The following is a 61,115-nucleotide window of genomic DNA, read 5'->3' as shown; positions in this document are numbered from 1 at the left end:
GGACTTCACAAGTGTAAGCGACATCAGTGTTGAAATGCGATCAATGTGTAGAATAGTGAAAACTCGTCCAAATCAGCGTATGGTAGCGATTCTGTGCCGCTAGGCTTTCAAACGCACGTAGAGCAGCAAAATAGTTCAAGAAGTACGTAGCTGTAGCAAAAACTATTATTGAAATCATTTGAAAAATATATATTGTAATATTTTGTCCTGTTCTCTGATTTTATGAAATCATAGCCAAACAAAACCAACGGCACATAAGGCGTTTAAGATTTCAAGTGTATCTACAGGTAGGGGTTGAAATCTTGCGTACCACAACACAGGTTTTATGTCACCATTATTATTATTATTTTATTATCAATATTGCGAATCCACCTTAAAAGCTTCCAACTTTGTAACTTTCCAACACGCAATACTCTGTTACATGCACAACGCCCATTACGCCGAATCAAAGATATTCGGTTTTTACAATAATTTCCGACATGAATAGGTAGGCATATGAATGTCTTTAATCTCAAGTTGGGTGTCACTTCGGTTGAGGATACACAACCACTTAAAACTCGTCAACTATGAAAGCTACAGAGTTAAAGTAAATATATCTTAGAAGAGCAGATTTCGCTCGTGGTCGTTAAGTGTGACTCACTCGGTTAACATTTGCAGTGATGACGTAATGCGAGCGCTGGTGGTGAGCGTCGAACTGAAGTTAGTGAGAGTTGTAACTCCGAAAGTGATAGACCGATTTGAGCGATTCAAAATTTAAGTTGCTCGTGAGTGAGCACTGAGTGGTGCTAGTTGAGTGGAATAACTATAAAGTTTCTAACTTTGGTTTTGGAGTTATTAATCGCAAAATGCCTAAGCGAAAACAGGTTATGTTAGATAAAAGAAAGAAAACAAGTGAAATCGCCCGAGCAGAAGCAATTGAAAATGCAATGAATGCCGTTAAGTGGCAAAAAGTAGCGGAGAGAAATAAGCCATTGGGGCAAAGCGAGCCTCCAAACTAACGCAGAAATTTTTTTTTTTTTTTTAATGTGCGTGGATATGCTCTCTGATGATTTTGATGTTGATATGGAGTCAGTTCAGCCAGTGGTTGTGAACGATGGCCCGAGTTGGTCGTGGTTTAATATCGCAATTTTTCTGACGTGGCCGCCCGAACGTCAAGTAAGACGTTCATCGAATTCGTATAAAAAAAATAAAGCATCATTAATTTTGTTTGAATTATTGTAATTATTTCATTCAAAACATTCCTGTTCGGCGCGATGGAAAATCATGAAATAAATCCCTGGCAGCTGTATTCCAAAACACAGGCTACCCCGAATTTTTATTTTTTTTTCGTCGGACGCTTCAATTGTGGTAGCACCGCATTCTTGCACTGGAACTACTCGAGACTCACAATGATCCGTTGCATCCGTCCGTAAGTCACGTGACCTCAAGCCAAGCAGAAAACCCAAAAACTTCCTTCCGTCCGTCCAAGCTTCCCAAGATTTAACTTTCGCATGACGGATTGATTATATTATAATCTCCATAATGTTAGCAAAGGTATTGAAGGGAATATTTAAAAGTATATTGAAAGTTTTTGAAGTTTGTTCATTTGTTTGGCTGGTCCCATTAAATGCTCTTAACTTGAGATTGAACACATTTTGAAGTTTGATACCAGGGGCGTCACCAGGGGGGGGGGGAGGGGTAGGGGGACAGTTGCCCCCCCCCTAGAGCCCTGGTGATTCAAAAAAATGTAGCCAAATGCAAAAAAATACACACTTTTCCCACAACTTGCCCCCCCCCCCCCCGCCCGGCCATCGGCTGGCCACGCCCTTGTTTGATACATTAATTGACAGAGACATGAAGTGTGTTTAATTACGTATAGTAAAACTGAAAATATATTAATAAATATCAGAGCGAAAAAAAATTTAGTTTAATTATTTATAAGTGCTTAACTGCCATTCTTTTCAAATTAATCTACCTTTAGAAGATCGATTTTCAGCACTATTTAAGCCTTCTGGTTCGTTTGCAGCATCAAAATCGATAAGCATTTAATGTAGGCACTTGCGGATCATTGTGAATCAAGTGGCTTCAGTGGCGGATCCAGGATTTTGGTTTGGGAGGGGCTTGACCCAGCTGAGGCTAAGCTTTATCAAGGCAAACACTAAAACAATAGTGGACCCAGATGCTTTTGGAGGGGGCTTGAGCCCCTTAGCCCCCCCTCTGGATCCGCTACTGAGTGGCTTGTAGACGGACGTAAGAAAGCGACGACTGAACTGAGAGTCCATTGTTACTCCACATTTCCACAAAGTGTTGTCAGGAAAGTGTCAATTTGTAGGTTATATATCTATCATTCCTGCAGAGATGTAACTGGCTCTGATTTGGGAAGATGTAAACTACGTCATTACGGAGAGAGATGACGCAGTTGAAAGCCAGTATTCCGGCAGGCTCGGGTTTGAATCCTGGTGTTGCCATCCTTAATTTGATTTTTATATAGTTCCCTGAACTATGATTTTTTTTTCTAACTAGTACTGTTCTGCTTTCCGGTTTTTATTGCCTAAATGTTGGTGGGAAATAAGGTACAATTAAAAATCAAGTCGCAAACATAAATAAAAGTTCGGTAGGCCTATGTCCATAAAATAATGTTCCAGTTATAATATTTATTAGTATCAACTGTAAGCATTCTAGTGTTGGTTAAAGTCACAATTAAAGAGTGACTCAAATAGTTTTAGATAAGCGAATGCGTGAATACTGTTTTGTTGTTTTCTCGCTTGCAGCGCGAAAGAACAGCTCTTTACCTAATTAGTAGAGGGTGAACCTGTAAACTTTATTTGGCAACAGGACGGAGCCCCTCTTCATTGGAATTTCTTTGTACGAGAGTGGTTTGAAGTCCCTGACCGTTGGATTGGTCATAACAGAGCTATTTTTCGCTGGCTCCCATGTTCACCTGACATAACGCCATTCAACTTTTTTTTTTCTTTGTGGCTTCCTAATGGTTTGCCAGAGTTGAGACACATAATTCAAGAGTCTATTGCTTCCATTACTCCGGACTATTTAACCAGTGTGGGAAGAATTGGTGTTTCTGTTGGATGTGTGCCGCATAACTAAAGGTGCAAATATTTAACATTTGTAAATAAACAAAAAATCGGTCAGTTTACCTTCAATTTGATGCATGATTTGTTGTAAATAGTCTAAATTAAACTGTTATCATATGCCATTGAAACTGGGACATTATTTTAAGGACATTCTCTATTAGCTGGCAGAGGAAGAAATAAATGACACTACATCAAAAGGTAAAATTCAGTAATTTAATAAGTGTCACATAAGACGTAACATTACAAAGCATTTCATATTTAAAAAAAATTGCCAGACCAAATGATTAATTATTTAAAAAGTCACACACGAAAATTTAATAAAAATAAATTATTATATACGGTACTGTAGGGCAATGTTTTGACCAGTGTAGTCATTGTTCAGCAATTACAGTACACAATAGTTACACAAGTAAAATGTTTGGTAATTTATTCCGAACTATGAGCCGAGACAGCAGCAATGAAGCTACGAGTCATAAGTTTAAATGAGGTCATTATTGAAAATGATATTACACATGTTTTTAGACTTACAAAACTACTTTTTTTTTAAACACTATACGTTGGTACATTTTCACGAGCAGCAATTACATCGCTACATAAAAAAAAATTGTGGCAATTGATTACAGAAAATTATTACATAGGTACTTAATTTGACCGAAATATTCTACACCTAGAAAGATTTTTTTTTAATTATGTGACTTTCATTCGTCATCCACAATACGGTAAAGATAAACTATGTTAGTTACATACACCATACATTTATTTAATTTTATATAAACTGTTAATTATTTATTTAAAATTGTACCACACATGTAACTTGTCAACCTGTTACCCTCCACCAAAAAAAAATTAAAAATTAAAAGTTTTTTTTTTTACACTTACGGCTCGGTCTCACATGCCTCGTTGATGTTTTTCATGTTCTTCTCATTACTTCTATTTAAGGGCTTGAACTGAACTTTTAACGTGATACCTCCCTTGAATTTGTTGTTTCCTCACAAATATTTTCAACAGATATTCACTAAGCGTAATATAATGGATGTAAAAAGTGGCTCAAATTTTTCGTTTTTTCACTTGCGTGACTTTTTACAGCATTTGTTTTATACTTAGTGTTGAAATGTTAGATATAGTACAGGAGTAATAGTAACGATCGCATGGCGTGTGAGACCGGGCCTTCCGGGCTTAACGCTGGAGGCGGGACAGCAGACTCGGACACCAGCTGTAGATGGTGGCCCCCGCCGCCGACGAGGGCGCCGCCCCCACGGCGCTGCTCGCTGCCGTGCTGCCGCCTACGCATCCCGCCACGCCGCCCAGCACCGCGCCGACGAGCGAGCCGACCGCGGCCCCCGGCAGCGACCCCAGGGCGCCGCCCACCCAGGCGCCGGTGATGTTCCCCGCCGCCGCGCCGCCGAGCCCCCCGGCCCAGCCGCCGCCGATGGAGGCGGCCGTCCTGGCCGTGCGCTTGCCCAGCCGGCCCTTCTCCAGGATGTCCGCCTCGGCGTCGCGGCCCAGGCGGTAGGCGTCCACCGCCACTGCGACCACAGTCGCTGCCTCGCCGACCGTGCGCAGCACCTGCCGTCAGGCACCACGCCATTTCTGCAGCCGACCTCCGCACTAACCCGCGCTAGGCTGGGTTCAACAATTAAAAATAACATAGGCTAGTTCATAGCAGACCAGACTGTGCACACCACCTGTGCGAAGTGAGAAATCGGTTCACAATTGAAATCTGACTGTTGATTTCTGTCAATGAAATTTCACAATGTATCCGACATCTGTTGGCAGTGTTAGTAAATAAATAAATTAACTGCCAAATGATTAAGTACCTCGTGACATCTGACCAACAATTTGTGAGTGCAGTTTTTTTTCAAAATATAAATAAATATGGGTTATACACAATTTTTAGCTAACAAATCTAACCACCACATATTTTTTGTTTACAATTTTTGCTAGTGATTATAAGTAATAGCATCGAATAATTTTAAGCAGGAACTACACCTGAGAATTATAATATTTCAACAGTTTCTTGCACAATATTGTTACGAACATGAGGAGGGCGGCGGTTCGGAGCTGGCTGGCGGCCGTCGTCACGTGGCCACCGCAACGTGAGACGTGCCGCGCGTGCCTGGTGGATTGCGGGGGTCGTCGCTTCTCCCCCCCCCCCCCCGCAATCCCCGCGCGAAGCTTTGCCTCGACGCCGTTAGCTGACACCTTGCGGCTGGGTAGTTCCGCGGGCCGCCATGCGAGCTGCCGTCGCCTTTCTCGATAATTCTGACGTCGGGTCGGCGCGCAATGACGCGATTAGCCCCAGCCTCGCTCGCGACTTCTAGAAGTGGCGCCTGGGCCTATATAAGCCCAGGACGCCGGCCTCCGGGAGTGGATTAAAGTTCAGTTCCGGGGGGATAGTGCCGCGGGTGCGGCGTGAGTCCAGAGTGAAGTTCCAAGCGAAGCGTTGAGCGGAATCCTCGGCGAAGGGAAGTGCAACGGCGGCGGCGGCGGCGGAGTGCGACGACGGAGGTCCACGAGGGTGCTGCGGCGAGAGTTGCGCCAGAGGTCCGGCCCAGCGAGGTGTGCAGTGTGTAAGAACCGAGTGATTGGGGAAGAAATATTTTTAAGTGTAAATGATCATTTGACATTTTATAAGATTATTTATTAGTGATATAAATAATGGCAATCAATAAAACTGCAGTGGTAGAATTTTTAATTGGGCTATCCATTCACGAGCCCAGTGGTTTTCCCACGACGATTATTGTTTTAATAATCGTAACAATATGATTGATAAATATAAACAGTTCCCTAGTGCCCCCAAAATGGTTTTTCTAGTCTACTATCATTGGCTGTTGCGCCATGCGCACAAATAAAATATATTAATTTCCTTTCTATGTGCACGACCTGTTTCCCATGACCGTCCTATGAGCTATTGTGAATCAGTAGTTTGGAAAACATAGCGGTCAAATCTTGTGCGCACGACCTACTGTTACTGTTAATTTTTCAATCATGCACCCAGCTTATGGCAAGCATGCAAACGTCATACTGTTCGAAGATGCTCTCCGAGATAAAGCCAATAATGGAGCGAATAGTAAAACTGTGTCTTGTTGCAGAAAGCTGTTGACCATGACTAACAAAGAATGAACAATAAACTCTTTGCGTCAGCGGAATATCGTAAAAGTACTAACATAGACTAAAAACAAAAAAAAAAGAGGGGGGGGGGCCCTCAACATATTGTTACACGCGTGCTTGGAGGCAAGGCCGCGACGCGAGCCAGGCACCTGAGCGGGCCTTCCAGTGATTCTGACTGCGGCCTCGCACGGGTGCTGACGTCACGCATGCCACGCGCGCCCGGTCGGATTACAAGGGTCTGGCTGACCATCCTCCTCCGCTCCCGGTTCACCCTCAACTCTCCGACTATTGTCACTGACACTAGCGGTCTGGGAATCATGCGGATTTCCCGAGGCCGCTGCGCGGAGTGGCGCGAACAAACGCCGCCTTTCTGGACTTTTCAGGCAGCGGGTCGGCCTGGGTAGACACGACACGTCACAGCCGCTCTCATCCCTTCGAGATGGACGCCATGGGGATATAAGTGACGATGCCGGCCTTCGCAGGAGTTCCGAGAGTTCGGAGAGTTCCTCGAGTGAAGGGAAGTGCGTCATCGGCGAATAGGGTGAGAGACCCCCTCTAGAGTGGCGCGACGCGGAGTGACAGGATTGAGATAGTGCGACTGAGTGGCGCGAGATTGTGTGTGTGGACAAGTGCAAGGTAATGAGCGAATCATTGCTGAGCCTAGCTCCGGTGAGGAGTGTGACCTGTGGGACTTGGCAAACATTGAGTAACTTACGAATAACCATTTTTAACTCCGAATTATTGGTCATAAAACATTTTGAAATACAATCGTTTATTAGTAATGTAAATGCTAGTAATAAATAAAATGGTAATAAAATTTAATTGGGCTATTCCTTTCGAACCCAGCCCCCCCCTCCCCTCCAAAATTAGTTCGTAACAATATTAAAGTATGACGGAATTCTACTACAATGTATTATATACAGTAGTTTAAAGCTTGGAGCACTGCCTGCAATACGTTTTTGGAAACATTTATTTTCGCACGTGATTATTCAGTTTAATTATGACTGCAGCCAGCTCTAGTCATAGTCAGGAGTGTTATATGTAGTATTTTAAGTTAATAAAGAAAACTTCTGGGGTTGGCAGCACCAATCACCGACGTATTATATAAACTTATTTTCTAAAAAGAAAAATAAAATGACTCGGAGCGAAACTTTTGTACTCATTCCATGGAGTGCAGCCAACAACAGCAGCAGCAGCACAAAAGCAGCAGAAGCAGCCGAGCATGTAAGAAATGTTGGTAGAATTGCGCTGGTACTTTTCCATAACATAAAATAAATTTTTCTTTAATAAACACTTCATGATTGTTGTAAATACATTTGTTGACATACTTCAAGAAACACAAATAATCTAAATTGCAGATAAAAATAAATTGTTAGAAGTTAAATACATAAATATAAATTTCCACCAAACACAGTACATATAAATAAACATGTTGTTACGATTTAGAATAATGTGGGGAAAGAACTACTGGTTCGTAACGGATAGTCCAATTAAGTTTTAATGCACAGTTTTATTGATTACTTATATCTACATAAATAATATTAATTATAAATGCCTAATCACCAATTACATGTACTTAAAAATCTTTATTCCCAAGTCACCCAGTGTCTGTCAAGTTGCACAGTCCTGGCGCGCACCGAAGTCTGGTCTCTCGCGTTCGTGACAATATTAATATTTTACTAACTATACGACAGGGAATGCTCGCTTAATCGATATTACAAGAACCAAAAATGTTATGGATAAAAATAATGAAACTTATCTGTATATTATTTTATTTTAATAGTTTATATATACATATATATATAATCATTTCGAAACAAATAGAACGTTTTTATGAACATGATTTGCGATCAAACTATGTGCCTAACATTATTTTCACAAAGGAGCAAGAGAGTTGACAAGTATTTATTTAATTTACGAGACTGTTATAGAATTAACAAAAATAATTGTGGCAATTACTATAAGAAAATATTAATAAGTACAAGGAAAATAATAATAACAAATTCATATAGATACCAGATTTTTATGATTAAGATTTGTCACACTCCTCAGTCACAACAGAGTAAACCCAAGTTATGTTACAACTTTGTTACAATTCACTCTCCTGATGACTTGAGGGGGGGGGGGGGGGAGGGAAGTGGATCTTTTGGTTTCAGAAGGCAAAATAATGATTTCGTCTAGATCTTAGTACCTTTGTTTTTATTTTACTTCTGGTTATTTTCACATTGGATATATTATACATTGATTAACAAAAAAAAAAAACATACATAACCTGGATTTAAAATCACATTATTAGGAGAATGGGCCGGCCCTTATTAGACAATTAAATATATCTTTAATATAATTTAAATACCTAAAGTTCGTAACAATAAACATATTAAGAAGTCGCAGGAAACTTCTGGCTGTCTGATCTCAGCCACGTGGTTGAATGCTAGTCCGAAAAGGTTTTTAAAAACTGAAGGGCTGGCAGTTTTAAGGTTGCTGGACGAAGTGGAAAAGCTGACAGGATGTCAGAGGGTCTTAGTCATCCGGCCCGTGGAGACTGATCTGGTCCTTGGAATGTGCCCGGTTCTTGAAAACGTGTACCCTAGTACTTGTTACTTGGTACTTGGTCCCTGTCTGTAAACAGATCCGAAACACACATGTTCAGGACTGATTAACAGACAGTTGGCAAAATAGGCAGAAAATGCCTTCTAGTCACGATGATGGTCGGGGAGTAAAGGTAGTAGAAACTCACCAAACAGATCGATGGCTTCCAGGATCTCCCCGGGCGTTGAGCACATGGACACGGCGCGTACGTTTCATGATTAAAAAAAATTAATTGGTTATGATGACTAATAGATGACTACACGAGCTAGATCTACACAGACTGACTAACGCCTAAACACTACCATTGAGGGAATCATCCATTGTCTAGTTAATCACAATTAAAAGAATTACGGAGAGGCGTACTGATGACGTAGATGCGAAGTAGCCAGTCCAGAATCGCGGCGCGCAGTAAGTTTGGGGCGGCAGAGACTCGTAATTAAAAGGCGATGTTAAAGAAAAGAAAGAGGGGAGGCTTCGGCTTTCGGACCGAAAGGTTCCGAAAATTACCGAGGGGCTTGCCGAGAAAAGCAGACTTCGATATCTCGAAGTTGGTGGTACTGCCCGATGTCAGCGCGACCTACTGAGGTGTGGCTGAACCGAGTAGAGGTCGACTCGCACGAGGCGGCTGGTAGCAGCATAGGGCTTATGGAGCGGACTAGGCCAGTGCTCTGGTGGCCGGGGAAGGAACTACAGGGTACTGGTTACTGCGGGAGACACCAGAGGGCAGGCGTTCAGCGGACGTTCAAACTCCCAGGGGAAGTGATTCGCAAAACTACCGCTAGGTAGGATGAGCATGTACTTTTGGAACTAGTGTCGTGGCCTTGGGGAGAGGCCAACCCTGGCCGGAGTTAGTGGCCGGTCATCGCTCTGGGCCAGTGTTCCCAGGAAAACTTGGAGATGTGGGGTGTGTGGGGGCTGCTGATGACAGCGGAAAAGAGGCTCTACAGGACCCGGAGGCGTGACTATACTTTGGTGAAAATGGCTCGCGTCAGGCGAGGTCTAGGAATCAGTCTGCCCTGAGAGCTTGCAGGACCTAGCAGTTCTCGTCACGGATCGGAGGCGAATTACAGGCGCCGTTCGTGTGCCAAGGCGGGAATAAAAGGATACCCAGACTGACTGGCAAAGTCTCTGCAAAAATCGGATCTAGGGCTGGGAAAACTTGGGGAGACAGGTCTGACAAAAGTTGAATGGGAGTGTACAGGAGGAGGAATAAGTTTATGTTATTGCAGGAAAGAATGACTGATGACATTATTTTTTTTTAATTCAAATTTAAAATTGTGCCAAAAATACTAGTTGGCGGCACATAATTTACTCTTCAAATTCAAAAATCTTAAAATAATCTTTTACTACAAATTTTAATGACTATTTCAACTGCAAGATGTATAGATTTTATGAAATAAATTAATGATTATCATTTTATGTAATATAAAATCTAAAAAAAATTAGTAAAAACTTTATAAATGTTTTAATGACTCATTTTACTCCTACAAAATGAAACAGATTGGATCTCTTTTATAAAATAATCATTTATAGATTATGCTTTTACGAAATTAAAGCAACAATATTAAGAACAAAATTTTATGAAATATATTAATAATGATTTGATTAACACCATATAATACAACAAAAACCAACGGATGCAACAAATTTATAAATAACTTTAAAAGTACGAATTTTAAAATAAAAAAATAAAAAATTAATATAAATGCATAAAATTTTCAATTAACAAATAATAATTAAGAAATCCAAAATGATATTTAATTCCTAACGAAATATTATAATCAATGCAAATTAAAAAATGTCAATAATTTTAATTATATAATTTTTTTGGAAATGAAAGAACAAGAGAAAGAAACGTTCCTGCTATGAAAAACATTTAAGATTGTTATGTACATTGAAAATTGGAGATATCGATCAAGAAATTAATTTTACATACAGTAACTTATTTCCATGCGAGTTGTTTCATGCGTCCAATTAATATAAATGCATAAAATTTTCAATTAACAAATAATAATTAAGAAATCCAAAATGATATTTAATTCCTAACGAAATATTATAATCAATGCAAATTAAAAAATGTCAATAATTTTAATTATATAATTTTTTTGGAAATGAAAGAACAAGAGAAAGAAACGTTCCTGCTATGAAAAACATTTAAGATTGTTATGTACATTGAAAATTGGAGATATCGATCAAGAAATTAATTTTACATACAGTAACTTATTTCCATGCGAGTTGTTTCATGCGTCCATGACCCTAAAAAAACCAATTGACAAAATTAACTAAACAAAATAGACATCAATTTCTGATGCGAGGTTTGTAGCTGCAGTGCATCGAGGCTGAGCATCAAGCGAGACTCACCTTCCCACCCATGCCAAGAGCATTTACCACCGACTCCGGCACTCTTGTATGTGGATCCCTGACTCTGTCAGCTTGTAGTTGATGTTCACATGGGCATGTTTGATACCAGTGAACAGCAAACTGGACTCACCTTCCTGCCCATGCCAAGAGCGTTTACCACCGACTCCGGTACTCTGGTATGTGGATCCCTGACTCTGTCAGCTTGTAGTTGATGTTCATGTGGGCGTGTTTGATATCAGTGAATATCAAGTTAGACTCACCTTCCCACCCATGCCAAGAGCGTTTACCACCGACTCCAGCACTCTGGTATGTGGATCCCGGACTTCCGTCAGATTGTAGTTGATGTTCACGTGGGTGTGTTTGATATTAGTGAACATCAAGATGGACTCACCTTCCCACCCACGCCAAGAGCGTTTACCACCGACTCCGGTACTCTGGTATGTGGATCCCGGACTCTCGTCAGCTTGTAGTTGATGTTCACATGAGCGTGTCTGACACCAGCATGGGGCTTGTCGAACCTCAAGAGCCATCTGCCCGTAGTCAGTTCCTTGATGCCGAACCGGGTGGACTTGCTGAGCTGCTTGGCGGGCAGCAGGCCGAACTTGCCTCCTGGCAGGCGACTGATGGCAGCTACGCTCTCCGCCACACTTCCCAGGTAGCGTCCTGCGCTCGCCACCACACTTCCCTGGTAGCGCCCTGCTCCCTCCGCCATACTTCCCAGGTAGCGTCCTGCGCTCGCCACCACACTTCCCTGGTAGCGCCCTGCTCCCTCCGCCATACTTCCCAGGTAGCGTCCTGCGCTCGCCACCACACTTCCCTGGTAGCGCCCTGCTCCCTCCGCCATACTTCCCAGGTAGCGTCCTGCGCTCGCCACCACACTTCCCTGGTAGCGCCCTGCTCCCTCCGCCATACTTCCCAGGTAGCGTCCTGCGCTCGCCACCACACTTCCCTGGTAGCGCCCTGCTCCCTCCGCCATACTTCCCAGGTAGCGTCCTGCGCTCGCCACCACACTTCCCTGGTAGCGCCCTGCTCCCTCCGCCATACTTCCCAGGTAGCGTCCTGCGCTCGCCACCACACTTCCCTGGTAGCGCCCTGCTCCCTCCGCCATACTTCCCAGGTAGCGTCTGAGGCGGCTGCTTCCCTCGTTTCCGCTCATGTCTGTGGGAGCAAACGACAGCCCGTGGTTATGAACAAACTCTTAAAACTGAGTCACAGCTAAAATAAGCTATTTGAATATGACTATGCTGTGCTATGTCAACTCCTAGATTATCTACCATAAGCTAAATCATTTTTCATGTTAACTTATTATTTTATAATTTATCAATAGCTTTAAGCAATAACTAATTTATTAATATAAAATCATAACAAAATAAAAGTAACGCATGAAATCCTTCATTATTTGGAAATCCTTTTACATTAATTTATAACACAATGAACACTAGTAGTATGTAAAGGGGCATACTGGGACAGGGTGCAGGTTGAGGAGCCAGAAGCAGACAGCTATCTTGGATTGTGAAGTCACGGCGGCCATCTTGAATGCCAAATTTCGCCAAATTTCCCATATCTCCAGGAAAAAATCACGCCAAAAAATCTCAAAAATTTTGAAAAATAAAAAACTGATCTTTTTCACGGGAAGAATTTCCGTTTTCTTCCTCAAAAATTCAAAAGTTAGGATTTTGAAAAACCTCAGAAGGTTTTGCCTTAGAAAGAACACAAATTCCATATTAAGGCTTAAGAATCCATGCCAACAGCCTCCGATAAGCCTCTGACGTCATAATGGAATGACATCACCATTGCAAATTCTGTTATGTCCACCATCTTGAAAATATTTACTTATTATGCAAATATAATAAAAAATTCAAAACATTATAGAAATATTTAATAAATAAAATTTTAATACTAATTATTTAAAAACACCGTTGCACATATCGTTATGCCCACCATCTTGGAACCTATAAATGTTGTATGTTTCCTTGCACCCACCATTTTGGATGATTATGTCGTCATCATTACACTTTATGTTGCGGCTGCCATCTTGAAAAACCGTAATTTTTATGCTATAAAATCGGGAAAATTTTAAAAATTATAAAAAAAAATCATGAATAAATTTTTAATTAAAAACTAATATAAAAACGCTATTACGACTTGAAGTCCTCAGTTCAAATCCAGTAAGAAAAAATGAAGAAAAAAAATGTTGATAGATCTTTCCTCCACAGAAGCCACTAATGCCAAGGTATATATCATCAGCTGGTATGACGTCATGCCCGCCATCTTGTTTTATTCTGCTGGAGACCACCATCTTGTATTCATTTACTAGAGTGCGCTACCATCATATTAGTTTATGTTTAACCGTATAGAGTGCAGTAATCATTTATGATTACTGTGGCACCTACCATCTTGAGTTTTGGGTGCCATCTTAAAATTGTGTAATTATTTGGCTAGAAATTCGAAAATAATTTCAAAATTCATGAATTAAACTTGCAATCAATATACTGATTGATTTGATCGATTCGTGTCCTTGGTTAGATCTTTGGGCGATGCAAAAAATTTAATTTAATGTAAAAAATACCAATTTCAATAAAACATGTTCAAAATCCTAAAGAAAAAAAAAGCCTTAAAATCCTTTACTACCAGCATTCCGTTTCCTGTGTGTACTGTATGTTCAGTGTGTTCTTTTGTTGAATGTGTGATGTTTCGTTAAATGCGCGTAGTCAAATATGTATTATCTCTGAATATTTACTAGTCCAAACCTCTTTGTCTTGATAAATCATTTTTCAGGGATTCTGTGTCCTCATCTAAGCGTAAAACATGTTACGTTGGTCTAATTGATTATAATTAGCTGACTACAAAGAAGGTCATGAGGTTCGGAAATGATTGATCTATACGACTGACATTGTTTATGACCCGGTATCGCGGTCCGAAGACGCTTGGTCTATATGTATAATGGCTTTGTACATGAACATTTTAGAGGTTATTATAAGTATTGTAAAACTACACTTTAATGTCAGGCTTATCGACAACGTATTTAATTCATCGGACAGGTATATTGTCTTGAGTTGTTTTTCGTAGAGTGAATGATTAATAAACTCCGTGAAATGTAATGGGAAACAGAATATAAAATTTATTTAATATTTAGTTACACTTGTCACTGGTCGAGAATCAAACCGAGGACAAGAATCTATCGATTCGGTCATTATTTAAATAAGTGCAATTTTTTGAATTTTTTTCCGAATTTATAGGTCAATAAAGACAGCGGTAATAACGGCTTACTGGATGCTGGTAGTAAAGGATTTATGCCTCTTTTTGGATTTTGAATATGATTTATTAAATGAGCCTTTCTTCATAAAATTAAATTTTTTGCATCGCCCAGGGATCCAACCGAGGACAGGAATCGATCGAATCAATCAGTATATTGTTTGCAAATTTAATTAATGGATTTTGGAATTTTTCCCGAATTTTTAGCTAAATAATTACACAATTTTAAGATGGCGCCTAAAATCAAGATGGTAGGTGCCACAGCAATAATAAATGACTACTGCACTCTAACAGGTTAACATAAACTAATTTGATGGTAGCACACTCTAGTAAACGAAAACAAAATGGTAGTCTCCAACAGAAGAAAACCAGATGGTGGGCATGACGTCATACTAGCTGATGATATATACTTTGGCATTAGTGGTGAGAGGTGTCTGCAGGTGGCTTCTGTGGAGAAAGGATCTAACAACATTTTTATTTTATTTTTGTTCCTACTGGGTTCAAACCGAGGACTTCAAGGCGTAAGAGATATTTAAAATTTTTTATTAAAATTTGATTTATTTAATTTTATATAATTTTAAAATTTTCCCAATTTTCTAGCATAAAAATTACGGTTTTTCAAGATGGCGGCCGTAAAGAAAAGTGCTACGTTCTAGAATACAATATGGCGGACGTAATGTCAAGTGTAATGATGACGACATAATTATCCAATATGGCGGGAGAAACAAAACATGCAACATTTATAGAATCAAAGATGTTGGGCGTAACGATATGTGCAACGGTGTTTTTAAATATATTTTATTAAAATTTTATTAATTAAATTTTCTATAAATTTTAGACCTTTTTTCATTAAAATTGGACAATAAATAAATATTTTTAATATGGTGGACATAACGGAAACTGCAACTGTGACATCATATTCCATTATGACGACAGAGGATTATCGGAGGCTGTAGACATGGATTATTAAGCCTCAATATGGAATTTGTGTTCTTTCTTAAGCAAAAGTATTTAAAGGTCTTTCCTAAATTTTGCTTTTTTGAGAAAGAAAACATGATTTCCCCCCCCCCCCCAAAAGTCATTTTTAATTTTTAAAATTTTTGGAAATTTTTTGGCGAAATGTTTTTCAGAAAATATGGAAATTTTGGCGGAACTTGAGGCAAATTTTTAATGCCAAGGTTCAAGGTCAAGGTCATCCAAGATGGCCATCGTGAAGTTACAATCCAAGATGGCGGTCGGCTCCTGGCTCCTCAGCCTGAACCCTGTCCCAGTATGCCGATTTACATACTACTAACACTAATACATGCTGTATTATATATACTTGATACTTGATACTTTGTAATATATATACATATATAGTGTTTAATATAGAATGCATTCTATAAATTATCCAATATAGATACTATTTAAATCAGTCTAAGTTATGTAATTTGGTATTTATATCATAAGTGGAAAAGTGTGAGACGCGAACAGTGTCTTAGACAGTATTACAGTATACCTTATCCCTTTATCTTAACATTTTTTAAATGTGCTCCACATATTAATATGTTATGAAAAATATATAGTCTTTAAAATAATTAAATTTTTGAACCACGAAACTTCTACGACGGCCGGATGTTAAATCGCAATCTCCAGCTGAATAAAATGAAAGAACAGAAAAAAAACCTCTCCTCCAGAACATAAATTACAAATATTAAATTACACTTAAGTATAAAGATCTATCTCACACGTCTATAAGTGTTTTTGACATTTCAAATCACAGTGGTCATTAACGAAAAAAAATACACTTTTAAAGCTAACCTCTTAAGTCTATACATTATTTTACATTTTACAATCACACCAGGGGCGTAGCCAGGGGGGGGTTTTAGGGGTTCAAACCCCCCCCTTAGCACCAAATCTTTAATTAATTTCTTATCCATCACTCAAACAAATTTCATATTAAAATTAATAAAAATTTTACCATTACAATATTTAAATTTAAGTACCGAAAACTGCTCAAATAGCACTATTTTACACCTTAAAATCCAAATTTTCCCGGGGGAGGGCCCCCGGACCCCCCGCTTTAATATGGGGGCGGGGGGGCCCCATGATTCTTAACACCCCCCATACACAAATCCTGGCTACGCCACTGAATCACACTATTCACATAAAAAATGATAGTTATAAAGTTAATTGCACAAATCAATAGCTCTTTTCCACACGAAAAAATAAATAAATAGTAGATTAACAAAAAAAAAAAAAAGCAATATGGTAGCGTCAATCGTTAGCCGTTACGAAAACTGAGTAGTCGAACACAGGCAACATTACAAGAATTTCGTAGCATCACTGCTGCGTCATTTCTACCTCTCTACTGCTGTCTTCCCTTCCGGCCGTTACAATTAGCATTTAGCATGCTATGCTACGTATCTATGCCCCATTTTTTGCCGTCTTCCTGTTCGACCGCTAGTGCGTGGCTTCGCTGCTGACGCACTCTCCTCCTCTACCGGTTCCCCCACCACGTACCTAACTATTCCCCTCACGCTAACGTAATTTTTGTATCGCTTGAAAATGTTATCCCCCTCAGCAAAGAGGAAGCCTTCATTTCACAGACGAGAGAGCCACACCCGAAGTTCCTGCTCGTTTTTTTTTCTTTCCGTTCTATCTCATTGTATAAACCGGTGTGGCATTAAATATTGCGGTCGATTAGGATAGGTTAGCTACATTATAAATACTTTAAAACATTGTGAATGGTTGGTTATATTAGGTAAGTATAGCTACATTAAAAATACTGTAAAATCATTTTATCTTTAATGTAGCTATCCTTACCAAATCAACCGTCCACAATGTTTTAAAGTATTTAAAATGTAGCTAACCTAACCGAATTGACGATTAGTTATCATGAGATACAATGAAAAAAAAAAAAAAAAAAAACGAAGATGCACTATCGGGCGTTTGGCTTTCTCGTCTGTGAAAACGTTTCCCTCAACAAAGATGCTTAAATTCAAAACTGTCACTTTACCGCCGACCGCCCGAGACACTGTGACGTCAACGCTTGGACTGCTTGGTCTCCTGACCACGGTCAGTTGGCGCGCATTAATACCAACCGAAAGTAGAATGAATTTTTGTAGGTTGTGTATTGGTGCTTGTTACTTGGTTACGCAACTGGGTCGTTTGCTCGTAGTGCGCACGGAGCGAGGAACGTTAATTCATCCTAAGAAAAGCAAGTAATGTGATGCTTTTTTTTTTCTTGTCATGGCCTTGGCTTCACCCACTCTTTTTTTAAATGTACAAATAACAACCACGCTGGCTGGTATCTCGCAGTCGAGACGCGGAGCCGGATACGCCACGAGGTAACAACCACTGTCACGTTGATTCTAGGGTTGATCTGTTCGTAGAAACATTTCAGACTTTTTTTTTTTTTAACAAATTTTTGCACGGTATTCACATACCATGCTCTGGGTTACGATCTCACTGTAGCATTGTCTCTCTCGTAAATTGGGCATTCCGGTGAAGATTTTATGGCAATTAGGACCGCTTGCAAAGTCAGGCATGTAAAATCCAACAAACACTTTGCAATTTAATAAGATGGAGAAATGCTTTACTGCAGGTTACTTCAACGGCAGATGCAGGAAACGTTTTCGAAGGGGAAAGAGGTTTTTAAAAAATGTAGAAAAACTATAAATGTTAACACTTTATATTTTTAAAAAATCCTAACATTACTATATACATTAACACACTGACATATGGGCCTTTAGTAGCAGCCGTAGGCGATGTGGTTTCTCATACAGTTGGAATTGCAGGTGCTGTAACATCACACTTTGCGTCACATATTTAATGCCTACACTGATATTTTGCAATTTTTTTCTCTCTTGTCATATCCGCCATTGCTTTGCCGAAATTCACGACTGTGCGAGCCGACCTAAGGTTTGTTATCTAGCTCGTTATAGTCTTCGCTATAGTTCCGCTTCGAGGCATTCCTTTACATAGTGTAGACTCTCTTTGTAGTTTTCTCAACTTCATTGCGTTTTGTGTGCGCTTTCCACGAGGGCTAACAAAACTGAAATATACAGACGTAGTTATGACAGCAGTCATTACTATTTTGCAGTAAATTGAGTCACAACATTCATCTACCCATACCACGTGTCAAAATGGTCCAAATCATAGCCAACACTAGATTTCGAAATTTTTGCCAGCTGTTCTATAATTTAGTCTCACTGTGCTTCAGTACATTGTTGAAATTCTTTTTTCAGAATGCTGATTAAATTTTTTAACTTGTTGGCTTACGCTGTGTGTGTATGTATACGCCAGGGACGCAACAAATAAATTTCCAAAGGGGGGGGGGGCAATATACCTTTTTATAAAGAATCATCTATCCCCCCTATTGAAGCTGGGGGTCCGGGGGTCCTCCCCCGGGAAAATTTATATTTCAAGGTGGAAAATGGTGCTATTTAAGCAGTTTTATTACCTAAAAATTGATTACACAGCACTTTCTTTGCCCCCGTTTGCCCCCACTTTAAGGTTTCAGAGGGGGGGCAAAATACCCTTGCCCCCCCCCCTGTTGTTGCGCCCCTGTGTATACCTACTGTGTAATGAGGGGGAATGGACTTAAGGCCTTGGCATATTTATTTACTGCCACATTCACTCCAGTAGCCTAAACGGCCCGAGACGGCCCCATGAGGACTCCTAGTAAAGAACTGGCCTGTATTTCAGACTGAAAATACTCGTTAAAGTGAAACTTTTTCACAGCCAGTGGGTATGTCGAGGCATCAGAGCACAACGTAAAAAGCGTAACAAAAACAAGGATGAATTTTTAAGCGGATATAGTAGTCAGTCAGACCAAATGTAAGATTCTTTGCGTGTTTTTCGTTACCATGCTGTTTACAACTGTGAACCTCCAGTGTAATACTGATTAACTTTTAAATTACTTGCTGAAAACACAAGATGGCAGTAGCAGCGCTCGATTACGTGTCTTGCGTTATATCACACTCGCATTCTTGCTTGCGCACTTGTGTACTTGCTCACTCGCATACTGCGGCACTGCGATGCTTCCATACATTGTTATACGCGCAGTATACTTGTAGATACGCTTACTGTGTACTTAGAAACTTGTGCAAGTGATTTCAAATATTTGTGTACAACCTATCTGCGACTGTTCACATGTAACGCACGTGACGGCTACATCCTAGGTTGGCTCATATGGCAAAATGATTCAGCAACATAAATAATTAGTTATTAATTTAAATTTTTAAAAATTTAATAAAATATATTTTTTATGTATTTGCTGTAAATGTTTCGAATGGCAATATCGAACTGTTACGATATAAAACTGTAAAAAAAAAAAAAAAAACTATTATTAGACCTAAAATAAATTTTTTTTAAATTTTATTTGTGTTAAAATATCTGAATGGTTATTTTTAACTATTGTTTTGAGTGCAGTAATGTTTTTTTCCCCTAGGGATTTATTGGTTAAACATTTTAAGATTGGAGTCAACCATTCTGAAGGGGAAGCCCTCTTTTCACAAACGATCGTGCATCTTCGGTTTTTTTTGTTCATTGTAAATAAATATGGCGGTGTTGATAAAATGATACTAATGGTCAATTAGGTTAGGATAGCTACATTAATGATACTGTGAAATCACGTAAACTTCGGGGAACTTAAGGTGTGGCTCTCTTGTCTGTGAAATAAAGGCTTCCCATTCTGACGTGGACAGTCGGAAAGCAAGATAAGCTGCTCGTGGCGCTGTAAAGGTACATGTAACTTAGGTTCACACCTCAAATTCATCAATACTCCCCAGACAAATAATCCCGTTGGGGTGTGGTCCTGGTTAGGATAAAGATGAGTCTTTTACACGCCTGACACTGTTACCAGTGCCCAACATGGGTTCCGAGAACCGGGAAATAGATTCGCCATTTCCAATCGCGGCATGTTACTGGAGAGCGCACGGCCAGGTCGAGAGGTTGAGGAGACCCATCCCAACTTCGGCCCCACCGACCCGCCCCCAGCTCCGCCGTGAACCCCCAGACCACCTACAGAGCTGCCCCCCCCCCCCCCCCCCCCCCGTTACGGAACCACACCTCTCACATCTGTAAAGGTACAACTAATCCATAAGGCTAAATAAAATAAAATAATGTCAATTTCTTCGTTCTTCTTCAAGTTCTAATCCCCTATTGGGGTTTTCTTGAAGATTGGGGCTTTAATGATATTAAGATCTTCATTGGTTTCTTTTTTCTAAAATTTTCCATAATCATTTTCCGGGGTATGCTGGGTCGTCATCAGAAACTTCGTGATAAATAGACATCTAATATATGTATATATATGTATACAAACATAGTAATATAAAATATTATAATATAGAGATTAACATAAAGTCTATAAATTTTCTAAATATTCTAACTCCGACGGTTCGATTACGTTATGCAAGAAGAACCGTAAATGTAAAGGTACAGTCCGCGAGCTACACGCGGCACCAGTGTCGCAGTAGCGCGAGATGCCGCGGGGAGCGCTGGCGACGGCGGCGCTGGTCGTGCTAGCCACGGTCGCCGCAGGGTCGGCGGAGCGGGTGCTGGCCGTGTTCCCCTTGCCGAGCCGCAGCCACAAGCAGCTGTACTCGCCCCTGGTGGAGGAGCTGGCCCGCAGGGGCCACCAGGTCACCGTCGTGTCGCCCTTCGCGGACGACCCGGGCGACCCGGGCGCGAGTAACGTCACGGACGTGCGGGTGGTCTTCAACATCACCCGCGGCGGTGAGCGAGCGTGGCTGCGTCGTCACAGTGTGTGTGTGAATATACAGGATAATTATAAAGTCCGTGAAACATTTCAAAAAATCGGTACCGTGAAATGGCTAAGAATTATGTAACAAATTATATACCACGTGAAAGAAAAACTCTCAAAGTTTTTTTTTCTTCACTAGTTACAAATTTTCTATGTGTCTACCTTGCGTCACACGACACACATCTAATCGATAGTCCAATTCTACCCATACCCGACCCAGAATATCAGAGTGATGCTAAGAGCAGCTGCTACGATGCGGTGTCTCAATTCGTCAATGTTCTGTGGTAGAGGTGGAACATTAACACTATCCTTGATGTATCCCCACAAGAAAAAATCGCAAGGTGTCGGAAGTCCGGTGATCGTGGTGGCCACGGGTGATTAGCACTTGGTCAGCGGCCGCCCCACGGCCCATCCAGCGATGTGGCAACGTCTCATTCAGATAATCTCGTACCACATTGTGGTAATGAGGTGGAGCACCATCTTGTTGAAAGATGAAGTCCCTGCTATCAGCTTCAAGTTGTGGCATAAGCCACAATTGCAGCATGTCGAGGTAGGTGATACCAGTGACAGTTCTCTAAGCGAAGAAGAAGGGGCCATAAACTGTCTTGTTTGACATGGCACAGAACACGTTAACTTTTGGCGAATCTCGGACGTGTTCGAGAGTTGCATGTGGATTCTCTGTCCCCCATATGCGTGTGTTGTGTCGGTTGACTCTTCCTGAGAGATGAAAAGTGGCTTCGTCATTAAAGATAAATTTGTTTGCAAAGTCATCGTCTTCAAGACGGTTCTGCATGGCAATGCAGAATTGTAGTCGGAGCAATTTGTCATCGTGGCTGATGGCTTGCAGAAGCTGAAATTTGTACGGCTTCACTCTTAATCGATTACGAAGAATTTTCCACACTGTTGGCTGAGGGATGTTCAATTCTGCACTAGCCCGATAAGTTGACTTTTTGGGACTCCGCACCATCACGTCCCGTACACAATCCACTGTCTGTTGTGCCACGCCTGGCCAACCCGACCGTTTTGCGTCGCATAAACAGCAGTCTTCCTCGAATTTCTTGTACCATTTCATTATGCTATTGTAAACTGGTGGTGTTTTGTTAAACTTGCCATGGAAAGCTCTTTGAACACTCACTACCGATTCGCTACGGGCGTATTCAAGCACACAAAAGGCTTTCTCTGCCTGGTTCGCAGCCATTTTCAGCAACTACATGCACTAGCGCCCCTGTCGGTTGTTTTTTAAAATAGCTTTTTGGCGCTACATTAAAAAATACTTTGAGAGTGGTTCTTTCACGCTGGATATAATTTGTTACGTTATTCTTTTCCATTTCGCTGTACCTAATTTATGAAATGTTTCACGGACTTTATAATTATCCTGTATATGGAAACGGCTACAATTGGTAGTCTCCCCGCCGTCGATTCAAATGATTCTACACATGTGTGTGTTGCACCTGAATTACAATATGCACTTAGCGAGTTGTAGAAACTTCGGTTTCTGGCCTCGCCCACATTTACTGCTCCGCATGGCAATATGATGAATTGGCGGCGGTTGGTAGTCTTTCTTTGAAATCTACCCAACACACACGTATCTACTGTGATAAAATTTCCCGACTTCGTTATTATTTTCTCCTCTTGCCTATAGGTCATGGTTTCGTTCACAAAATGTCAGTCGCGACAACGTAAAGCCCAGAGGTTGATAAACACCACGCAGGTAAAACGAAACACTGGCCCTTAGGGCAGACATCGCAGACTTAGAGACTAATAGACCCTAATTATCACCCGCTACTTTAGTGTATTCTTCATTATGCATAGGTACTGCATGTGTCTGGCAAGCAACGTCAACGTACTATTATAACGTTGTAAGTTTAACTTTAATCTCATAGTGTTATGTATTTTAATAATTGTGGTATTACTGTGCCAAGCCATAATAAATAATATTAACAAACAATAACCACATTTTTTATATGTACCCATTGCTTGTTTGTAAATAACTAGCAGAACCAGGCATGTGTTGTCCTGACAGTGTTTAACTATTTACCTATATATATCTAAAATGGATGGTTTGTATGCCATCTAGAATCTATAAAGATTTTAAAATAGTATTCCATTTTAAACTCACTCATCAATTACTAATCACAGTCACGATCACCATTTGTTGTTATTGAGGATAAAGGACAGTAAAAATCAAAACATACCAATTTTTCATGGTGATCGGTTGAACGGAATAGAAGTTGGATGCGCTGCAACGCTATCTATTGGCGAATTGTAGCAAAATGGATATTGTGAAAATATTCTCGTGTTCAAATTCCAATACAAACAAATTCTCATGGCGATCGGTCGACTGTTGTAGAATCTGATGCACTGCAGCGCCATCTAGCAGTGAGTTGTAAAAACATGGATACCATAAAAACAATTTCATGTAAAAAAAACTATTCGATGTGCCAACTTTCATGGCGATCGGTCAAACAGTGTCGGAGTTTATCACCGTCATCCATAAAACACACATACACATACGTGCGCGCACACACACACACACACACAATAGAAAAACATACAAAATTAAGTATCTATGAATTAAGTAGTTTGAAAAATGTATGTTTTTGTTTAATAAATACCAGAATTTTTAAAATAATAATTCAGCTTGTCTTTGCAAAGTCACTACCTATATTAAAATAACATTATTTAAGCTATTCAACCATTTAAAAACATATGTTTGCAGATAACAAATGTTGGGATACCCACATAACCTTGTCTGTAGCTTTTATCAGTAACAGTACACATACACACGAAAAAGAATATCTTGAGCGAGCACAGTCGTACATAAGAATGGCTGAGGAAGCACATTACCTGTCATGTCCGGATAAGAGTACATAGCGATAAGAGGAACACGTAAAGAAAATTAAAAAAAAAAATTAAAATAATGATGTTCTTATTGTATTACAGTCGAATTAGAAATATTTTGATACCGATAGCAACAGTGAATTCGTAGATTATTTTTGTTTGAACTGGATATTTTAATTTTTGACGTGACGTCTAATAAATCGAAAAACGCCGGCTGCACGCACGAAAAAGTGTCCCGTAACGCTCATTGTTCCGTTACGCTGTGTCCCGTTACGCTCATTGTTCCGTTACGCTGTGTTCCGTTATGCTGTAGGCGAGTGCAGTAATAATAGGTTATGTTACAACTGACTAAAAAATTATGGTGATACATATAATTGATGATAGATATTTGATTACAGTTTATTTATATGAAAACTTGTTCATAATTATATTTAAACTTTATAGCTGAACGCCAGTTTTTAAAATTAATTACAAGTTATCTACACGTGAACTGTTTCGTCGACTGTTTAAAAATTGAAGTGAAAAGTTAATGTGGTTTTCATTTATCGTCCGTAAACCGACTTTTTAGACAACCAATTTTTTTTTGTTTTGATTGTTTTGTTTGTTTTTTCCAGGGAGCCGGTTGAGTCTATTCAGCCATCCCAACATGTTCGCGAGGATGTTCTACATGTTCGCGTCCGTGACGGCGCTGACGGACATGGCGCTGGCCTCTCCGGACGTGGCGCAGCTCATCCGGTCCCGCGACGAGCACTTCGACCTGGTGATCGCGCTGACCGCCGTCAACGACGCGCTGCTCGCCTTCGGCCGCCGGTTCGACGCGCCGGTCATCGGTGTGTGCACCACGCTGGGCATACCGTGGGCGGAGCACCTCCTCGGCAACGAGCTGCCCGCGTCCTACGTGCCGAACACCTTCCACGGCTTCGGCGACCGCATGACCTTCGCGGAGAGGCTGGAGAACTGTGTGTTCTCGTGGTGGGGCAGGCTGCTTGCTGCACCGGCTGTACGTCGCGCCGGCGCAGGACGCCGCCATGAGGAGGCACTTCCCGGGCGTCGAGCTGCCCCCGCTGCTCGATCTGTACCGGGACGTGGCCCTCTACTTCGTGAACATAGTGCCCGGGGTGAACTACCCGCGGCCGCTGCCGCCCAACATGGTGCCCGTGGGCGGACTGCAGATCCTGCCCGCCCGGCCTCTTCCGCAGGTAGCCGCGACGGGGGAGCTGAATTGTTGCCCCATTGGAAGGGCAGCCCTTCAGGCTTTTTATGACAGTGGTTATTATAGGATAGGTTAGGTTAGGTTAAGTTAGGTTAGGTTAGGTCACTTTACAAACTAACCACTGTCAGAAAAAACCTGAAGGGCTGCCCATCCAAGGGGCAACAATTCAGACAACCTTTCAAAAACACCACTGTTAAAGATATCCTGATGGGCTGCCCTTCCAAGGGGCAACAATTCAGACAACCTTTCAAAAACACCACTGTCAGAAAAATCCTGATGGGCTGCCCTTCCAAGGGGCAACAATTCAGACAACCTTTCAAAAACACCACTGTCAGAAAAATCCTGAAGGGCTGCCCTTCCAAGGGGCAACAATTCAGACAACCTTTCAAAAACACCACTGTCAGAAAAATCCTGAAGGGCTGCCCATCCAAGGGGCAACAATTCAGACAACCTTTCAAAAACACCACTGTCAGAAAAATCCTGAAGGGCTGCCCTTCCAAAGGGCAGCATTTCAGTCGCCCCGCCGCGACACGCAGGGTTCGCGAACCACCGCCGCCTTGTCGGGATGGCCGCATTCCAGCACGTGTCCAAACTCGAATCCCAGCAAGGAAACAAATCGGCAACCGTTTTAATAAACGGTGCCCTGCGCGAGGGTAGAAACTGATTCCAGCGCATTCTAACGAACGTTTGGCAACCCTCCGATGCAATTGTTACGGCGGAAAATCCTAGAGATAGCAGCACCGTCGAACTAATTAAATGGCGTTATTCTAATATTCCCAAATATTTTATGTACTTATATTCCAGGATAGTTTCGCTACCACGAAGTTTCATTGGCCCACCGGTACGCCCCCCGATGATCACGAAATTGAATATATACGAGTTAATGGCGTCAGACGCCGGTCCGCCATCTGCACGAAATCAATGGGAAAAAAAGTGAGCTCTGCGCATGCGTGGAATTTGGGCCGCAAATCGGCAACGGATATGACACCAAAATCCGTTCCCTAAAAATAAGAGACTGACCGTGTCCTATCGTGCACTAGGAATACGGTTAGGGTACAGGTGTAGAATTATTTAACACATAAAACCTTATTTTAAAACCTCATGTCGGCCTAAGGGTGATGATATTCTTCCTTGAAAAATAAAGAAAATGTATTTACGGGGGGGGGGGGGGGGATTTGAGCGAGTATTTCAGTACTCACCAGTGATGTGTAAACATCTAACTTCTGTAACGAGCAAATTAATGTGTTTACGTGATGTTCATATTTTCTAATTAACTTATAAACAAAACTCGGGCACGAAATTTAACGTAAAATTCTTTAAAAAAATGCCTAGCGTGATAAATATACCGATAAAAAAAAATTCGCTTTTCAAGTACACGCCAAAATTTGTAGACGCAAATCTCACACGTACTTTCTGCACCCGTCGCTCGAATTCTCTGCCTGAATCGTAATCGTTGCTTGCCACCATCAAACGCAGGTAGAAATTAGCAGCACGAAACAACAGGAAATTTTAAACTATTAGAAACGGCTCCCATAAAAATTCCCTGCCGACTGAGATCTGTGCAGGAGTGATGAGTGTTACTGTGGACCAATAGCTGTTGTTTCTGGAACTGCTTGTTCTACGGATACTGCTGGAATATGCCATGGAATGGCATGGTGTGGCCATCGTCTACCTATGAAGGCTGCATTGCCGACATTTGGACCTGTTTTTCGACAAGGAATTTTATTAAAATAATTCCCATCTTGTTAAAATTCACTAAACATTTAATACTTTAAAATCTCCACACACATTAGAAGTTATACTTCTATCCAGGGGCGCAACAACAGGGGGGGGGGGGCAAGGGTATTTTGCCCCCCCCCTCCCTTCTGAAACCTTGAAGTGGGGGCAAACGGGGGCAAAGAAAGTGCTGTGTAATCAATTTCTAGATAATAAAACTGGTTAAATAGCACCATTTTCCACCTTGAAATACAAATTTTCCCGGGGCCCCCGCTTCAATAGGGGTGATCGATGATTCTTTATAAAAAGGTATATTGCCCCCCTTTTGGAAATTTAGTTGTTGCGCCCCTGTCCATGGCAGTACTAAAATATTAATCGGAAACATTTAAAAACTCACTATAACTCTGACTATATGTTTATATATTTATTGGTTCTTTTCACAAAGTTCTACGAACTAATCAAAAACTTCTAATAGTACCCCTCTCTATTAATGAATCGGTGGAGACTTTCTCTTATTGCGTAATAAATATACCCGATATTTTTAAGAAGTGTGATTAACAAAAATGGCCCTCTTGTTGCAAATGTCCACTACGTACGCAAACAAAAGCTTCAACGGCAAAGATAAGCAAAGAAAAAATTTGCTATTGGCGGCGAGTAATCTTCACACTGATTGATTGATTGATGTAGACTTGGAACCGCCACTACCATAGTTTGAAACACCTTTTTAAAATATTTACTTAAAACTGTTATATCATGGCCGAAGTATTGCTCGAGTCATGAGAAACAGGCGTAACACGTATCATACAAACGTTTTCAAATAGGAGATACCTTTATCTTCTTAAGAGTCCTCGGTGGCCGTGACCTCTAAACGCATCGCGATCACGTGTCGAGGGTCCTGGGTTCGATCCTTTCATACCACAGTGATTCAAGTTTGTGAATACCGAGTCGGTACAAGTGGATCGCAGCCCACTGAGATCACTCTGCGCATAATCGTGCGTCGTTTAGCACTATCCACCACACCATTTTTACTCGATCACAACTTACTATACAAACGATCTGTCAGCGACGTAACCAGACGAGTTTCCACACTCATATATTGGCACCTTCCTTTTTTTCCCCAAACCAACCAAACCCTTTCCCTACACCCCCTCATATCAACACCACGTATTAATCCCACTATTCCAAACATTTTTTATTCAACTTATATGATAAATAAACAGATTTATTTGCAGTCATTTTTAATACATCGCAAGTTGGATAGAACGAAAAATGCCAGTTTTTAAATATTGGACGATATACATACGTGAATCCTACAATACAAATAGTTCAGTTCATCTGCCCTTCAACATACTTTTTTTTGTGTTATAACACTACGATATTCAAGTAAATATCCATAGTAGACATTACTCTGCCAGTTCAGCGCTTCTTAAATGTGACGCCAGGGGCACAAGACCCACCCTTTCCCCTTCTAGTTTCGTCCCTGCGATCTGTAAACAGTTGTAAAACACGATTACAAATGTAAGTTACCTCACACCTTTATTACAGGTAAAGAGAGAGCGATTACAAAAACATAAACAAAATTGTAACAGCTGCATTTGAAGTAATTTATAATATTGCTTTACAAAAAAAAAATTAATAAATCTTAATTCATCCGTACATTTTTCTCATTAAAATTTTTTTAATGTATGGTATTTCGTTTTCCAGGACATAAAAAACTTTCTGGATGAGGCCAAAGAAGGTGCAATACTCTTCAGTTTGGGTACTAACCTACGCAGTGCCGATCTATCTCAAGAAAAACGTGAAGTTATCCTTAAAGTATTTTCAAAACTGAAACAGAGGGTTTTGTGGAAGTTCGAGACGGACTTTGAGGATGGTCTACCTGGAAATGTTAAAATATGGAAATGGCTACCGCAAAGTGATGTTTTGGGTAAGCATTCCCTCGCATTTATTCTTATTTATAAGGAAACATTGCAATGCTTCGTCTTGTGCTAGTATTGGTGCTGTACTTGTAGCATAAGAAACACTACAATGCCAAGTCCTTTGTTATAGGTGCTTGTTGGTATGGTAGCATAAACAATTTTTTTTTCCGTGGTATTATTTAATAATTACTTAATACATTTTGAAATTAAGAACTAAAGTAATAGGATAAATATTCGTTCTTCCTTAGCTCCTAAATATTACTCCGTGCAAGGCCTTGGAAACTGCTAACGTAGCCGCAGGTCAGTTGACGCCGCTACGAGTTTGATGACGGACTGAGATTGGATGAAAAATTGAAAAAAAGAAAATAAAAACAGTAACAGTAGGTCGTGCGCACAAGATTTGACCGTCATGTTTTCGAACACACTGATTCGCATTAGCACATAAGATCGTTGTGTGCTACGGACGCATGGAGCAACAGTCAATGAGAGTAGAGTAGGTTGCAATTTTGGAGGGACTAGAAAACTGGTTATAATTACCAATAATACTGTGGCAAGAAATTTTCGAGATATTACAATCTTCCGGTGTATATAATCCCAGCTTTAAAAATTAATTACTATTACTTATTAAAAGTCATTAGCAATTAATGTAAATAAAAAAAATTGGTTGTCTGTAAAGTCGGTTTACGGACGATAGTTTAACGTGACAACGTCATAACAAAACATTAATGAAATGATTGCATTCTTTTATGAAAAAAATTGAATCATTTTTATTGAATTATCACTATTTTGTATGGATACAAAGAAGGAGTGAAATGAAATCTACAATTTAATTGATAAATTTACTTTTATTAGCACTCATTAATTCAAATATGTTTATTACTTTAACAAGCAGATTATTTTAACTATAACTTTTATACATGTTTGCTATTTAACTTCTTCCAATCTGTGTTATTCTGTTGAGGATAGGACGATAGAAAAAGTAGGAAACGAATGGGAGTGTTTCAAGTTTAATGTGCCTCGAAAAAGTCAAATCGATGGTTGTTCCAAGCGAGTAGATGCGGCGCAAGCGTACAATGAGCGTAACGGGACACAGCGTAACGGGACAATGTGCGTTACGGGACACTTTTTCGTGCGTGTAGTCGGCGTTCATCGATTTATTAGACGTTGTCACGCCAAAAATTAAAATTTGTTTGTGGGTAGAATAAAACTAATTTTTTTTACATAAACCAAATTAAATTATAAGTCGAAAAAATTGTATTCCCAAATTGCTGGTCAGAAGTCGTGTGATGATCATTTGGTAGTTAATATAATAATTATTTACTAGCACTACCAACAGATGTCAGTTACATCGAGAAATTTCGTTGGCTGAAATTAACATTAAGATTCACTTGTGCCACTGATTCTACACAATCGAGTGCATGGCTTGCTATACACTCGCGGGAGTTTTTGACGTGACAACGTCTAATAAATCGATGAACGCCTGCTGCACGCACGAAAAAGTGTCCCGTTACGCACATTATTCCGTTACGCTGTGTCCCCTTACGCACATAGTTCCGTTACGCTGTGTCCCGTACGCACATAGTTCCGTTACGCTGTGTCCCGTACGCACATAGTTCCGTTACGCTGTGTCCCGTACGCACATAGTTCCGTTACGCTGTGTCCCGTACGCACATTGTACGCTTGCGCCGCATATATCTCTCTTCCACTCGACTGTTTATAAAGTGAAGTGAAAATGTTAATGTTGTTTTCATTGCTTATTACAACAACAATTTCGGCAATAAAGTTTAATTATTCTTGCATTTTAAAAATCTGATTAATAGTATAAAATCAAGTATTTATTATTTTATTATTAAAATAAAAATGATTCAATTTTGTTCATAAAGTATGCAATCATTACATCAATGTTTTGTTGCGACGTTGTCACGATAAAATATCGTCCGTGAACCGACTTTACAGACAACCAATTTTTTTTTTTTTCATCGTGAACCCGGCTTCACTCCCTGCCGCAGCGCACCGGAACCTGAAGGTGTTCGTGACGCACGGCGGGCTGCTGAGCGGCCAGGAGGCAGTCTACCACGGCGTGCCGGTGCTGGCGATACCCTTCCTGGCGGACCAGCAGCTGAACGCGGCGCAGGCGCAGAGGAGCGGCCTGGGCATCGCGCTGCAGCTGGCCAGCGTCTCCGAGGCCTCCCTGGGCGGCGCGCTCCGCCAGCTGCTCCACGACCCCAGGTGCCCCCCCCCCCCATCCCACCCTTACGTCATGATGCTCCTGCGATTGACGTGTATCCTACCATCACTCGTCTTCCGGCAAGTGAGGGGTCCCGCCCACCCGGGCACACAGACAGTGCGCAGAGCTTCAGGAAAAACAACGCGATTTCAAAACTACTCGAGATATTCCGAGTGGGGTCTGCTTACGAAAAGCATTTAAGAGATCGCTGAGGCCCGAAAAGTACTTTTAATTTTGGATCATGTTTTTAAAAAGTATTTCTAGAAGAGTTAAAATGGCTAAAACGCTGGTTTTCTGAGTAATTTTTAGGCGTAAAACAACCAGTAAAGATCATTAAAAGCACTTAAGGGACTTGCATTACACCTTTATCTTCATTTATCGGCTATATAATGTTGCGGTCACCGCTAAAATTTCACAGTTATCCTGTGACGACGAGAAGACTACGCGTCAATTCAGAGCCTTGCGCTTAGAGGCGTCACCGCGCTAGAAATACCATCGAGCGTCGCACTTATCATCCCGCCTCGCTAACACACATACACCCCTGACGAGGCGGGCCCCTTAATACTTATCGCAGGCTTTCACGGCCATTGTCTGAAGTAGCTTGGCTTCTGGGTTGTAGCCGTGTCTTTTGGCGATAAATTCACCGACGTTTCGGTCGACATTGCAGTCGCCATCATCAGGGAGCAATCTTCCTAGCTGAAATAATAATTCAAAGAACATAATATGCATATTATGCTGTAACGTGTTTATTCTATTTCCTACCTACATTATAAATTATTTTTGATACTAACGGTTGTTTTTTGTTCTCCAGCTATCGCGAGAAAGCGCAACAAGCCTCAAGGATCTTTCGCGACCAGCCGCAGAGCGCGCTGGAGAGAGCCGTGTTCTGGTCGGAGTACGTCATGAGGCACAAAGGCGCTCCGCATCTGCGCCCGGCCGCCGCGGACCTAGCCTGGTTCCAGCGCTACCTGCTAGATGTCGTCGCGGTGCTAGCGCTCGCGGCGGCGAGTGTGACGTACTGCGTCTTGCTGGCGTGCCGCAGACTGTTCTGTGCGTTCAACAGAACAAACGTTGGCGACGCAAAAAAGAAACTTTAATTGGAAAAATACAAATTTTTAATACTAATAAATTCAATTTTACCATTAGTTAGATAACTGTATGAATTTTATTTAGTGGCAGTTTGTTAGAAAATGTAGTTTTGTAATCATGAGTTTTCGGTTCAAATCCCGTTCTACAATGACACGGAAGCGGAAAAGGACCACGTAAACCGAGACTAATCTCACGGTACAAAGTGTATTCAAATTTTTTTGTGTTCAACGGCACGCATGAAAACACGGACCCCATTAGCTCGACATTGCCCAGCTCTTGCATGGATATGGTGTTGGGGATGGGGGGGGGGGGGATATATATAACCCCCTCCCCTATCCTCCAAAACCTTAATTTTTTTAAAAAAATCTATTATTCCCACGAACAGAGGAAAGAATTTGAAAGCAAACATTGGGTTAAGTGTTCCCCCCCCCCCCCCTTTTTCCAAAAAAAATTGATATACTTAGTATTGATATTGCAGTAACATTACTATGTTTCAAATAGATTACATTTCAACTGTCATGTTTCTGGAATATTTCATAAACATATCATTGAACACATAGTACTCATGTCTATAAATGAAGTTTCAGATACATTTCAGCAAAATTCTTTGGCAATAGAATATTGTGGAATGTCTTTTTTTTGTATTGTGTACGCTTATTATGCTCAAACATTCCCGTGCCATATTTATATGTGCGCTGTTTTCAGTCTGATTTTTCATTTATGTGATGCATTAACAGGATATTCGCTATTTAATAAAATTGCTAAAGCATCTAACAAGTTTTCTACACTGAGGATAAGTTAAATGCGAATCTGAAAAATTATAGGATCGTACCATAATTATCGTATACACCTTAAAAACATAGAAATTCCTTTGTGCAACAACAGCCTAAGTCAATTCCTTAAATTAATGCGTATAAAGCAGGAAAAAAAAAATATATATGCATGTTCAAGAACTTATACGTGTTAATAAAATCATCTGAAAGACAGTATTTAAAATTAAATAAACCATTTTTTTATCACGAGCAACCCTTTGTGGTGATTGTGTTTATTTTGATCAGACTTGTAAATAAAAAAATTAACAATTAAACTAGACAATGGTGCAACATTCGGCTTGGTGCAAACGTTTAAGGAGACCGTTGGGGACAACACACTACCTGCAGAACTGGGGGATATGGCACCATTTTTTACCACGAGCCCCCCTTTGTGGTGATTGTGTTTATTTTGATCAGACTTGTCAATAAAAAAAATAATAACAATTAAACTAGACAATGGTGCAACATTCGGCTTGGTGCAAACGTTTAAGGAGATACTTGTGTACACCACACTACCTTCAGAACTGGGGGATATGACACCATTTTTTACCACGAGCCCCCCTTTGTGGTAAAAGTGTGTTTTTATTTCAGACTTGTCAATAAAAAAATTAATAACAATTAAACTAGACAATGGTGCAACATTCGGCTTGGTGCAAACGTTTAAGGAGACCGTTGGGGACAACACACTAACTGCAGAACTGGGGGGGATATGGCACCATTTTTTACCACGAGCCCCCCTTTGTGGTGATTGTGTTTATTTTGATCAGACTTGTCAATAAAAAAAATAACAATTAAACTAGAAAATGGTGCAACATTCGGCTTGGTGCAAACGTTTAAGGAGACCGTTGGGGACAACACACTATAGTCCATCCACGGTAACCTCCTACTTTTTTAAACGAACCTTTGAAAAAACACACCAGGATGCAGCATGTTTGGTTCGTTTGCAAAAATACTTTCCATCATATGCATATTAAACATGCATTAACACTAAATTACCGTATAATGATGTTAAATAAAATTTTACAAAAAAAGTAACTATCTATGTACAATATTATTAATATTAATGATCTCGCATGTGTGTAAATGAAACAGTGAGAGAAGTGGTGTGTTGGCAATGATTAGAACGAAATAGTTCCATAGCCAAAAAATATATTTTTTGACTTTCCGCGTGTATTTAAGAATTTGTTTGGGTATTTGTTAAGTTTGAACATTTTTTTAAATCTCTGGTGAAATAAAAACGTTATGTTAACGGTAAAAAAATATTACGTGCCGAAACCGTGGTCGCGCATTAATAATGTTAATAGTCACTTGTTTGTTTTCTCTTTCAGCCGTTTGTCTGCAGTCTGCAGTCTGTACGCCATATTGCAGTGTGTTTTAATATATTACTGACCGTGAAATAACGTACAGTTTGTGTTTCAGGATTTTGTGTTAATATTGTGTATTTTAACTTTGTTATATTATTTATTATCTACTATTGTAATGATGGAATTTGTTATCGTTTTGATATTTTGTGTGGTTCTTGTGATTGCTGTAATGGTAATTGGTTCCGGGATGGGGAAAGCTACTTCGTCGCAGCGTCAGATGGACATCATTAACGTCGCTCAGAACTTATATGTTTTAATTAGAAAAGGCGACTTGAAGAAATGTGACGTTACGCAGACGACCGCGTTTCTTCTCAACATCGCAAAGTCAACTGTTCTCAAGTAAGTAGGCTTTTTTCGTATTCATGCACGTAAAAAAAATATCGACTGTGTCCTAAGTATTGTCGGCCTGTGTTTTAACTCACGAGTTTTTTTGTGTTTTATTTCCAATTTATATTTTTTGGTGTGAGACAACACCGCCATGTGGCGTCTCTGTTGAAAAGTTAACCTAAAATCATATTAGGCCTACTCAGGTCCTAACAATAACAATATAGGCACTTTCAAGTATTTTTATGGGTGTGATACACGTTTGTTTATAACGATGTTTATAAACTTTATGATAGGTTTAACTATAACATAAGGGAGTGATTTTATAATTTGCATTTAATTAGTTTTTCATCTGTTTGGGAGATCACAAAATAAATAAAAAAACACTTCATTAATTTCGTGGACAAAGTCTGTCATGTTTCCATTTAGTGACCACAAAGCAAATATTTGTGACAAAATGCCATATTTGGAACACTGCCTAACTGCGTATTGTGAACGGGTCCCCGGAAGTGTTATGACAAATTTTTTTTTTTTTTGGTTAGGTACTACAAGAAAGACATTGAAGAAGTTTCAACACCAGGAAAAAAGAGGAAAAAAAGGCCACAGGAAGGAAAGTCACTTGACACAGTCGACGATTTCACAGTAAATGCAATCAGGAATGCAATTTACAGGATGTACGCTGAAGGTAAAAATTTGATACTGAAGAGTAGTTTCAATATCACTGGGGTAGGCCCTACTTAATTGTATTCATTTCATATATCCATATGCAGATTGACCGGTTCAGTTTTTTTCCGATATCATCTGTCCTTTAAAAATACTTAACATTTTTGGGTGGTTTGTTAGGTTTCTTTATTGATATGGTATTGATATATAGAATATTGTGCAACATATGAAATAGGTACACGTCCTTTTAAGGTTAGGTTAAAGATAGAAAGAAAATTGTTACATTCTAAAACTACAAGTAATGTTTATATCGTTATACACAGTATACATATTAAATAACCTCAACTTTTATGATGTATCAGAAGGTTAAATAATGACTATTTCCAGTATCAATAATATCCAGTTGTGCGCTTTAGCAGTAATTGGTTACAAATTAGTGAGTTGTGGTCTAAGCAAGCATGGTTATTAAAAAAAAAATTGGGATACTTAATTGGCTAAATTGTACTGTGTGGCAGGGTCCAGTACAATATATATTCTATTGCAAAATAGTGTCATGCCCTGCCTAACCCTTTAGAAAATATAGGGGTATTGTTATTTTATAAACAATAGGCCTACTTCATTGTAATGAAGTATCATATGAAAACACAACTTAGCCAGACAAACTGTGTGTTAGTGTATGAAGTAACAGAAGGTTATAAAACAGTAAAAGTTTAGTATCGCGTATCCGATTCGATACATTGATCCTGATCGCATGATCCTGCAAATATTGATCCTGTGATTGATGATGCTTGCTTTTCTAATTTATTACGTTTAAAAATCCTGTACAAAACCAAAACTAAAAACCTGTGATGTAGTAATGAGTTATGATTTAAAGTTGAATAATAATGAAAATATATATGTTTTATTAAACTTATGATAATTATTCTTGCTATACCACAATATTTGATTATGTTCAGGATCTTTGATCTGAATAAATGAAAAAAAGCATGCACCACACGATCAATAGGATGTACAGGTTCATGCATAAAGATCTAGGGATCACATGGGATACACGATACAAAACATTTACCTACAACACAGTGTAGAGCTTGTAACTTATTGATTGCTAAATTGAATGCTGAAATACTAATGTTTTACACAACTTCAATACAAACGCGCAATATAATCGTCATATCATTGCAGACAAAAATACTGCAATGTAGAATTCCTCTAAGCAAACTACAAAATTTAAATTAATTTAAAAGTATTTTTGAAATGTAAGTTTATTAAAACTATTTAATAAATGTAAATTGTGCACTTAAATTATCTTCTACGGGGTTGTGGTTTCGCTTAGTTTTGTGTACCTCTGTTATTTCATGTATTGTTAATGTATGCAATAAATTTACAGGTTTGAATGTTACAGTCGACACCATTTTGAAAGAAATCAGGGAAAGACAAATAGATTATTATGGTGGAAGATCAAGTCTTCATAAATTGTTAAAGAAGATGGGATTTTCATGGACAACTGTTGATGGACGAAAAGCTTTGATAGAGAATGAAAACATAGTATTGCAGCGAATAGATTTCTTGAGAAAGTATAAAGAAGAAAAAGAAAGAGGTGCCAATTTCATATTTGTTCATGAAACATGGATTTTCCAGAGAGGCAAGGCATTAATTTATTTGAAAATTTGTTCTGTGGTCCAATACAAAGTATTTCATTTCCATTTCATATATTTTTCAGGAACTGTATCAAAGTCATGGCAGGACAAGAGTCTACAATCTGCGAAGAGACGTACTGTTGGAGATGGTAAAAGGTTTATTGTTGTTAATGCTGGAGGGCGCACTGGCTTTGTGCCAGGAGCAGGATTACTTTTTGTTTCAGGTCAGAAGACTGCAGACTACCATGGCGAGATGAATGGGGAAACTTTCTTGATGTGGTTTGAAGACATGTTGGTGCATCTTGAGGAACCCAGTGTCATCATAATGGACAATGCTTCATATCACAGCACCCAGGTATGTGCAATGGTAAAGCAGTGTCTTTTTATTGCTCAAATTGTAATGTGAAAAATTTACATGTGTTTATTATTGTGTATAAGTACGAATATTCGAGACTAATACATTTTGCCAGCAATAATTGTTATCTTAATAGTATGCCGACACTACATTTTTATAAACTATAATGTTTGAGCTGAAATTGAATACACACACAGATATATATATATATATATATATATATATATATATATATATATATAATGTAATTGAATTACATTGTAGTGCAAACTAATTTAGTAGAGGGTTTGAAATACCAAATAAAATTTTTTTATTGCAAACAGCATTTGAAAATGACATAATTACTTGTTTGGTAAAAGGACCCACTTTATGAATGCTCTGTTGCCCTACTTAATAAATTAAAATAATATTTTCAAAAAAATTTCTAGTCACTTAACTAACATGCTTTGTTAAATTTAGAAATTCATTACGACAATATGCCAAAACACATGTTTGCTTTGCATAAGTACAGTAGAACCCTGTTATAATTTGTTTTTAAGGGGCTACAAGAAAAAAAAACATAAGCAGGAAATTCAATTTAGTACTTTTTAGTGTGGATTTATTGCCAATGGACTCAACAAGCTGCATAAAGATATATTTGATGCTCCAATTTGCTTGTAGCAAGCCAAAAACAATTTTTCTTTAACATCATGGTGCTTCCAGCTTCTATCTGCTTTGTCTTTACTTACACATTGTCTCATTGCTGTAAAATTGTCTCATTTCTGTATAATTGTCATAATTCACGACAGTGTTTACAGTGGAAATGCTTAAGTCCAGTTCTTTTGCCACTTGAACATGTGATTTAAGTGAATACATTTGAAAACACACAGAATGGCTAAAAATTTATGAATTTATTTGTTTTCCAAGGGTGTCAACAGGCAGTTAACTGCTAACATACACATATACATAGACAGTATAGACAAAGGCTTTTAATTTTTTTCGTCTTCTAAAATTTTATGAAGTGAACATTACAAGCACGAAACGCATAATTTGTGAAACATTATATCCAGGAATTAAATACATTGTCCTTATAGGGAAAATATTGGACTTGAAAAATAATACATTATAGGCAGGAAAACTTTATAAGCAGTAAAATTGTAACAGGGTTCTACTGTCATGAATTCTTATCAGCTACTTGAGTATTTATTTAAATGTTGGCACAACGTAGGTTGAGAAAACACCTACAACGAACTGGACCAAGGCTGCACTGATCGCGTGGCTGGAGAAGAATGGGATAAAACATGAAAATAATTTGTTGAAAGTGGAGCTGCTGAGAATAGCTAAACAAAACAAGCCCCGAATACGGTATATTATTTCGTTTTTTTTACAGCATTTCTTTAAAAGTGAGATAGTTGCAAAAAATTACGTATACACCTTGTTCTAACACACTTTTCAGATATGAGGTAGACGAGTTGGCTCGTAACTATGGCCACGAAATTCTACGACTCCCACCCTATCACTGCCACTATAATGCAATCGAACTAGTTTGGGCTCAATGTAAACACCATTACAATAGTAACGTGGGGCGGGCCAAGAGATTTGACAATGATGCAGTTGCAGCCATCTGGAAAGAGGCTCTTGATGCTTCCACACCAGAGAGGTATTTTTATGTTGCATGACCAATGGGGTATTCCTTTTGAAGTAGAAATTGTTTTATTTTCCTGTAGAACATTCCTCAAGCTTCAGCAAAACCCTTACCATACATTTTTACATAATACGTAAGTATTGTTGCCTAGCAGCCTGGTCCTACCATTCCTTTTGATAACTTTGTGTGCTAGTGTGTGTATAGTGTGATTATGATTTTGTGTATATTCATATACCAGTAATACAGTTTTAAAACAATTGGTAAAAATAAGTGGTTTGAATTTGTGTAGTTGTCGTTTTGAAAATGTGTTGCATGTATGTGTTTGTGTTCGTGTTTGTGTTTGTGTTTGTAATTTTATTCCCATGTGATTCATACATATCTGTGTAGTTTCTAGATCTAACAGTGGTGACTTATTTGCAAGGTTTTTTTTTGTAATTGCAGTCCATTTGCAATTGTTTCATTTCCATAAATAGTTTTGTATTTATTAGTAATTGTGATATTACTTTCTGTTATGCTTAATCTTGTGTCAATGACTTTAAAGTTATGGTGGGTTCAGTGCTGTAGGCAGATTTCAATATTCAGATAAAATTTCAACGTAGAGAATTTTGAATATTTTCATCTAGCGAACTTGAATAGGTATTTACACATGTAGTTCTTGCACATTAGTATTTTCAAAAGTTATGTTATTATAGTGAAATACATATACAGTAAATCATCAAAACTATTCAAAAAATTAAATTTTCGCTATATCTCACTGTTTTTGTCTGGGACAAATTTTAACCAAAAACAAACACAAAAATTATGAAATAAATATTTTATCATATGCATTCTAAGCCTTTATTGATAACATATATAATATTTACAGCTTTATTATATCTTGAATAAACCACTATAATTTTTTTTTTCAGATAACATAAAACAAAACATGTTACTTCAAGTATTAAATAATAGCTTTGATAGTTGAGGAAAACACATTAAATGAGTTTTGTTGTGTTTAAAAATAGTTTCTTGTGGAGTGAGTTCAAAATTGTATGTAATAAAGAGCATGCCATGCATTGTTTACTATGCCGTTTTGACAGAAACAAACATATTTTGTTATAGAGTGGTTTTTGCTATAAACAGGTCATTTATATAGAGGTTTTACTGTATACATTAATTTTTTTAGATGGGCGAGGTGTGTGGATCACGTGGAGAAGCTAATTCAAGCAGACTGGGAGAGAGAAGTCCACATAGACAGCGGCACCATTCCTCCACTCATCATCCACCTCGGCGAGGATAGTTCAAGTGAAGACAGTGACAGCGAAGAATTTGAGGTTACGACACAGCAAGTAGATGGAGACAGTGAAGTACTGGCAGTTCCTCTTGATGATTTACCCGGGTGTTCTTATTGAGGTCTGTATGTAATAAACACCTGGGCAACTGTAAGTATTGGGGTTTGAAACATTTTTTTTTCTTTTATGCATTCCCATTAAGTATGTTGATTACTGGAACTTTATGTATTAACTTTATATTACACGTATTATGAAATTAATAATAAATTTCATTTCTGGATTCGTATAGGTGTATGTGAAACATTTTATTTTGTTGTGTGTCTTCATTTTTCAGTGAACTTACTTGGAAAACAAAAAGCCAGTCCCCATCCAGGGCCACAAATAAATAATGCATATAAGTGGTATAGAAATTACTGTCAATTCTTCACCACAATTTTACTGTTCATAAAATTATGATTTTGTCTAATAAGTATACTCAGGAAAATGTATATAACCATATTTTTATTTGTGGCCTTAACCGGCAAAATGGTAGGGGTTTATTAAATAAAAGAAGAAAATTCATTTTTAAATGTTTTCATCTGAATTTGTTAATTTTATTAAACCTTCAATCCTTAGTCTTTTCCAGATTGCTTAGATGGACAGCCATATGTATAATTTACAATACTTTTTTTTTCAGATGCAGAAAACTGTGTTGAACTGTACTAAATGATTATATTTATTGCTTACATAAATGTTGTAAATTTATATATTCTCCTAAAAATTTACTTTAAATTATATGTTATTTCTTTAGCTAACAAACTTATTTTTTAATATTTTTACCATTGGGTATCATAAATAATGTTATGAACATATACATGTATACTTAGATCATATTCAAATTACTTATATATATATATATATACATACATACACACATTGTTTTGACAGCTGGTGATTGTAAACAAACCATTTGACATTTGTCACATGGCAATGTTTTTGTTTACATACGGCGGAAGGATACATAGTGACATTAAAGTAGATCCGGTGAAAAGCAGGGCTTCAGAAAAGTAGGAGGTTACCGTGGATGGACTATACCTGCAGAACTGGGGGATATGGCACCATTTTTTACCACGAGCCCCCCTTTGTGGTGATTGTGTTTATTTTGATCAGACTTATCAATAAAAAAAATTAATAACAATTAAACTAGAAAATGGTGCAACCTTCGGCTTTTCTAGTTTAATTGTTATTAATTGTTTTATTGACAAGTCTGAAATAAGAACACACTTTTACCACAAAGGGGGCTCGTATAAAAAAATGGTGCCATATCCCCCAGTTCTGAAGGTTCTTGGTGTACCCAAGGGTCTCCTTAAACGTTTGCACCAAGCCGAATGTTGCACCGTTTTCTAGTTTAATTGTTATTAATTTTTTTATTGATAAGTCTGATCAAAATAAACACAATCACCACAAAAGGGGGCTCCTGGTAAAAAAAATGGTGCCATATCCCCCAGTTCTGAAGGTTCTTGGTGTACCCAAGGGTCTCCTTAAATGTTTGCACCAAGCCGAATGTTGCACCATTGTCTAGTTTAATTGTTATTAATTTTTTTATTGACAAGTCTGAAATAAGAACACACTTTTACCACAAAGGGGGGCTCGTAGTAAAAAATGGTGCCATATCCCCCCAGTTCTGAATGTTTGTTCGTGTACCCAAGGGTCTCAAACATTTGCACCAAGCCGAATGTTGCACCATAGTCTAGTTTAATTGTTATTAATTTTTTTATTGACAAGACTGATCAAAATAAACACAATCACCTCAAAGGGGGGGGCTCGTGGTAAAAAATGATGCCATAGCCCCCGGTTCTGAAGGTTATGTGGTGTACCCAAGGGTCTCCTTAAACGTTTGCACCAAGCCGAATGTTGCACCTTTGTCTATTTTAATTTTTATTAATTTTTTTATTGATAAGTCTGAAATAAATACACTCTTTTACCACAAAGGGGGCTCGTGGTAAAAAATGGTGTCATATCCCCCCAGTTCTGAAGGTTGTGTGGTGTACCCAACGGTCTCCTTAAATGTTTGCACCAAGCCGAATGTTGCACCATTGTCTAGTTTAATTTTTATATATCAAAATTACACTTGTTTTCAAATTCGAATTTTGGATTCAAATATTTTTTATCCTAATTAAACATTTATATTTTTATTTATTTTTGAAGATCCTACTAGCAAACCATTTCATTAACACATCTAAGTTCATTAACATGCATATATAATTTTTTTCCCTATTTTATTCACATTAACTTAAGGAATTGACTTAGGCTGTTGCTGCACAAAGGAATTTTGGGTTTTTAAGGTGTGTACGATAATTATGGTACGATCAGGTAATTTTTCAGATTCGAATCTAACTTATCCTCAGTGTTTTCTACTTACTGTAGCTATGCCGCTATAATGGTCGTTGACTGTATAACATGAATGCTAATGTATGGGTTAGTCCCTTTAATGTTATCTTTAGTTAAAAATCACACAAATATAGGCTTATAGGTTCCTAAATATTTTGGGTTTAATATCATTTGATTAAACCAATTTATTTTATTCAGTTATCACCTTCAGGCTTTTATAATATACATAATTAAATATATTTCATAACCTATAATATGTAGTTAAGGGTAATTTATGTTTATTTACTGTGCACAACACATAAATTAATTATGTTGTGTTTATTTTAATATAAATGTTCAAGTGTTTAATTTGAAATAATTTACAATTCTACTGGTTAAGTAATTATTTTTATTATGTTCTGCACTCTGTAGTACTTACATTGTATGTTGTAGGCCTACAATTTAATAAAGCCTGCTATTATATCTGGCTTGTCATAAATGTAATTTATTGTAAGTGAATGCACTAGGCCTACACATATAATTAGACAGCGGTTTCATTAATTGCCATTTCGTTTAACAAAGTTATTTCTGCAATCTGGCCTTCATTTTATTGGTGGGCTGGGATTGCAGCGCAAAATAATTGAAATAAATTTTGTCCTTTACCGCAGAGAAGGTACAAGTCATCGAGTTGTGTTGTACTAAGCATAAGCATCATTGGTATTTCTATTTAAATGAGTTTTTCTTATGCTAAATTATGGTAGTAACCAATTATGTTTGATTTGGAGAGTTTGACAAAACCTAATTCCATTCATTATATGACAATAAAGGAAGCACATTTATTAGATTACATGTGTATAGTTATGTAGTGGTAGCAATTTAAATAATGAAAATAAACATAAAATGTGCACTACAAAGGATAATATTGAGAATCGGCTCAAAAAATTACCAGAAATTTTAGAGTATTCTTGCACAAAAACATGGGCTGAATTGTAATGATGTAACATCACAGGCACTGTTCACACAGACATTTATTAGGAAATCATTAGGATTTTCATGATAAATTGAACTTTTCTTTTAAAAATTTGTTTAAAATGTGTTATTATACAATGTCATGGGCCTCTTTGCATTAACCAGACACCATTAAATTTATTATTAGGAATGTAAATAGCATGTTAAGAAATTCCCCGTGAAGAAGTATTCCTGCTTAATAAGTTTGAAAAAAAAAATGCATAGGTTGCAATACCAATTTGTCCCTTTTAAGATGCTTTCAGTTTTGAAATTTATCATTGGCTTCAGAAACCTTTTTTCTTTCCTGTTTGCAAGTTAATTTAAAAATAAATAATGTAACAACTTAGTGTCTACATGTTTAAAAATCTCACATACATGTCATAATAATTGACCTGAAACAAGTTAAAAATAATTGTTTTTTTTCTTCTTTTCTTTTTTTTCAGCAAAAATCTCCAAGAACATCTGCATAGAGAGTCAGTTAAAAATTTCATGTATTGTATATTATATATATATATATATATATATATATATATATATATATATATATATATATCGTTTTTTTTATTAAAGTCTACTTCTCAGACTACGTTGTTATTTGTTATTGAAAATACCCCTTTGCATCTTTGTCTCTATTGTTAAGTATTCAAATGGAAAGAACCTGGTTTGACCTGGTGTGGCTTTCTGATTATGGTTATACGTGGTTCTTAACTTACTTCAGGTGCATTCTTGGCTGCTTTCATAACATAGATCATAGAAGTTACAATCCAAAACCCTATTGTCTGTTTGAATAAGTTTCTCTATTTCTAATGACTTCATTGTTGACGAGTTAGACCAAACTAGTTACCTTCTATTTTGTACAAAGTATAACTCACCATGCATATTATTTTAAAATTTTCTATTGCATATTACAAAATTATTTATATTATTTTTTTACAATAAATTTGTGATCTCATTTGAATATAGGTTGCGTGGAAGTACTGTTGTGTTAATATTATTTTGTGCATTTACTTTGAAAATTTGGATTTTAGAGCCCCTATACACTATTGCCATATTTTATTTGTTGTTTTATCCTTATTTAGTCAATTTGGTAGTATTAAAATACAAATATAAAACCTAGCTTAATCCACGAACTTTAGGTAGATTAACATGCTATTTATAGAAAAAAATTAAGGACACCAGATTTTTTATAGACTGTCACTATTGTATCTTCAGCAAGTCACTGGCATCTCAATGTTAGGGAAGCTGGATCAATTTGAGCTCTTGTCTGATACAATAAGTCTTTCAATTAGGGAAAGTGACATTGCAATGTTAAAGAGTATTTCTCATTGCACATTTATTTCATTCCCATTTATATTCCACTACTACACCACCATCTCACTTCATTTAGGCTGGTCAGACAAGTTTTTCATTTAGTGAGGACAGCCGATTCCAGTCCAGTCTCATTTATGTTGAGCTTGTGTGAAATGGAAAACAATATGTTGATTATAAAGCTATATGATGAATTTGTATTAAGACTGCATTGTTTCATATTTAGACCCAGTGGCGTAGCGTGTGTGGGGCGGAGGGGGCGGCCCGCCCCGGGCGGCAGCCCGCGGGGGCGGGTCGCCGGTGAAGCGGGTTGAGATCTGATCTATGATTCATTCATTACATGTGTCAGACACACTAAAATGTTCCATTTTTATCAAAAATTTTGCGCACCAACTATTTTTTAATATTTATTTTTAAAAAAAACTGCGAAATCACTGACAGAGCTCTTTATAACGTTTGTTTGTTTACATACGAACGGCAACATCGCATCACGCCGCGCCGCCCGGCGCGCGCGAGCCGAGTTGAGTGGCACTCATTATGTTAATTACTCATACAAAATCTTTTGTTTCACGCGTCGGCTCGTGTCGATGCCTCTCTTTCGCACTCATTGAATTTAGTATGGGGGGCGGCAAAATGGGTCTCCAGCCCCAGGCGCCGAGATGGCACGCTACGCCACTGTTTAGACCCTCTGTAAATTAGTATATGTGTGTTTAAGAAGAAAAAGACATTAATTATAACATAAAATTGTTACATGTCTTTTAAGGGTTTTCAAGCACACATTTTTTTCTTGCAAATGTCCAAATCACAAGCACCAGCCATATATACTATAGCATTAAATAAGGAGAAATGTACATCACATGAGCTTACTACTCATTAGAAGAATTCTTTGATAAATAGTATTTTATTTTATTTTTGTATCATGTAAATATGTATTTCTGTATTGTTGTATTTTAGTGATGTTTGCTATATGTAATGTGTTTTTATAAATTGTTTATTTGTCTATGATCATATTTGTAACATATATATATATATGTTTCATTGTTGTTTTTTAATGATGTTTGTTATATATATTGTGCTTTTAAACTGACAACTTCTATCTGTTTGAATTTGTTTAAATATGTATTTGTTTTCATATGTAATACTTATGTAGTATTTTATTGCGGTTCTCTAATGATATATGTATGTGAAATGTGGTTCTGCAAATTGACAACTTCTTCCCATCTGCTTGGGTTGTATAGAAGGCCATAATAAATAAATAAATAAATAAATACAAGCACAGGTCAAGTCTCATGGCTGTTCATTATGTTAATACCGGTTTCCTCTGCAACATACAAGTAGGAATTTTCTATTATAATATGTTAGTGTATTGTATATAGGTATATTAAGTTTTTTTGTTTCTATAACATTTGTTTGAGGTTGAATCCAATTTTTTTCTTGTGTGTATCAAGTATTTTAAGTTAATGTAATACCACATGATATTCTAGACCACTGATACCGTACACAATAACAGTGTCGTGATTTTTGAGAATGTCAACATCTGAAATGCAATAGAAAACCACACCCAAATTCTCAAGACATTGTTCAAATACAGATAAAGACATTGATGGACAAGTGCTCATTTATGATACTCAAAAACAAACTTGAAGTGGCCATAACACATTGGGTTGTGAAAATTGTATTTTAAAATGCTCAGTAATCATGTCTCCTATGCAAGTGGGGTTTGGTTGTTATGGATCAAGTAAATATTAGCATACTTTCTGTGCTGAGCATAAGGAGATCACATCCAGATAGCTTGGGGAGCCTCAATTTAATTTATTCATTACAAGATGACATTGTCATTGTATTTAATAATGGAACCTTTGTGCATTAGCTTGTCCCTTTTTCCCCATGTACTGATGTAGATGCATGCCTGCCTGCCACTATATCACATTAAAATTCCCCATTAAAATAAAATGCAATGGACAGGAACCATGGACTCCAGTGCTGGGCTTCCTATGACATTCATGTAAGTTTCATTCACTTTGCAAGCATACTGAAGACTTATTTAAATTTTACTTTCGTGACCATAATTTGTTTTAGAATAATAAAATAGTTTGTAAAATTAATGTTAGGCAAGTCTGGTACGCTGACCTGGGAAAACATCTGATGTCTTATCAGATTAATTAAATTATTTCTTTAACTTGGTTCATATATATATATATATATATATATATATATAAAGAGAATATGGTTTCATTAATTTACATGAATTGTTGGATTTTGTCGGCAGGCCTTTTTAATCTTACCTATGATAGAAATTATAAGCAAATTTTAAATTGGTTTTTCAGCAATTGTACAAGCCAAATTATTAAGTAATAAATATAATCAATTATTAAATTAAAAACGACAAAAATTTACATTCTATGCCCTACCAGAGCACATCTTTAAAATAATCTCAAACAAAATATTACAATACCTATTTTTTTATATAATCAAAAAATGACACATTACTAAGGACAAGCAAAACTTGACGAAAACAAGAAGAAACGAACAATATCATATCAATCCACCGATTAACACTTTCTAAGGGAGTGGTCAAGGGGCATTATGCACAAAGTGATCAAGAGGAAGTGTACGAGGGCATGCTGTGATGAATTGGAACACAGTAACTGCACTTTACTGCAACTAGCTGACCAATACAGCTGTAACATTATGGACTCTATTAAAGTGCAATACTCTTTTAAATTATAAATATACCCTCAGTCATCCTAATTTCCAGAGGTATTTTAGGTCACATGATACATTTTATACGTATTTCAGAACATTTATGGAAATACTTCGGTTAAATGATTCAGAAATATTGATGGGACATTAGTGGAAACATTTCAGAAACGTTACCATTTGATGTTGCAGGGAGGTTTCATTGAAATATTTCACAGGGCGGACATTTTGACGTTTCTGAAATATATCCGAGATGTTTCAGGTAGGTTGCGAAATGTTTCAAAAATGTTACGATGTTTCAAAAGTTATATTTCTGAAACATATCTGTAAAATTTTGTGCTGTATGGGTGGTAAAACCTGAGTATTTGGCCGCAGTAATAGCCAAGTTTGTATATATTTTAAATTCATCTAGTGTATTATATAATTACGCTGTGGTTTATTTATGTAAATCCCGACCATGATATGATATATATTTCATTTTTTTTAAAATTAAATTATTTTTTTGTACCTGTGAAAATCAACCTCACTGGTTGCTATGTGTTAGTAACGTTTCGGTGCACCGTGGAAGCGGCAGACGGATAGTGAAACACAAATATCTTGCGGTTCCATGATCCGGTGCTAGATTTTACGTTTCATTGTAATTCAGGAACGGGCCTATAAGGCCCGGGAACAATAAACATAGTATTAACGCATCGACATTTACAGCATAAGCATACATAGCATAAAACTACCACAGCGGTCTGGCTACAAAGAAGATAAACTTTACCCCCTTCCTTTGTTTATTTGATTGTTTTACCCTTCGAAAAATTAATGTTGATGTAGTTAGCAGTGTGTTACTATAAGGACAAGTATTAGTATTAACAGAATAAAATAAATATTAGCACAGGAGTTGCAAAATAAAATGCCGAGGTAAATTTGTTCTCCGGAAATTGAATACATAGTGATGTTTATAGCGTAACTACAACGCGCGAACATTATGAAATAAAACATACGTCACAATCTAATCAACACGCACATTTTGTTATTTATTAGTAAAGTTTTCAAATAATGACGGCGTAGAAGGACGTAGAGAGCCAGGGCCGGTGCAAAGTAAATTGGTGCCCTAGGCGAAAAACCTTTTTGCCCTACCCCTACCCCCCCCCCCCCAGGCCGGACACCCTAAAAATTTTTCCTTGCCTCAAAATACATCACGTAAGCCTAAGATTTTGTCAACAATCAAATGTAAGCAGGCTTGTGATTTTTTTTTTTTACTTTTTTACTTATTACAAATCATAAACAGGTCACCGTGGACTTTAAATAATTACTTATATCAATATAAACATTCCAAACTGTTACAAAAATCCATTTTCATTTAGTTTCAATAATCGTCAAACATATTGTATCAGCTGTTATGTGTCATGCTACGCCGCCCCCAGCTACTTGGCGCCCTAGGCGGTTGCCTAGTTCGCCTATATGGACGTGCCGGCCCTGTAGAGAGCTTACGATTGGCCGAAAACACATCATGGTTTAAGTAAAATTATGGGATTAATGAAAAGCACTAGTTTGTATGTCATTATGTAATGTAAATATTTATATTTTTAACTCTGTTATAGCTTCTGGTCGGAGAACTAAAGGTACAAATTTTGATTTTCGGCTGAGTCGGGAATTTCTTTACGTTGCGAATGCGATTTCCTTTCAAGGAAAGCAACGGTAAACCATCGCACAAACAACCTGCTACGAAAAACTCAAGTACTACACCGTGGCTTCCCACCGCGACATTACTTGGGATAATCTGCCATCCCCCGGCCTCTGTGGAGGGCCCAGGAGGTACCTGACGGACGCTACGGGCGTCGCGATGCTGCTGTTGTCCGGGGGGGAGGGGGGGGGGGCAGGCTAGTGGGACAATAGGCCGTTGGATCGCCGGTACGCTGCTACAGGGGCGTAGCCGAGTTTGGGGGGGGGGGGGGTTAGGGGTTCTAAACCCCCCCCCCCCTTTTTAGACTCCATTTTTTTTCTTATCTTAAAGCAGGCTAGCTAAAAGCCTGGGTGTCTTGCTGCTATCACCGGCCACTGCACTGGAGGGGAAGAGTAAGCGAGACCTACCGATTCTCCTTCCCTTCCCCTACCCCTGTCGCGAGCAGAAGCTATAAAGTTGTGACGCCGTGACGGGTCCCAAGCTTTCAAATATCTTACACCTACTGCACTCAACCAGCGCGGTAATTATAAGCAGGTGGTGACTAGCTAATTGTTTCCTGGAATAGGCCAGTTGTGCTGAAACCCAATCATTGTTATTCCTTTTTTTTTGTATTGTCGAGCTGCGAGCATGATTATGATTTTGAGTGGACGTGGACAGGGCACTTGGATTGATTAAAATATCTTTAATTAATTTCTTACTTCATTACTCAAACAATTTTTTTATTAAAAAATTAATAATATTTTTACCATTACAATATTTAAAGTTAAGTACTGAAAACTGCTCAAATAGCACTATTTTACACCTTCAAATCCAAATTTTTCTTGGGGACGACCCCCGGACCCACCGCTTTAATAGAGGGGGGGGGGACATGCTCCTTAACCCCCCCCCCCATACACAAATCCTGGCTACGCTACTGCTGGCTGCCCCCACGTGCCCCGCCAGGTACGCGGCTTGAAGTCTACCCTGAAATCCCCTGAGGTCGCTAGGCCGTGTGGAGGACGGGGTGGTGCGAAATAATCGTAAGAGACACCGGTTATGTTGATTTGCGTTTAATTAACGGACTTCTCCGGTGGTACGCATGGGTAGGCTCTGTACTCCCTATGCGTACTCTACGCGGTGGCAGAACCGCTACAATCACTATGCGAATGCGCTATGCGGCATCTGAGCCGTTGTACAGTTACATGAACATACGCTGATTACAGAACAAACACGATACAAATATAACACAATGAATTTGCTGCGGCAGTCTCGCGGGCCGCGGTTACAAGTGTTCTGGAGACGGCCAGTACCGAAAGTTAACTCAGTGAGCGTGACCTTAAATTACACCTTACACTTACTTGTGGTTGCAGCCGGCAGGCGAATGCGCGGCGGTCTAGCGAAAGCGTGTTGGCTGGAGTCGGCCAGTGCCGTAAGTGGCGTGGTCCGCGACGCGGTGCAAAACCACTAACGAAGGCGGTCGGGTTAAGCCCGGGTCCGCGAAATACACGCCGAGTCGACATGAGCAGCAATGAAGTAAAAAGAAAAGGTTTATATATTAGAGTGACTACAGACTGAACGATCAGTGAAACAAAGTGGAGGGAAACTTTCACCTCCATTGTGAGCCGGCGCCAAAAACTTACATTAACTTAAATTTCTCTATTATAAACTAAAAACATGTTCCAGGTGCCCAATTAAAAGGTAGCACCTGGTAATTGGGTGCTTAAGGCTTAACAATTGTTTTAGAGTATTTAATTATTTGAATTGTGGCATCAAGTTGGCAACTGTAATTTTACTAACATATTGTCGCCCTGTGAACTGTATTAGTGGGATTTATCCTAATCCGACTTGATCATTGTCACGGGCACTTTAATTAAGGTCAGTGGCCGCGGTCAATGTTAATAAGGTTTGTTGTCTGCTCCGTGCGTGCGGTACTCGCACGGAGTGGCTACGACGCACTTGTTTAATGTATGGGAATTAGAAATTTTGTCCTAATGTCTGGTTCCTTAATTGTTTTATGGGTTCGAGCCCCTGGGGTTCCATGCCCTTATGTTTCTTTATGTTTATTGGGGTCATGCCCGAGGCGCTCGCCTGACTCATTCCCGCTGGGCTGGGGGTGCGCTCCGAAAATGAGATCAGGTTCCTACTAACAGTGCTGAGCACGGGCTTAGAGGCCATGGTCGGATCGACGTCAAATCGTGCTCAGACACTAAATATAAAGAAATCATCATCAATGTGATTATGCATGCAAATATTCAGAATTGCATATGTATCACTGCAGGAAACATTTGCAGCGTCAACAGTCAATATTTTTGTAACAGTTTCTATACAGATAGAGGTCTGAAATTTCAGCTATACGAGCCGAGCAGATTACGATTACCAGCCAGGTGCAAAGACGGAACTATCATGCCAAAGAGCAAACTAATTATGATTCTTGATAAGAGAATCATTACATGGAACTGATTCAAATGAATCTATTCGGTAAAAAAAATCGTTCTACCCCTCACTAGTGGCTCGAAAGTACGTCAAGGAAAGCTTTAGCAAAATCTTGAAAAACATTCAGGAATTAATCTCAGTTTCGTTAAATTGTTCGTTGCCTGCTAATTATCAAATTCACTTTGATACTGCGGCGAGAATTTACATTTATATTTCTTTATTTTTAGATCACCCTCCACTAATAATTGCCATTACCACAATAGCTGTATGCGCAACAGAAAACGTGTGTGGATTTCATTTCTGACTTTAGTTTTACCTGACAAAAATTGAAGGGCAGCAAAATATTTGAAACCATAATATAAAGTTTGATAAAATCGCACTATAAAATTTACAGGCTTTGTGGAAAAGCTACAGACTTTCTGCAGGAAATCATAAGAAATTGATACCTACAGCTAAGCAAAGAATTTCGAGTCATGTTCGTAACATATTTTTATAATGTGAATGAAGTAACAGCTAGATTACTGTATGAGAGATAATACACAAGAGCGCAAAATGTTCTTTGTTCAATAGAATCAATGAAATATCACTGCTCAAAAGTCTCAGCACATTAGAACAAAATACTTTTTAGAATAATATACGCCATTTAATGCTAGTACACATACATACACATAGGGCCGGTTTTATGACCCCCGGCTAAAGTTCCGGCTAAAATTTAACCGCAGGCTAGCTCTTATTTCGGTTTTATGACTCCCTTCCAGTTAGGGCCGGTTTTATGACCCCCGGCTAAAGTTCCGGCTAAAATTTAACCGCAGGCTAGCTCTTATTTCGGTTTTATGACTCCCTGTTAACGTCTACCTTCCAGTTAAAGTTCCGGCTAACCTAGCGGATGGATGAACCGGCCGCTAGCTGCTTAACCGGAGGCTTAAGCAACAGAAAATAAAATGGCGATGTATCAGGCGAGGTTAGTTGTTGATAGTGATGATGACTATTTGAGGAATTCTATTGAATATTTACAGGATGCGATGGAATAATTTATTACTAAATATAAAATGCTTCGCCGTATTCGTCAAAAATTATTAAAAATTACATGTCATGAAAGTGTAGTCACGCTTTTCTATTCTCGTCGAGTCGTGTATTATTATTTGACTTTAATTGATCACGAAGTACATAAACGTATGCAATGTATATAAACTTAAATATTCCTGCTTAAGAATATGTGTAAATAAGTAAATTTTAAAATTGAAAAACGAGGGTTATTATTACCTATAAAATGCGTGTTTTCGTGGAAGTTGTATCTGTGCATTTATTATTTATCGTAATACAGTGGACATATGCCGGGAATGAAATGCACTTCATACGACTTCATACGTGGTTATAGTTCAATGAATTCAATTGAATGTGAAAATAAATGTTACCCAATTATCCCTTCCCTATCTTACAAACCTTTAGGTACTTATTATCTACCTGCCACGCAAGTGCAAAACGAAAACAGCACTGGAATTATTCTGTTTCCCGTATCCAAGTTTATCCCTTGATCCTACCTGCATGACCCTTTATATGTTGGTCTTGTTTTACATTAGACTTGCTGTTTTAATTTAGAATGTTGAAAAATCATGTACATAACTCAAAATACCTAACATATCACGATACAAACAAATTATGTCAGGTCTTGTAAAAATGTATTTCTTTCGTATACATTTTACAATAATAATTATTTCCCCAGTGAATATGTCTAGGATCCCTCGACCTACTAAATTAAAACAGCAAGCATCCTATACCACAAACTAATTCCATCAGGATCGGATTAATTTGGATACGTGATACGAATCTATTAGTACAAAAATGAAACCTACACCAGTGAAATGAAAATCGACAAGTATTTTCCCGAAACAGGGTCTATATTATTTGATTATGAAATAAATGTATGAAAGAAATAAGTGTTCTCCAGCAAAAATGTCATCCCTATTTATTTGTTTGTATAGAATCACTTCGTTAGTTTTGGCTTAATATATAACCTAACGAAATCATGAGTTTCAATACAAGAGTAATGTTGAAAACACACGGTTTTGAATCGTAAATTGTAATTTTATGGTTTAATACAAAGAAGGTTTGACGTCGAAGTAAGCCTACGATTCACACATCCTTCTCGACATACCCGAATACTCACGTTGGCAAGCCTTCTTTTCTTAAAATTAGCAAGAAGTAATTAAAAATACTTTAAAACACTGTGGATGGTTGGTTATATTAGGTAAGTATAGCTACATTAAAAAAACTGTAAAATCATTTTATGGTTGCTTAGCAAATAACTTTTTAATATGTAGCTATCCAGCACTAGGAAACCGTTTATATGATTTCACAGTATTTTTAATGTAGCTATCCTAACCAAATCAACCATCCACAATGTTTTGAAGTATTTATAATGTAGCTAACAGCTGTAATGTAATGTAGCTGACCATTAGTTTTCATGAGTTGCATATTTATTTACAATAAACAAAAAAAAACCGAAGATGCACGATCGGGCGGTTGCCTCTCGTCTGTTGAAAGAAGGCTTGCCAACGTGAGTATTCGGGTATGTCCAGAAGGATGAGTGAATCGTAGGCTTCCCACGTTGACCATTGTTGCTTGTTTACAAGTATGATTTTTTTTTTTTTTCGCGACGTAGTTGAACGACTACATCACGTAAAAAGAAAATTACGTGAGTTCCTACTGTTCATCCTTTTTCCCGGTTTGTTAGGTCAGGTCAGCTACATTATAAATACTTTAAAACTAAACAACCATTAAAATTAATTTTTATTATAATAATGTCCGTTTAGTTTCAAAGTATTTATACTGTAGCTGACCTGACCTAATCTACCTTTGTCCCGTTTTGTTAGGTCAGGTCAGTTACATTATAAATACTTAAAACTATACAAGTAAAATTAATTGATATTATTTTTAATTTCCGTTTATTTTGAAGTATTTATCATGTAACTAACCTTACCTAATGGAAAATTTCTGTTATTTAGGCATTCACGCACACACGGCAAAATATAAAATGGCTTCTGTTGAATGATTACATAGGGCTTGTATTGCAAAAAAAGAACGGCGATATCTCCAAAAGTAATTGGAATTTTTAATCTCCGCAGGCGGTTTTGAAAAGAGGACGTAAAAGAGCATATAATGAAAGTTATTTCATATTTGTACGATTTTTTTTGGCGCTAATCCGTACAATACATATTTACCCACACCCATTATTACCCCACACGCTTCGTCAGGTTCCGGTTAGCCAACCGCAGGCTAAGTATGGGTCATAATACACCCCTCGTTCGTTAACCGGAGGCTAGCCTAACCTGATGGCTAGCTAACCTGGAGATTTAGCCGGAGGTCATAATACCGGCCCATTGTATATATATACATCTCTCCGTCTATCCATCCATCATAAAATTTAAATGTAGAAAGATACATAAGCCTGTTATTATGCACACAACAAAAGTATAATGGTAGACAATGCTTTTTGCGTTCTCGTCATCCTATATACCACTGATATAAGAATGTACTTACTTACCCAATTGTCAATAAAAAGAAACGCACAGCAAAACCACAACGTACACGAACAGTATACGAGCACTATTTACTGAGAACAGCGGGTTGTAACTTAAAAGGTTGCTTGTGCCCAAGTAGTGATAATAATTCGCACGATAGATAGCACTTGAAGAACGAACTTTATCCTTTTTAAAATTCTCAGAAAGCGGGAGTGTTCATTATCAAACTCCAACTGATGTGATTTCTGAGGTTGTGAATCCCGCAATTGATAACAAAAAAGCTTTAGTTAAGGAAATCCCGTATGCAATAGACCAACAGGGCTACCAACATACTAGGTGCTACAGTTAAGGTGGGTTTACGATTGAAAATTAAGAATTAAGACTTAAGACATAGTCGTGTACTTACGATATGACTCTATGTAAACTAGTGGAATGGTTTATGATTGTCGTGTGTGAATTTTGACGGGTCGTGTGCGAACCATATGATGACTTAAGACTTAACAGAAATGGTTATATTTTATATTTTTCGTTAAGACTTAAGGGAAGCGACCAATCACAACAAACCGGAACCTTTAAACCGGAAGTTTGTCTTATTATTGGACCGAGCGAGGCAGTATTTTGGGTTAGAATTCGTATATTTGTCATTTGTAATCATCATCCATTTCGAAAAATAGATATCCCATTTGTCAATAACCTATTTCAAACCTGCTTCTCCGTTTCGAACAATGGCCGACCATGTGTTTTGTGCTGTCATTGGTTAGAATTAACGACTTCTATGTCAATCATAAACTGGAAAATGTAGTTTTGACTTAATCGTGTGCTCGATGTTAAGTTATAATTCTTAAGGAAATCAATCGTAAACCCAGCTTCAATTCACTGCATTGACACCACTAATTTTCATTATTTAACAACTTGTGCTGTTACTATTTTCAGAATGCACAGAAAGTTGACGTCGACGATGCGGACGGGGACGAAGACCCACCCAACACCGTGGCCGACGTCCAGGACCGGGTACGTCGAGCACAGGAAACGTCAATAGACGCGGCAAAACGCCGCCAGCAAGCGACCGCCGGACATGAGGCGTGGCGCATGCGAGATGGCCTGATTCAGACTCACACGCCCGGATACCAGGAGGACTGGAGGACCTACGTCCCAACGGAAGCCCGAGAAGCGGTCCTTCGGTTCTTCCACGACCACGACCTCGCTGGACACCCGGGGACCGATCAGACACGACGAGAAGTCACCCGACACTACCACTGGCCCCGCATCACGTACGACGTACGTACGTACGTGCGCGAATGCGAGATCTGTCAGGCGAGGAAAGCGAGGCGGCGTGACGGCGAGGAGCAACAACAACCCAGGGAACCCACCACCGCCTTCCAAACGATAGCCTTGGACGTGATGGGCCCCTACCCCTGCATGCCGCGTGGTAAACGCTTCCTCCTCGTCGTAACGGACCTCTTCACGCGGTGGACAGAGGCGTATCCATGCGGGAACGTGCGCACAACTACCATCATCAGCCTGCTGACCAGGGAATTCCTGTCACGTTGGGGATACCCCCAGTCGGTGTTGACGGACAACGCCAGTCAGTTCCTGGGGCGACATTGGAAGGGCTGGTGCGACGAACACCAGATCGAGCACCACACGACGCCCGCCTACCATCCGAGAGCGAACCCGACAGAGCGCCGAAACCAGGAACTGAAGGCACAGCTCCGGATCCGGCTGGGGGCGGACCACACGCAGTGGGATCTACACGTGGCTGACGCCCTCTTCTGTGTACAGCGCTGCACCAACGCCGCAACCGGCCGCACACCGGCCGAGATGATACAGGGCCACAACCTGCCCTTACCGGGAGAATGGGCCACACACGGCACTCCACACCCCGACGAGACGACGGAGGAACGCGACCAACGACGGGTGACTCTGCACGACGAGGCAAGACGCAGGCAGGAGAGATACGCCAACCGGATCACCCCAACCACAGATCATCCTCCACCCGCCGTGCAGGTCGGCGATCAGGTGTTCGCGCGAATACACCCCCTTTCAGCCGCACCCCGCAACTATTGCGCGGGACTGGCCCCGCGCTGGGGCGGGCCATACACGGTACGGCGACGACTAGGCAGGACGACGTACTTAGTCCGCACAGAGGGACGGCGGCTGAAGAAAGTACACAGGGACGACATCCGACTCACCGCCCTACCTGGGGAGAGGAACCCAGACGGAGACGCAGGACCCCCCACTCCGGACGAAAACGGACGCCGTACGCCGGAGAGCGACGCCGTCCACGAAGAAGACGACTTGCCAGAAGCGACCCCCGCTAGAAGCCGACCCGAACCACACCCATACCGCACCCTGGTGTTCACGAACACCACGTCCAACAGGCCCCGAGACGAACCCGCGGACACGCCCGGGACATCGCCCGCGGAGACCGCATCGGACGACGAGGCGAGGCCACGACCATGGCGGTGGCGGCGCCCGCCCACGTACCTCGACGATTACGCCCTTAGCATGACCACGGGGGACAACGGGGGCGACCCCACCCACGACGTGCCAGACGAACCAGAAGAGGTCCACGAGGACGCACCGGAAACGGCAGTGGTACCCTGGGAGGGGAGCGGGGTGTACGAGAGCCCCCCACCGCAATACTACCCACGGGGCGATGAAGCAGAGACCGGAGATCGCCGAGCTGTCGCACAGCATAGGTCAATCCGACGCGGGCAACGACGACGGGCCAACGCCGATCGTCACGCAACCCGGAGAGACCGACCCGGAGATCGCCGCCTCAGCATCAGCCGCCTCAGCATCAGCCGCCATACCCGAACGGGAACGGAGTCCGTACCAGTCCACGAACTGTCAACCGCCGCCGAAGGAGGACCTCCACGGACCGGGACATCGACCGGGGACAAGCGAACCCGCCAGCGAGCCCGCGGAACGACCCCGACGGGCCCACAGACCTCCAGTTCACCTAGCCGACTACGACCTGGGACCAGAGCGCAGAGCCTGTCAGCCGCAAGGCCACCTCGACGAGTCGACCCCCGGATGTTCTGCGTGGGACGACCCGGGACAGGTGCTCGGGCCCTACCAACTGCGGCCACCGCGAGCACCACCCGGGTGGAGCTGTTGCCTGAGCTAGGAGGCGCCATGACGCCGCCCCCGGCACGCCTGCCACGACGGCAACCGGGGCGGCGCGCACGCTGGCCCAGTCAGCCACGATCACCAGGTCCAGTGCGCTGGCCCTACCAGCCGCTGACCCCACACCGGCACCACGACACCGCCCCCGGCACACCTGCAACGACGGCAACTGGGGCGGCGCGCACGCTGGCCCAGTCAGCCACGATCACCGGGTCCGGTACGCGGAGCCGACCAGCTGCTGAGCCGCGAACCACGCCGGGATGGAGCGGCCGGAGCTAGGGGTGGCCCCATGTTAGCGGGACCATAAGCGGCGCAAGGTCGGGCTTCGCGGGGGGGGGGGGGGGGGCGTTTGACGTCGTCCGGCCGACGACCCCCCCAGAGCCCGACCTGCACCCGCCAGTATACGCTCCCGCTAACGGAACACACCCCTGGCCATGACCCACCCGAGTCAGGCGAGCCGAACAGCGATTAAAGGCAAACCCGCGAAAACCTGAGTAGACAAGAGAAGAACCGTACCCATTCCTCCTGGAACATTAAATTAGGATTTTAGCGACAATAAAGTCTCTTCCAGTCACACCCATTTAGAGTCTAGCGTAATGAGGTCAAACCTGGCGCAAGAGAGGCCGAGCCTCCCTCGGACGCCATGCCAGTTCGGCAGTTCAGCACAGCTCACGGACCGGGGCGGACCTACGTCCCACGGAGGGGCAACAGCCTTTGTCTTCATCGAAAGTAACGTCCGGTAAATATAGTCACTAATTAACAGAACCCCTTTTTTTTTTACTTAACCTCTCCGTGAGTACCCGGTCCCCCTTTTCGGTCCAGGACCTAGTCCGACCGCATCAGTTTAAAGACACCCCGCACCACACTTGGTCAGCGGGGTTGATCTTCAGTATATGGCACGGGCCGCCTCCCGCAACTCACAGAACTTTACTTAAGGTCACGCGCACGGTGCTGACCACAAACCCGCAAGGGAGCTTGGACAAACTTAATTGCGGTGCGTGTTTCACCACAGTGGGCACAACACCCGCGCAGAGACATTCGTATACGGGATTGGCCGTCTCCAACTGTCCACCCCTTAATTCAGTGTATTTTGTTTCACGGATTTTGTATTACTAACTTACGTTACCAGAGTAACGAGTGCCACGTAACTTGTGCGCGCCCCCTTAATTCAGTGTATTTTTGTGTCCCGTATTTTGTATTACTAACTTACGTTACCCGAGTAACGAGTGCCACGTAACTTGTGCGCGCCCCCTTAATTCAGTGTATTTTTGTGTCCCGTATTTTGTATTAATAACTTACGTTACCCGAGTAACGAGTGCCATGTAACTTGTGCGCGCCCCCTTAATTCAGTGTACTTTTGTGTCCCGCCTTTGTGTTACGAAATTACGTTACCCGCGTACCCAGTGAGACGTATGAGACATAACAGTGTCCGAGGCCCACGTAACGCGGAACACAAACAATACGGCGCCACGGAATAACGAGTAAACCCCCCCCCCCCCGGGGACCTCTGTAGAGTGTTGTATTGTGTACGACTCGCTCCTATGAATAAAAGGTACGACACCGCCACCTCAACTCCACGTCTCTTATTTAAACATCATCTCACGCAACACCGCCGCCGGCCCTAGTGGGCCACGCAGGGGCACATACATCCACGACCCCAAATTCACGACTAGAGCAGAGCTAGTCTGGCGCCCACCCGGACAATACGTATCAAGAGCCGCCTTTCCCCACTAGGAGCCACACCGGGACTCTAGCCCGAGACCCCGGACGACGGCAAAGTTATGATTTATTTTAATAATATTATTATTTATAATTACTTATTATATTGACTGTTTGACGCCGACCGCCAATGCTCCTCTATGTCGCATAGACCGCTATGCCTCATCAACGTCTCGTAAAAACGTGTGCACCGAACGCGCTCGTGCGCGCATCAAAGTGCAGTGCGTGCGACGAGGCGAACACCATGCAACGAGTGCTGCACCGGCGGAAGGATCCGGCCGGGTGTGGCATGTCCCTCCGCCGCACTACAACAAATTATTTTAATTATGTTTTCCACAGGTTTTATTAAACACTATTTTCCATTAATTAATAATTAAGTCTTAGCAAAATCATGTTTCACTGTGCGATTTGTCCCGAACCTGGCCGGTTCAGTTTCCCACGAAATTCACACGTTTCCGCGGGAGGGCTGGTGGGGGAGGGGGGTCGCGCGCGGCGACACCGTCAGTGTCCTTCCGGGTGCTCGAGAGGCCGGCAGCCTGCGCGCAACGCGGAACCTTCAACCTTTGCATTCACCGACATGTAGTTTTTCAATAGTGTAATTTCTTTTCAACCTTTTACGTACAGTTCCGCGGTCGGCCTAAATTTACCATGAGGTACTTAACTTAATTCAATCAGTGCTCCAAGATGAGTGTTCTACGTCATACATAAGTACTGTGGGGAGATTATGTGGATTTACGTCGGCGCTTCACGCCCAACCTAGCCTACCGGCTACATAGTTTTGGCCCGCACGGGGCAGCCAGCAGGCGACGCGTGCCATCGAACTTAATAACGATTTAGTCCCTGGGACACACCTAGACACCACGTAGAGTCGCCGGAGACATGGGCCTACGTGCTGCTAGCCCAGTTTATTTAGAGTTAGGTAATAGTGTAGTGTATTGTGCGTCAAGATATCGTGTGCCATGTCAGAGTGTATTTTTTGTAACTATCGCATCACGTGTACGAGTCAGCCCCTCACGCGCATAAAAATCGTGAGCCGCCACTGAGGAAGTGAGCTGCGCGTGTGACTAGTCGCGTCGGGCAAACCGTTACGGCCAGAACGGGCAG

General features: G+C 40.0%; 2 protein-coding genes and 1 pseudogene across 7 annotated transcripts; 2 read left to right on the top strand and 1 right to left on the bottom strand.

Annotated features, from left to right (window-relative positions):
* Window positions 1-3,267: 3,267 nt before the first annotated feature.
* LOC134530218 (uncharacterized) lies at window positions 3,268-55,472 on the bottom strand. 2 transcript variants are annotated; one of them, XM_063364889.1, is made up of 3 exons: window positions 55,180-55,472; window positions 11,521-12,287; window positions 3,268-4,634 (listed from the first exon to the last, which is right to left on the bottom strand). In XM_063364889.1, exons 2-3 carry the CDS (start codon window positions 12,283-12,285, stop codon window positions 4,245-4,247), a joined length of 1,155 nt encoding a protein of 384 aa, XP_063220959.1. In that variant the 5' UTR covers window positions 12,286-12,287; window positions 55,180-55,472; the 3' UTR covers window positions 3,268-4,244. The 2 variants fall into 2 exon arrangements, with proteins under 2 accessions (XP_063220959.1, XP_063220958.1); XM_063364888.1 differs by having other exon boundaries at window positions 55,184-55,472.
* On the top strand, window positions 17,673-33,510 carry LOC134530220 (UDP-glycosyltransferase UGT5-like; annotated as a pseudogene).
* Window positions 33,837-41,088, top strand: LOC134530217 (uncharacterized). Of its 5 annotated transcripts, XM_063364887.1 has the most exons (6): window positions 33,842-34,652; window positions 35,180-35,322; window positions 36,688-36,942; window positions 37,021-37,086; window positions 37,162-37,292; window positions 38,500-40,065. In XM_063364887.1, the coding sequence occupies exons 1-6, from the start codon at window positions 34,429-34,431 to the stop codon at window positions 38,713-38,715; spliced, it is 1,035 nt and encodes a 344-aa protein (XP_063220957.1). In that variant the 5' UTR covers window positions 33,842-34,428; the 3' UTR covers window positions 38,716-40,065. The 5 variants fall into 5 exon arrangements, with proteins under 5 accessions (XP_063220955.1, XP_063220953.1, XP_063220954.1 ...); XM_063364885.1 differs by having other exon boundaries at window positions 33,837-34,652; window positions 37,021-37,292; window positions 38,500-40,075; XM_063364884.1 differs by having other exon boundaries at window positions 33,838-34,652; window positions 36,688-37,086; window positions 38,500-40,075.
* Window positions 55,473-61,115: the final 5,643 nt, after the last annotated feature.

The sequence above is a fragment of the Bacillus rossius genome, chromosome 3 (genome assembly GCF_032445375.1).
Source record: "Bacillus rossius redtenbacheri isolate Brsri chromosome 3, Brsri_v3, whole genome shotgun sequence".
NCBI classification, from domain to species: domain Eukaryota; kingdom Metazoa; phylum Arthropoda; class Insecta; order Phasmatodea; family Bacillidae; genus Bacillus; species Bacillus rossius.
The sequence above is the reverse complement of the archived record's forward strand: the minus strand, read 5'-3'. Positions and strand labels throughout refer to the sequence as shown.

Excerpts from the sequence above, each read along its gene's own strand:
- LOC134530218 (XM_063364889.1), bottom strand. The coding sequence starts at position 12,285 with ATGAGCGGAAACGAGGGAAGCAGCCGCCTCAGACGCTACCTGGGAAGT. Across the intron at positions 4,635-11,520 it reads CTCTTGGCGTGGGTGGGAAG|GTGCTGCGCACGGTCGGCGA; the intron begins GTGAGTCCATCT and ends GCCTGACGGCAG.
- LOC134530217 (XM_063364883.1), top strand. The coding sequence starts at position 34,429 with ATGATGGAATTTGTTATCGTTTTGATATTTTGTGTGGTTCTTGTGATT. Across the intron at positions 34,653-35,179 it reads GCAAAGTCAACTGTTCTCAA|GTACTACAAGAAAGACATTG; the intron begins GTAAGTAGGCTT and ends TTTTTTGGTTAG. Across the intron at positions 37,293-38,499 it reads CTTCATATCACAGCACCCAG|GTTGAGAAAACACCTACAAC; the intron begins GTATGTGCAATG and ends GGCACAACGTAG.